The sequence below is a fragment of the Phoenix dactylifera genome, unplaced genomic scaffold, assembly GCF_009389715.1.
Source record: "Phoenix dactylifera cultivar Barhee BC4 unplaced genomic scaffold, palm_55x_up_171113_PBpolish2nd_filt_p 001589F, whole genome shotgun sequence".
NCBI lineage: Eukaryota > Viridiplantae > Streptophyta > Magnoliopsida > Arecales > Arecaceae > Phoenix > Phoenix dactylifera.
The window spans coordinates 92-72180 of record NW_024068894.1 but is presented as its reverse complement, the minus strand read 5'-3'; the positions used below and the strand labels follow the sequence as shown (position 1 = coordinate 72180).

The 72089-nt window shown below is 38.7% G+C and overlaps 2 protein-coding genes, 1 long non-coding RNA gene, 1 other non-coding gene and 1 pseudogene across 5 annotated transcripts; 2 read left to right on the top strand and 3 right to left on the bottom strand.

The window, feature by feature from the left end:
• Positions 1-32519: 32519 nt before the first annotated feature.
• On the bottom strand, positions 32520-32625 carry LOC120108847. Its single transcript, XR_005510013.1, has one exon. It is a non-coding gene; the product is annotated as a small nucleolar RNA R71 (small nucleolar RNA).
• Positions 32626-49946: 17321 nt separating this feature from the next.
• LOC120108846 (syntaxin-51-like) lies at positions 49947-53358 on the top strand. 2 transcript variants are annotated; one of them, XM_039122578.1, is made up of 5 exons: positions 49947-50086; positions 50296-50396; positions 50473-50570; positions 50654-50698; positions 52108-52465. In XM_039122578.1, exons 1-5 carry the CDS (start codon positions 49962-49964, stop codon positions 52237-52239), a joined length of 501 nt encoding a protein of 166 aa, XP_038978506.1. In that variant the 5' UTR covers positions 49947-49961; the 3' UTR covers positions 52240-52465. The 2 variants fall into 2 exon arrangements, with proteins under 2 accessions (XP_038978506.1, XP_038978505.1); XM_039122577.1 differs by adding an exon at positions 53017-53358 and having other exon boundaries at positions 49960-50086; positions 50296-50570; positions 52108-52162.
• Positions 53359-54759: 1401 nt separating this feature from the next.
• Positions 54760-55508, bottom strand: LOC113461157. Its single transcript, XR_003383246.2, has 2 exons — positions 55370-55508; positions 54760-55180 (listed from the first exon to the last, which is right to left on the bottom strand). It is a non-coding gene; the product is annotated as an uncharacterized LOC113461157 (long non-coding RNA).
• Positions 55509-60658: 5150 nt separating this feature from the next.
• Positions 60659-61006, bottom strand: LOC120108845 (protein SPEAR3-like). The gene has a single exon (XM_039122576.1). The coding sequence runs from the start codon at positions 61004-61006 to the stop codon at positions 60659-60661; it is 348 nt and encodes a 115-aa protein (XP_038978504.1).
• A 287-nt stretch (positions 61007-61293) lies between these two features.
• LOC120108844 lies at positions 61294-67120 on the top strand (annotated as a pseudogene).
• The last annotated feature ends 4969 nt before the right edge of the window (positions 67121-72089 follow it).

The window sequence follows — 72089 nt, the reverse complement described above, 5'->3', positions numbered from 1 at the left end:
CCTAGTGAACATGCTAGTGATTGTCTCATTAGAATCCATTTTAAATAGTTCATACTTATGAACCAATATATTAATTTTGGATTCTTTAACTTGATTCGTGCCCTCATGGGTCACTTCAAGTCTATCCCAAATCTCTTTTGCAGAGTTGCAAGTAGAGACCCTATTGAATTCATTTCTATCCAAGGCACAATAAAACACATTCATAGCTTTAGAGTTTAGTTGTGCCTTCCTCATGTCATGTTCATCCCAATCCTTTTCTAGTTTGGGTACCTTGACACCCTCTACATATATGGATGGGATGTATGGGCCATTTACTACAATGGTCCACATCTCATAGTCTTGGGCTTGGATGAATATTCTCATCCTAGCCTTCCAGTATGAGTAGTCGGATCCATTAAAGAAAGGGGGTCTTTGGGTGGACTGACCCTCAATGTGGGAAGATCCAAATGGGGTTGTCATTTTGATCTTTTAACTCTTGGGTGGAAGAGTTTAGGCTCTGATACCACTTGTTGCCCAGATAGACAACCCAAGAGGGGGGGGGTGAATTGGGTTTTAAAATAATTTAGATAATTAAAACGATGTGGTTGACTAATTAAAAACTATTGCAAGTTATTTAATTAATGCTAAGTGCTGTGAGTGATGTGAGGGGAAGAAGAAGAGAGACAATCCAACACAAACACAAGGTTTTATAGTGGTTCGGAGCTAACCCTTGCTCCTACGTCCACTCCCCAAGTCTCACTTGGGAATTCACTATAACCCCCTTGGATTACAGCCGGTTGTTTTCCAAGCTCACAACCAAACTTATTGTTTTACGAGCTCACAACGAACTCGGTCGGTTTTCCCAGGCTCACCGACTAGAACCGCCCCGATTGTTTTTCCGGGATCACAATCAAACCCTTACACACGTTGGTTTTAACTCGGCTCACCAACCAACCTCAATCCCCTTGATTCAATCCCCGATTGAACCAAGTAAATACAAGTTGTAGAAAGAAAACAGAAAATGAGCTTCTCAAAAAGCAGATGAAAACAATATGAACAATAAATGAAGTTAAGAAGCCTCAAACGCTTTTAGATTGGAGATGAGGAATGGCTTCTTAAACTTCTGGTCTCCTCTTGAAAGAGTAGTCGACTTGAATGCAGGAGAAGGAGGCTTTAATTGCTGGGAAGATGTAGTTGGATGCAGTAAATGCAGATCTTCCTCTTTTTCGTTGAAGAGCACGTTGCAGAGCTTGAATGTTTGATTAGCTGGAGTGGAATAGTTGTTCTCCTCCTTGCTACAGTCCTCTGTGGCTATTTAAGCCAACCCCCACGGAAACTAGCCGTTAGAGTGCTTTTTTCTGCCCGTTCTGCACACTCTGCGCAGCCTGACAATATGTCCGTTGGTGGGTTGGAGTCGACTCGTGCGATCAGGAGTCGACTCGGCTGTAGCGGGAGTCGACTCAAGCTTTTCCGGAGTCGACTCGGCAACTGTTCCAAATTTGAATTAAAATTGCCTTCACGACTGGGAGTCGACTCGTCTTGACCTGGAGTCGACTCGCCAACTTCTGGAGCTGACTTGGCAATTTCGGAGTCGGCTCATCCACTGAAGTCCGTGGATCCAATTTTGAATTTTGTCCACTCGAGTCGATCCGACTGTCCTGGGAGTCGACTCGAATCTCAGAGCCCGAACTCTCGATCCTCTGTCTTTTGGCTCGTCCAGTCTTGGAGTCGACTCGAATTTCCTCGGAGTCGACTCGGCTCTCAGTTTCCGAAACTTGGTCTTCTGCCTTTTGATGTGAAGCTGTCTTGGAGTCGACTCGAGATGTCTGGGAGTCGACTCGAATCTCAGAGGCAGTAACTTGATCTTCTGTCTGTTGATGATCGCGGAGTCTCGGAGTCGACTCGCGTACTGCGGGAGTCGACTCGAATCTCAGAGTCCCAAAAATGCTCTCTGACTTTTTCTTTGTGTTCCGCTGAGAGTCGACTCATGCTTTCTTTGGAGTCGACTTGCCAACCATCGGAGTCGACTCGCGTTCCACTGGAGTCGACTCGAATCTCAGACCCGAAAACTGCTCTCTGACTTTTCTGCCTGTGACTGCTTGGAGTCGACTCTTACTTCCTTGGAGTCGACTCGGTGAACATCGGAGTCGACTCGCGCACTTCGGGAGTCGACTCGTTGACAGGTTCTGAGTTGAAGCTTTCTGTCCTTCTGTCTGTTCTCAGTCGGAGTCGACTCGTACTGATCAGGAGTCGACTCGAGCTCGTGCCAGTGAACTTGATACGCTTGGAGTCGACTCGTGATTCTCGGGAGTCGACTCGAGTCTCAGACATTGGTTCAAACAGACTCCTTAACTTATCCAAAAACTATGAACCAAGTCTTGGGACACTTAGACAGGATTTTCACTGAAACACTCAATTGAATTCATTAGTAATCAAAAGATATACTCAAATACTTTGAGCTCATCAAAATCAAATGGGGTTTTAATCAATCACTCCACACAAACGTATCGGGGTCGACTCCAAACTAATTGGGGTCGACTCTAACCATGTTTTTCTGTACTTTGAAGGTTAGTTATGCACATTGAAACAACAATATGATATTCCAAGCAAATTATGATGCATGACACAATAAAGTTTCATACCCTTAACAGTAGAAATTACCGAATTGCCCTTTTAGGTATTTTTAACGTGAAACTTTGTCAAAATGAATTCTTGAGCTTTCTACCATTCTCTATTACAAATTTTATGTCGTTTATCAATCTTGAGAGTGGTTTTGACCATATAATCCTAATGTATCATGAGTGTATCGAGGGTGTGCCATTTATCAATGATGTATCAAGTTAATTTACATTTCTAATTTGATATAGCCTCAATAGTTGTGTTAATCATCAAAATAACATTATCATCCTCAATCTCCCCCTTTTTGATGATTACAAAACATTGAGTGTAAGCAAATTGGTATTCATATGAAAAGTTAGATTTAATATTCATAAAGTACTTTTGGTTCAAGAGTTTCAAAATAGTCTTATTTAGAGTTTGTATAAATGAACCAAGAGCTTCCCCTATCCTATCATGGATGCCAAATGAGTTTTAGCTTTGCTCCCCCTTACTCTTGTATTTCATTAAGACAAAATTTTCAAAAGTTTGTGTCAAAGCAAGAGTTTCAAGTCATGTATCGAGGCAAGAAAAATCTCTATGATTATGTGCCAGATTCAGATTTTCTCTTTGTTAAATGTCTCCTCTTTGTTAAATGTCTCCCCCTTTAGTGTATAATACATGTCTCCCCCATAAGTATACAACATATACCTTTTATATTTTCTTCCTTATACGGTCTTTGTTTATAGAATTATCTTTCCTATAGAATTTGCTTCTAGTTTCTCTCTTATACTTTCTCCCCCTTTTTGTCATCATCAAAAAGAATGAATAGCAATGGATAGTATTGTTATGACAATCACAAAGATCATGACTCAAGAGAAACATTGTCTATGCCAAAAGCACTATGTTTTAGAGAAGAAATACAAACTACCACAAAGAGCAAATATAAGTCAAAACAAATACAAAGTTTGGGAGATACTTTAAGAACATACTTCATGATAATGCTTTAGAGTTAATCAGCTTTAACATATTCAACATATTTCAATCTAAGCTGATTTATATTCAATTCAAAACATAAAGCATTATGAGCATATACTCAGATATTTCTTTTTCTTTTTGACAATATCAAAAAGATTGCAAAATAATGAAACATTAAGCACAAGGCAATATTTCATTCAATGGATGTCAAATTATTGCAAGCATATTGATGACCCAAAGATTGATTTAAAGATTGATTTTGATGATCACAAAATCTTGAAGTATAAATACTAATGTTTGTGTTGCAAGGAGAAAGATATTTATTTTGCAAGGAACATAGCAAGTTGGATGAATACAAGAAGGCCTCCAAAGCTCTCAAGTTTCAAGTTTAAAGTATTCAAGTTGGAGGAGCAAATTCTAAAGAAAAATTCAAAAGAATAGTTCTTGAGTCGACTCCTCGAAAATTCGAGTCGACTCCGATACATGCCGAGTCGACTCCCAACGTTTCCGAGTCGACTCAAAAGAGTAATAGAGGAAAGACAGAACAAAAAATTTTAGACCCTGCAATCGAGCCGACTCCAGAGGACCACGAGTCGACTCCGAAGTCAGGCGAGTCGACTCCTAATTGTGCAAGAGTCGACTCCCAGAGAAAAGCAAGGCAAAAAAGTCAGAGAGACAATTTCGGACACTGAGAGCCGAGTCGACTCCCGCAAAGTCCGAGTCGACTCCGAGGCAGTTCAACCCCAAAGACAGAGGATCAGTTTTCGGGCTCTGAGAGCTGAGTCGACTCGAAGAGAATCCAAGTCGACTCGAGGAAGAAAATCAGAAAGTATGTCCTCTGGATTCCTGAGAATGAGCCGACCCCCAAGTGCCCGAGTCGTCTCCAGCTATTAGCGAGTCGACTCCAGTTTGGTCCGAGTCGACCCGAGGACAAGGCATGCACATTAATTCAAATTTGGAACAGTGGCCGAGTCGTCTCCAGTCAAGCACGAGTCGACTCCTGCAACAGGCGAGTCAATTCCAGATCGCGCGAGTCGACTCCGATCCCAACGGAAATATTGTCAGGAGGTACAGACTGTGTCCAACGGCTCTATTTTTGTCTCTAACGGCTAGATTTTTGGTTCTACGCCATCTAAAGCTATAAAATCAAGAGGAGAGCTAGGGGAGAAGGCATGGAAGTGGGAGAGAACATTTAGGAAAGAGATTTCAAAGAGATTACAAGGGAAATCTCCCATAAGCACAAAAGGGCCATTCAAAGTAAAATAGAGAGAAGAAGAGCATCCAAGTGAATCCCAAAGCTTCCTCTCCATCCGTGTGCTGCCTCGGTGATCCTCTACTTCGTGCAAAATCAGAAGAGGGTCAAGTAAAGAAGAAGCCGAGTTCCTCCATCTACAAATTTGTTTGAGGGCTTCATCTCTTTACTTTACTTATTTATATTTGCTATATTTGCTTATGTGAGAAGCTTGTATTTGATTTAAACTCTTGTTCTAATATCTTGTAACTTGATTCAATCAAGGGATTGAATCAAGGGGTTAAGGTTTGTTGGTGAGCTAAAGGGAAAAACCAACGTTGTAAGGTTGTGGTTGGTGAGCCTTTGGGAAAACCAACTGGGTTGATTGTGAACTCGGAAAACAATTGTTGTAAGGTTGTGGTTGGTGAGCCTTTGGAAAAACCAACTGGTTTGGATTGTGAGCCCGTGAAAACAATCGGTTGGTTCTAGTCGGTGAGCCTGTGAAAACCGACCGAGTTCGTTGTGATCTCGCAAAACAACAAGTTGGGTTGTGAGCTTGTAAAACAACCGGCTGTAATCTGAGGGATTATAGTGAAATTCCCAAGAGGTCTTGGGGAGTGGATGTAGGTGCTGGGATGCACCGAACCACTATACTTTTGTTGTGTTTGTGATGCTCTTTGTTATCTAACTTCCTCACTCACTTACTTACTTAGATACTTTGCTTGCTTAACTCTTCTCCGTGCATCCTTTAGTTGCAAGCATATTCAATTTACTTAATCAAGTCTCATTCAATATAACAGCATTAAGACTCATTGTATTGAATTGCATACTTGGGCAAACTTAGACTAATCTTTTATTGAGTCCGCTGCTTAATAGTTGATTAGATTAGAATCATACTCTTGCTAAGTTTAAATTCCACTATGCATCCATACAACTTAGCTTAATTAACTCTAAAAGATTAGAAGTAGTTGAAAAGTTTTTAAAAGACCCAATTCACCCCCCCTCTTGGGTTGTCACCTTGGGCAACAAGTGGTATCAGAGCAGGTGCTCTTTTATTAATTATAGTCTTAACCGACTAGAGCTAAAGATTATGACAACCCCACATAACATATTATTTGCCGAGGGACTTTCCATAAACAGACCTCCACTATTTGATGGAACTTATTATATTCAATGGAAAGCTAGAATGAAAATTTTTGTTCAATCACAAAACTATAAAATATGGAATATCATTATAGATGGACCTCACACACTCTCTCAAAATGTCAATGAAAAAGACTTAGCACAATTGAATGCTAACGCTATGAACTTTCTATATTGTGCTATCCATGAATCTATATTTCATAAGATTTCTGCATGCTTATCTGCTAAAGAAATCTGGGATACTTTAACAATTATTTATGATAAATCTCAGATTAGCTCACATGTGCTTCAATTGCGTACTAACAATGAGATTGCAGAATCCTCCACATTAGCCGAGTCGACTCCCAGTTTGTCCGAGTCGACTCCTAGAGAAGAACAGTCTGAAAGGCAGAGACTCAGTCTTGAAGACCCTGTGAACGAGTCGACTCCAAGTATTTCCGAGTCGACTCCCAAGTTAGCCGAGTCGACTCCAACAAGGCCCGAGTCGACTCTGAGGCAGATTAGTTCACAAAACAAAGAGTTCCGTGATGGAAACAAGGATCCATTCCCAAACACCGAAAGATTCAAAAGATTCCTAAAGACAAGGAAGAAGAGGAAGCAAGAAGAAAGGAAGAAAAAGATAAAAAGCAAGAAAATCTTGACCAAGGAAGAGTCAAGCAAGAAATTGAAAGCTAGAAGCAACAATGAACTACAAGAGGTAACTAACTTATGTTTTATGGCACTAGAAGATAAAGTAGAATCTGAATCTAGTGAATTTCATGAAGAATATTCTTATGATGAACTATTAAATGCTTTTCATGATTTGTATAGTGAATGTAGAAAATTAGCTATCAAAAATAAAAATCTTAAAAAGCTAAATCTCGAAATCTCAAAAGAAAGAAATTCTATTGCTGAAATATATGACAAACTAAATTCTGAAAATGAAAGCTTAAGGTTAAATTCAGAACAATTGATTCAGAAAAATCAGAATTTAATTAAAGAAAATCAAAACTTAAGTGAAGAAATTAACCAATTAAAATCTTTTATTAGCAAATTCACTGTAAGTTCAGAAAGATTAAAAATGATGTTTGAAAGCCAATATGTTGCTTATGATAAATCGAAATTTGGCTTGACTCCTTTACTTAATAATAAATCTCTAGAGAAAAAGGTTATCAATTCACCAAGCAAAACATTAAATAAGATAAATAAGATAACTTATTTCAAACATGAAAAGAATGGGCATAACAACTTTACCAATCGTTCTAACATAATTAAATCAAGTGGTAAAGTTATTACAATTAAACAAATCTGGGTTCCAAAAGGAACCATATGTCCTAACTCTCAAGGACCCAAGCAAGCTTGGGTACCCAAAATGAAAATATGAGGATGTAGACATAAATGTGCCAAGATACCCATGGAACAAATAGATTCATACAAATGGGTGTTCTAGACACACGTCAAAAAATGAAACTTAAAACATACTTATGAAAAGTAATTTTAAATAAAAATAATAATAATAATAATAATGAAATCAGTAATCCTTGCATCTCATCATTATTTTTGCTTTAGTATTTGATTAAAATATGAATTGCAAGTATTGATCAATTTTGTGATATAGAAAATACTTTTGGAAATATAATCAAATCACTTCATTTTATAGTATACTTTACTCACTATTGGATAAGTTGCTGAATGATTAATCAATTTATTAAGAATAACTCTATGAATTCTCTATATGCTTGATTGAGAGTTTTTATCCATGGCATTATTGTTTATTGATCATAGATATGATAATGTGTACTTAGTGTGCTTTTGAATATATGCACTATGAATACCAAGATTAAAGAAACCATCTTTGACATATAAAATCAACTCATGCTAGTATGTACTTAATCTCAAAAGACCTTGCCATTGGCTTACTTAGATTATCTTCTGAAAGGTCAATGTTTGCTATGCATGCTAACTAAGAAAACAAACAAAAATCAATTTCTAAATCTAAAGATGTTGTTTCCATCACTAAGTTTTCAAAAGCTTACATTGGATTTGTTCTTGGCAAATGAAATTGAAATATTTTCTGTATTTGCTAAATCTTGTAAAAGTGTTTCAAATGATAAAGGTTTCCAAACTGTGAAGATAAAGAGTATCATGGCACAGTGTTGAAAACCAAAATTCTGATAAAGTTTATACAGAAATTAATTATTTCAGCACCAAGGACACCTTAAGTAAAATAGGGTTAATAGAATTCTTGAAGAAATGAAAAAGACAGTTGTGTATGATAGTCATCTACTTAAATGTTTTTTAAAAAGCTATCATCACTGCTTGTCATACATATGATTTCTATTAGATCTATTTTTGATGAAAACTCCTTTTGATCTTCTGAAAAATGGAAAATGAACCATTGCATATCTTTCATATTTTTCAGTCATACACGTTATGCTTGATATGTTCTTATGAAAATAATGCCAAATCTGATAAAGATATCTCTATCCTTGGATATCATTCATCAAGCAATGCATATAGAACATTCATGAAAAGATTCTAGTTGTAGAAGTATCAATTCATTTTATTCTTTATGAGACTAATGATCTATTATCAAAATACTAAAATCAAATTATATATGTATATGGTTAATCTTTTACATATAACAATCAAAAAAAAAACTTGTTAATAATTAGAACCAAATTGGATTTTTCAGAAATGCACTTAATGAAGAAAAATTGATGACTACTAAAAGACTAAATCAAGAAAAGATGAAATAGATCTTGATAAGATTCTTGCATGATTAGAAGTAAAGATCACCATTATCATTTGCTTGCTTTATGAACTTTAATTCTGTCAAATGAATGTGTAGAATGCGCTCCTATGTGGTTATTTCATTAGAAAAGATCTATGTAAAATAACCACCTTATTTAAAAACACTCATTACATATATGATAAAGCAATATGTGATTTGGAACAAGCATCAAAAGCATGATATATAAAAGCTTGAGTAACTTTTTGATAAAAAGTAATAATGATAAATCTATACATTAAAAAGATGAATCTGTGATATCTTGTTTGCTCAAAGCACACATTGATGGCATCATTTTTGTTCTACTGATGAAAATTTATATGGAGATTTTACTAAGCTCATGCAAAGTGAGTTTGAAATATGTATAATGAATGAATTAACATTTTCTTTCTCAAACTCCAAATTAAGACAAACAAGAAAGGGGATCTTCATTGACCAAAGTTAGTCCACAAGAAAACTCTTATAGAAGATTGGCATGAAGAAGGTATGTCTATGACCCCATCTTGTAGAATTTGAAAAGGATGAGCAAAGTAGATCTATTGTTTTAAAGCTGTATTGAAGCATGATAGAATAATTATTTTATCATACAGCTAGTAGACCAGATTGTATGCTCATTATGTGCTCTTGTGCAAGACTTCAATCTAACTCTAATGATTCATAATCTGAATTTTGATAGAAACAACTGTTTAAGATAAATTGATTAAAACTTAGCTAACATGTCTTATTGATAATTATCTTAAGCAAATAGAATCTAAGCTAAATTGATTCTGAAAATAAAAAATTGATTTGTCCTTGATAAATCTTCCTATTGCTTCACATGCTTGTCCTTGAACCTTCTTGGTTAATGAAACTATCTCTTAAGTTTAAGTGACATGTGTGTGCTTATATTTAGGCAATCTCTTGAGTAAAGTGACTCAACATTCAATTGTTGTCATATCTTATGATTGAGTCACCCAGTTAAGAAATATGCTATATGAATATTTTGTATCTTGAAGAAACTAATGACATTTCTTCAAGAAAGAAAAGAATTTTGTTAATAATGCAGGATCCTTGAGCAAGAAAATGAGAGATTTCAACTTGAAGGATATCTCCAGGTAAGATACAATAAACATTCACATGCAAACAAGAGAGAGGACCTTCTTCAGCCAAAAGTTCATACATAAGAAATTTAGTAGGTATTTGACTTGAAGAATGCAGAATGAATCGGTAATTTTAGATACCTCTCTCATAAATTAGCTAAGCAAAGTCAATAACTTAAATCTTATTGTGGGATGATTAAAATCTTTAAATATTAATTTCTAGATATCATGTCTATATATGCATTAATTGACTTATGCTTTTAAAAATTGTTTCATGGTTTGCTCAAACTAAAATATTTCTTTGCCTATATCATAACCATGAAATACACAAGTATATGCTTAAAATTTTGATTTAAAATAACTTGTGAGAAGTTATGAATTCTTGAGCACAGTGAAAATGTTGTTTGCATGATATACATCTATATGATACATAAGATTATTTCTTTATTCTGCTCTTTCATGTAAATTACTTGAGAATAACAAAAAGAGAGAGAGATAAAGAAAAGAAAATGGATATTATTTAAGAGAAGTAAAATCTAAGTAAAGGCAAATACTCCAATCTTAAGGAAAAGCAAAACAAGCATAATATATTTGGCACATTTATGAGACTTGTGAAAGGGATAAAATCAGTAATTAATTACACTTAAACAGGGAGAGTTTGAAGTGAACATTTTAACCTTTCTATATTGCTCATCATAGGGATGGTGCCAATGGGGAGGCTAGTGGTAGTACCCGGCACTATTTGACCCAACTATTCGGTGTAGGGCATATTAGGGACGGCACAAGAGGGAGGCTAGTGGTAGTACCTCGTGCCCCTTCCCAACTCCACCGGATAGGGAGCAAATAGAGTATAGAGCATAAGAAAGTAAAAATGAAAGATAAAGTAAATGAAAGTATATAAGAAGAATCAAGTCAAATTTTTTAATCACTTGAAAACACACTTTAAGGATGAAATCAATGCAAGTTTATAGGGGGAGTTTATTTGAAAAGAATTGATTTTGATCCTTGACATGCTTGTTCTTAATATTTTAATGCATGACTTAACACATAATATATTTTGCATGTGGCATGATGTCTTGAATTATGGGTTCTCAATATTTTGTAATGCTCCATGCTTGGATAATTTGATTGAATGTTTGAAATACTGCATAAATTTTTTTTAGTATTATTGAAAAGAAATTTCAGATTTGTCGTTCACAATCATCTTTAAAATCTGAAAGTTGAATAAATTTGTAAAAAGGAGAAGAGAAGGATATCTCTATTTAGGCAAAATGAATTGAGTTTGTTTTATCCTTCAACTTGCTTAACTTTGGTATATAATGTTCTAATTCATACCAAAACTCAACATAAATACAAATATTCTGAATATGTTCTTATATGTTTGAAATATGTGTTTTCAATCGTAATGATTTAAGATGAGCTACAATGTGGAAGATACATATCTCGAATTATGACTTTGAAAGCCTCTATTGAAAATCTTTATGAAATTCAGAATCTGAGTTTGTATAAAAGCTTAAACTCAATATGATTTCTAAATAAAATCTTAATTTAAGAAAAACAGAATTAATTTTGATGCCTTGGTTGATTGCTCCGATATGCATCCGAAACATATCATTTCTTATCTTCAAAGCGTACTAATATTGGTCCAAATGATGTGTCTTTCGATGATCTTGATTGCAAACAAAAAAAAAAATTCTAAATATATGATTTTATTTTGATATTCAAAAGATTTATTGTGTTTCATGTATACATTGTTGAAAAACTATGATTAAGAAATTGAGTTCTATAAATATATATACCTCAATGATCATCTATATGTTTTTCTCTCCTACATTCTTAAAGACTTCCATCAGAATATATATATAAAGTGAATGATCAAAGCTAGAAATATTTCAGCTCACTCAAATGATTCTTAAAAGAAAGAAAATGTAAATGCTTTTGAAAGAAACTGAGCTTCAAATGAATCATTTTCTGATTAATATTTCTATACATTTACTCTAAGATTAAGAGAAAGCATAACTTGTTCTTGAAGGATTAGAAAGAGTAATTGCTACAAATTTTGAATAATGCTATATTACTCTACATTCTCGATATCATAGAATTTCAGTTTTATTCACGTTTATCATTAAAATCTGAAATTCAACAATAGAATAGAATGATTAAAGAAGAATGCATCTTTTAAGGGGGAGCTTTAGATATTCAGTATCTTATCCTGAAAATTACTTTAATTTGATGTATACCTTGATTTTTATGGATTGATTTTGATGAACCTCCTTATATTGCAAGACTTGCTTTAATTTTATACCTTGAGATGAGTTCTATAAAGGTTGTCTTATCTCAAACATTGATAAAAATAAGCTGAAACTTATAGAAAATACATTTTTTTTAGATTGACAATTTTATTGAACATTATCTTCAAATTCTAAACTCTTAAATGGAATGATCAATTGAGGGGAAGAAAGAAAATCTCAGAAGGAGAGATCTTATGGAACTTAATCGCATAAATCTATAACTAAAGGAGAAAGAAAGAATACTAAATGAAAAGTGATCCTAATACTCTCCAATATGTATCATCTGAAATCTAAATCTGAAAATCTTTATGATACACCTTGAGGCTTGTTATTTGGTTAATATATCTTATGCATAAATCATGAACCAAATTTCAATTCAACAGTTCATCTTAAGAGCCTCTAACTTAATGAAAAAGGGGGAGAATAATGTGTTGAATTTTCTTGAGTATCTCTTAGAAAACCTATTTTTGGAATTCACTAATGAGTTCTTATTGGCTTGTTCTTTAGAACTTCAATTTTTATGCCAATTCATTATTATATGTACCAAAATGTGCTTCTTTTTTTAAAAAGGATTAAAGTTTTTATAAGAACCTTCAAAGCTTTGAATTTTATGTATGCTCTAAGATATATCATAAATTGCATGAATTCATGTTTTGGCATTTATGCCACAATATTTTTACACCATAAAAGAACTTTGCAATCATACTTAATATACTGTTCTTATACTCTGAAAATTAGTTCAATTGCTCTCATGTTGCTAAAATACTTAATATATTGGGCAAAAGATCTTAAATGAACAAGCTTTCATATTTATTATTAAATAATGGTTAGATTTTCATTCGTGCTTTCTTTGAATATCATTCTTGGTACTTCTTGAATTAACTTGAGAAAGATTCTACCTACACTTGATTTGAAAACTATCTTTGGAACCACATTCGATGTGTTCTCATTATAATTGGCTCTGATCTATGCTCATTAATCTTTTTCTAACATTATTGCCTTGAGTTATATGATTCATATTCTTGCAATAATTTGACATGCAAATCAGAGTACAAAAAGAAAAAGAAATATTTGAGTACCATTAACCTTGTGCTTAATGATTCATTATTTTACAACCTTTTTGATGTTGTCAAAAAGGGGGAGAAATATCTGAGTATATGCTCATATTGCTTTATGTGTTGATTATGTTAAGATTAAATCTAAAAAGCATTATCATGAAGTATATTTTAAAGATATATATTTTTTTTCTACTTCAAACAACTTAGCTATGCATTACTTCTAGAACACAATATATTTTATATTGCATATACTCCAAGTTTTGTCATCATCAAAAAGGGGGAGACTGATGACCCAAAGATTGATTTAAAAATTGATTTTGATGATCACAAAACCTTGAAGTATAAATACTAATGTTTGTGTTGCAAGGAGAAAGATATTTATTTTGCAAGGAACATAGCAAGTTGGATGAATACAAGAAGGCCTCCAAAGCTCTCAAGTTTCAAGTTTAAAGTATTCAAGTTGGAGGAGCAAATTCTAAAGAAAAATTCAAAAGAATAGTTCTCGAGTCGACTCCTCGAAAATTCGAGTCGACTCCGATACATGCCGAGTCGACTCCCAACGTTTCCGAGTCGACTCAAAAGAGTAATAGAGGAAAGACAGAACAAAGAATTTTAGACCCTGCAATCGAGCCGACTCCAGAGGACCACGAGTCGACTCCGAAGTCAGGCGAGTCGACTCCTAATTGTGCAAGAGTCGACTCCCAGAGAAAAGCAAGGCAAAAAAGTCAGAGAGACAATTTCGGACACTAAGAGCCGAGTCGACTCCCGCAAAGTCCGAGTCGACTCCGAGGCAGTTCAACCCCAAAGACAGAGGATCAGTTTTCGGGCTCTGAGAGCCGAGTCGACTCGAAGAGAATCCGAGTCGACTCGAGGAAGAAAATCAGAAAGTATGTCCTCTGGATTCCTGAGAATGAGCCGACCCCCAAGTGCCCGAGTCGTCTCCAGCTATTGGCGAGTCGACTCCAGTTTGGTCCGAGTCGACCCGAGGACAAGGCATGCACATTAATTCAAATTTGGAACAGTGGTCGAGTCGTCTCCAGTCAAGCACGAGTCGACTCCTGCAACAGGCGAGTCGACTCCAGATCGCGCGAGTCGACTCCGATCCCAACGGAAATATTGTCAGGAGGTACAGACTGTGTCCAACGGCTCTATTTTTGTCTCTAACGGCTAGATTTTTGGTTCCACGCCATCTAAAGCTATAAAATCAAGAGGAGAGCTAGGGAAGAAGGCATGGAAGTGGGAGAGAACATTTAGGGAAGAGATTTCAAAGAGATTACAAGGAAAATCTCCCATAAGCACAAAAGGGCCATTCAAAGTAAAATAGAGAGAAGAAGAGCATCCAAGTGAATCCCAAAGCTTCCTCTCCATCCGTGTGCTGCCTCGGTGATCCTCTACTTCGTGCAAAATCAGAAGAGGGTCAAGTAAAGAAGAAGCCGAGTTCCTCCATCTACAAATTTGTTTGAGGGCTTCATCTCTTTACTTTACTTATTTATATTTGTTATTTTTGCTTATGTGAGAAGCTTGTATTTGATTTAAACTCTTGTTCTAATATCTTGTAACTTGATTCAATCAAGGGATTGAATCAAGGGGTTAAGGTTTGTTGGTGAGCCAAAGGGAAAAACCAACGTTGTAAGGTTGTGGTTGGTGAGCCTTTGGGAAAACCAACTGGGTTGATTGTGAACCCAGAAAACAATCGTTGTAAGGTTGTGGTTGGTGAGCCTTTGGAAAAACCAACTGGGTTGGATTGTGAGCCCGTGAAAACAATCGGTTGGTTCTAGTCGGTGAGCCTGTGAAAACCGACCGAGTTCGTTGTGATCTCGCAAAACAACAAGTTGGGTTGTGAGCTTGTAAAACAACCGGCTGTAATCTGAGGGATTATAGTGAAATTTCCAAGAGGTCTTGGGGAGTGGATGTAGGTGCTGGGATGCACCGAACCACTATACTTTTGTTGTGTTTGTGATGCTCTTTGTTATCTAACTTCCTCACTCACTTACTTACTTAGATACATTGCTTGCTTAACTCTTCTCCGTGCATCCTTTAGTTGCAAGCATATTCAATTTACTTAATCAAGTCTCATTCAATATAACAGCATTAAGACTCATTGTATTGAATTGCATACTTGGGCAAACTTAGACTAATCTTTTATTGAGTCCGCTGCTTAATAGTTGATTAGATTAGAATCATACTCTTGCTAAGTTTAAATTCCACTATGCATCCATACAACTTAGCTTAATTAACTTTAAAAGATTAGAAGTAGTTGAAAAGTTTTTAAAAGACCCAATTCACCCCCCCTCTTGGGTTGTCACCTTGGGCAACACATATGAATCACGTAACTCAAGGCAATAATGTCAGGGCAAGATAATGAGTATAGATCAGAGCCAATTAAGGTAGTTTCAAAATTATGATGAGATCACATCAAATTTGATGATTTTAACATTCTTTTAAAGTTCTTTTACCTTTCTTTTAAAAAAAAACATTAAACCTGAAACAATTTCAGGAGTAACAGATATCATCAAAATCAAGAATGAAAAGTTTGGCTTTAAGAATGAGACATTTAGGATGTGAGCCAGAAGTGATCTCTAAATGTAGATTCCAAAGATAGTTTTCAAATCAAGTGTAGATGGAATCTTTTTCAAGTTATTTCAAGGAGTATCAAGAATAATATTCAAAGAAAGCACGAATGAAAATCCAACACCCTCTTTTTTTTTAATATATTAAGTATATAGCAACATGAGAGCAATCTAATTAATTTTCAGAGTATAGTATAAGAGCAGATAAAGATCAAAACTTATATACTCGAAAAACATAAGATTATGTTGAATCCTTAATTCTTAATGACTTCAAAGTTCTTTCATGATATAAAAGTATTGGGGCATAGATACTAAAACATGAATTTATGCAATGTAGGATACATAAAATTCAGGGCTTTGAAAGTTCTTTTAAAGCTTTCTTAAAGACTTTCTTTTACTCCTTTAAAGATCATAGCATCAAAATCAATTAAAATGGATTGGCTCAGGATTGAAACACTAAAGTGCAAGCCAATAAGAGCTTATTCGTAGATTCCAAAGTAAATTTCCAATACTAAGACAAATGGAATTCTTTTCAAGTGATTTACCAATTAAGTACAGATGAAAATCCAACTTTCAAAAGATATTCAATAAATCACAAAGTCTAATACCAAAATATGCTTAAATTTGAAATCAGTTTTAGATCAGTTAGACATTAAAAACATACTAAAAGTTCTTTGCCAAATTTACATAGAGTAACCTTTAATGATTTAGCTTTAAGAAAATTCATTTCTCTTTCATTTATGTAAGGCTCTTGATATTAATTCATGCTTTGTAAGTAAAGCGGTTAAATTTAGAAATTGACAAGAATGATTATGAATCAAACATAAAACATTCAAAGTATGCATCAAATGTAAGTGACTTTTGAAAAAGATGCAGAATGCAAGAAGATTGAATATTTAAGGCTTTCCCTCAAAAGATACATTCTTCTTTAAATATTCTTTTCTTTTATTGAATTTCAGATTTTAATGATAAGCATGAATGAACTGAAATTTTGTGATATAGAGTGATCTAGAGTTTTTCAAAATTTATAGCAATCACTCTTTTAAGTCTTTCAAGAACAAGTTATGCTTCCTCTTAACTTTTGAGAATATGCACTGAAATATTGATCTGAAAATAATTCTTTTGAAGCTCAAATTTCTTTCAAAAGCAATTACATTTTCTTTTCTTTATGAATCATTTGAGTGAGCTAAAATATTACTAGCCTTAAGATCATTCACTCTCCTCTAAAAATAGCTTTTTCTCTTAATGATAGAAGCACTTAATTATGTAGGAGAAAAGCATATAGAAAATCATTCAAGTGTATATTTATAAAATTCAATTTCTTAGTCATGTTTTCTTAGCAATGTATACATGTAGCACAATAAATCTTTATAATATCAAAACAAAATCATATGCTTAGAACTATTTGTTCGCAATCAAGATTATTGAAAAACACATCATTTAGACCAATTTCAGTATACTTATAAGATAGAAAAAGATATGTTTCATATGCGTATCGGAGCAAACAACCAAGGTATCAAAATTAATTCTATTTTTCTTAAACCGTAGTTTTCATCTAGGAATCATATTGAGTTATTCTCCAAAATCTTTTTTTTTTAATTTCTTTCTTTAACCACTCAATGAACATTTTGATTATCTTCATTTGTTTTTCGGTTTTACTTTTCTATGCTCTATATTCTATTTGCTCCCTATCCGGTGGAGTTGGAAGGGGCACGAGGTACTACCACTAGCCTCCCTCTTGTGCCGTCCCTAATATACCCTACACCGAATAGTTGGGTCAAATCATGCCGGGTACTACCACTAGCCTTCCCATTGGCACCATCCCTATGATGAGCAATGTAGAAAGGTTAAACTTTTCTCTTTAAAAATGTTCACTCCAAACTCTTCCTATTATAGTTGATTATGGATTTTATCCCATTCAAAGGAATGCTCACATAATTCTTACAAATGTGCTGAATATATTATGCTTGTTTTGCTTTTACCTAAGATTGGAGTACTTACTTAGTTTTATTATCTTAACAGATTTTTATGAATCTTTTGATATCAATTAGATGTGATTCATTAGAATTAGTTTGATATCTTTGCATATAAGCACAAAATGAGCATACAATTTGGCCTACAAGCTGCATGATATAGTAATACAACTTCAAACAGTAAAATTACCTTGCTCATTATTTTTAAACTCTACAATATGGGGTCATAGATATACCTTTCTTCATGCCAAACTTCTGTAAGAATATTCTTGTGAACTTACTTTGGCCAATGAAGATCCCCTTTCTTATTTGTCTTAGTTTGGAGTTCGAGAGGAAAGATTAGTTCATCCATTTTACTCATTTCGAACTCACCCTGCATGAGCTTAGAAAAAAAAAACTTTACATAAAGCTTCATTAGTAGCACCACAAATAATGTCATCAATATATATTTGAGCAATTATGATATCAGAATTTTTCTTTTTGATGCATAGTTTTATCACTATTACTTTCTATCAAAAAGTTACTTAATCATTCATATCATGCTCTTGGTGCTTGTTCTAAATCAAATAGTATTTTATCATGTTTGTAACGAATATTTTTCAAATATAGATGGTTATTTTTACATAAAAATTTTAATAATATAACAACACAGAAGTTCATTCTACACATTCATTTGACAAAATACAAGTCTCATAAAACAATCAAATGAAAGTGGTTATCTTTGGCTTCTAATCATGCAAAGATTTCATCAAGATCTATTTCATCTTTTCTGATTAATTCTTTTAGTAATTACAAATTCTTCTTAATTAAGTGTGTTTCTGAAAAACTTAGTTTTGTTCCAAATATAAAAAGTTTTCAAATTCTTCAATAAGATTTCAAATTTTATCCCTTTCAAAATGATTTAGTTTAACTTAACCAATTATCATCTTGTTCATTCTTCTTAATGTCTTTTAAATAGAAGCAAAAATGACAAACTATATTCTCAATAAAAGATCTAGTTTTAATAAGAATAATATGAATTGACATTTCTACAACTGGTATCTTTTCATTGAATATTCTATATGCATTGCTTAGAGAGTAATATCCAAAGAAACACTTGTTTTATCAGATTTGGCATATATTTCATTCTTGAGAACATAACATGTATAACTGAAAAAACATGAAGGTATGCACCATTTGATTTTCTGTTTTTCATGAGTTCACATGGGGTTTTCTTCAAAAATAGATTTAATAGAAACCTTATAATATGACAAGCTGTGATGATAACATTAATCAACTGCTATCACAAAGCATTGTCCTTACACAACAAAGGTTCTATTTTTATATTTTTATAACCCCTATATGTAATAGTATTCTTGGTGCAAAAACAATTGTATTCAATACCGTTTTCTGTGCAAACCTTATTAATAAATTGGTTTTCAAAACTGTGCCATGATACTTTCACAGTTTGCAAACCTTTTTCATTTGAAACCTTTTGTAAGTTTGTGCCAAAGCAGAAAATATTTCAATTTAAGTACCAAGAATAAAACCAACGTTAGCTTTGAAAAATCATCCATAATTACAAAGTAGCTTATCTCCTAGGCTCACTATCCTAGAGATCCAAATAAGTTCTTATGGAGAATTTTCAAAGACTAAGAGGTGGAAATAATGTTTTCAGATTTCGAAATGATTCTAGTTTGTTTTTCTAGATGACATGCATAGCAAACTTTGACCTTGTAGAAATTAATTTAAGTAAGCCAATGATAAGGTCTTTTGAGATTAAGTACATACTAGTATGAGTTGATTTTATATGCCAAAAGTGGTTTCTTTAATCTTGGTATTCATAGTGCATATATTTAAAGGCATACCAAGTATACATTCTCATGTCTATGATCAATAAAAGATAATACCATTGATAAAAACTCTCAATCAAGCATATAGAGAATTCATAGAGTTATTCTTAATAAATTGATTAATCATTTAGCAACTTATCCAGCAGTAAGTAAAGCATACTATAAAATGAAGTGATTTGATTATATTTTTAAAAATATTACCTATATTACAAAATTGATTAATACCTGCAATTTATGTTTTAATTAGATACTAAGGCAAAGAGAATGATGAGATGCAAGGATTACTAATTTCATTATTCTTTTCATTTCAATTACTTTTCTTAAGTATATTTTAAGTTTCATTCTTTAATATATGTCTAGAGCACCCAATGTCTAAATTAACATCTTTTGTTGGAGCCTTGAGTGCTAGACACACCAACAGAAAATATTCAGATTTTCAACTTAGGAACCCAAGCTCTTTTGGGTCCTTGTAGGTTAGCTATTATTGTTCCTTTTGGAACCCATATTTTCTTAATAGCTATTTTGTCCATAGGCTTGCAGATTTTAGGATTATAAGGAATGTATTTCTGCATACTCTTATTAAATTTAACAAACATCGATTTAATATAAGTAGATGATGGATTTTTAATTTTCTGTTTTTGTTCATTAGGTTCATCAGATAAATTAGAATCCGTTTTATGATAGATAGTGGAGAATTTAACACATATGTCATTAAGGAATTTTTGTGTGTACCAAGATTGATATCCTAATCCAGCCTTTTCAAATTCAGCTCTTTGATTATTTATCATTAAGTTCAGTTTTTCAGAGCTGATAGTAAATTTTTCAACTATAGGCTTAAATTTGTTAACTTCTTTAGTTAGCCTTTTATTGTCTTCTGAAAGTAATTTATTATTTTTCTGAGTTATATCATAGCTTTCAGCAAGAGATAGATTTGTCTGATTTAGCTTTTTATTCTTTAAACTAAGCTTCTTATATTCTAAGTATAGATCAGAAAAAGCATCATGAAGTTCATCAAATGTAAAATCAGATTGAGTTTCAGCATGTACTTTATCTTGGAATGAGAAATCACTTTGTGTTCCAATACATACATTATCTTCATGTGCCATAAAGCAAGGATTTTTAATTTCAGTTTGCTGCTCTTCTTCTTCAGAGCTAGTTTCAGATTCACTAAAAATGTTAGTGCATTCATATTTACCTTCAAGCATATTCCAGATTTCCTTAGCAGTTATGCAAAAAGATATGCTATTAAGTTCACTATCATCTAATGCACAATATAGAATATTCATGGCTTTTGCATTTTGTTGAGCCATTTTCTTATCATGATTCGTGTTTGTGTGTAGCCCGTTGACTATGATACTCCATAAATCATAGTCATGTACTTGAATGAAAATGCGCATGCGTGCTTTCCAATGCGTGTAGTTTATGCCATTAAATAGTGGAGGTCGATCAATTAACTGTCCCTCTCCTAGAAAACTGTCTATTTGAATTGTCATGATCTTTGGCTCTTTGACGGTTAGGTCAAAATCAAAAAGGCAAGGAATTATAGAGCACCTGCTCTGATACCACTTGTTGCCCAAGGTGACAAGCCAAGAGGGGGGGTGAATTGGTTTTTCTAACTTTTTGATTCCTTAATCGAGTTAATTGATGAGTAAGTAATTGTAGTAAAGTAAGACAAAACACAATGCAAACACACAAGAAATATAGTGGTTCGGTGCTCTCCTAAGCACCTACGTCCACTCCCCAAGCGACCCCTTGGGAATTCACTATAATCCCGCGGATTACAGTTGGATTGTTTTCCGGGCTCACAATCCAAAAACCTTTACACTTTGATTTTTCGGGATCACCAAAAACCTATGTTGGTTTTACGGGCTCACCAACAAACCTTCACAATTGGTTTTACGGGTTTACCAACAACCTACGTTGGTTTTACGGGCTTACCAACAACCTACGTTGGTTTTACGGGTTTACCAACAACCTATGTTGGTTTTACGGGCTTACCAACAACCTACAATGTTGGTTTTACGGGCTTACCAACAAACCTTACAACAAGAATAAAGAACAAGGAACTAAAGCTCCTAAATGAGCAAATAAAACAATTATGAGCTACAAAGAAGAGTTTAGAATATAGTTATCGCCTTAATAAGGCTCTTCTCTTCTTTGTCAAGATTGCTTCACTCTTCAAGGGTTGGTGGAGCTCTTAATGTCTCTTGGAATCTGCTCAACCACTTCCTTTTGGCTCTTTGAATGAAGCAATTGAATGAAGCTTGCCTTGCTAGGGTTCTCTCTTGAATGCACTTGATGTATTTTTCAAAGCTTGCTTCCTCTGATGAATACTCCCTCTTAAATACTTCTCCAACCTCCAAATAGTCCTTCCTGACCGTTGGATTGAAGAAACTAGCCGTTTATAGCCGTTGGGAGTCCAAAAAGCACTTCTGCACAACTAGCCGTTATGCTTCTGCCCGTGCTTGGGTCGACCCAAACTTTTCTTGGGTCGACCCAAACCACTGTTCATCAGACTTGGGTCAGCTCAAGCTTTTCTTGGGTCGGCCCTCTCAGAAAATACAGAACCTTGTATTTCAGCCTTCCTTCACTTGGGTCGACTCAACTCTTTTTGGGTCGACTCAAGGTTGGGTCGACTCAAGGTTGGGTCGACTCAAGGTGGGGTCTACTCAAGTTCAGTTAGGGTCGACCCTCTCAGGGATTCCAGAGACTTGTTTTCTTGAGGCTTGAGGATGGGGTCGACTCAACTTTCACTTGGGTCGACCCAAGTACTGTTCATCCGTGCCATAAGTGCTAGAATGTGCCAGAATGTTTCTTGATGTGCCGGGATCGACTCCACCTCTTCTAGGGTCGACTCCTACTTTGTGCCAAGTGTTCCAAAGGCGTGCCAAACGTATCGGGGTCGACTCCAAACTAATTGGGGTCGACTCTAACCATATTTTTCTGTACTTTGAAGGTTAGTTATGCACATTGAAACAACAATATGATATTCCAAGCAAATTATGATGCATGGCACAATAAAGTTTCATACCCTTAACAGTAGAAATTACTGAATTGCCCTTTTAGGTATTTTTAACGTGAAACTTTGTCAAAATGAATTCTTGAGCTTTCTACCATTCTCTATTACAAATTTTATGTCGTTTATCAATCTTGAGAGTGGTTTTGACCATATAATCCTAATGTATCATGAGTGTATCGAGGGTGTGCCATTTATCAATGATGTATCAAGTTAATTTGCATTTCTAATTTGATATGGCCTCAATAGTTGTGTTAATCATCAAAATAACATTATCATCCTCAATTTTTTTTTCTTTTTTTTTCGGAAAAAAATCAGGGGATGCCCTGTTTCTTCCTCTCTCTTTTTTTCTTTCCAAAACGGCTGAAGCTCTGTTTTCTTCGAATGAGGACTACTCTTCCGAGGAAGATGATGATATATATATATACTCCCATACAACTTCATCCCTCCATTCCCTCTGTTACGCGCATGGGATGAATACCTTCACACGGCTGGGATTCGGAATATTACATGCGGACGCTGAACATGAAGCGCCTGAGATACGTGGGATCCTGATCTTCTTCAAATGGATGCACAGAGACGCTCGGGAGTTGATTGCGATCGCTTGCATCGCGGGAGATTTGGGACACCCCGTTTGCTGCTCAAACCAAAAGATCGACACACGAAAGCCGGATAACGAGCACCGGCACATTGGTCTAGACCCCCTTCCGAAGGGAAATCTCAACAGGCTTGTTGGGATGCTGGGAGGCGCGGAAGAAAAGGATCTTTGCTGGAACTCAGATGGACGCGGAAGCGAAAGAAGCGGATGGGTGAGGCTTGGAAGATCCATACGCAGGAGAAGAGATGCGGGATGCTCGCGGACGTTGATCTGGATGCTGAATTGGCTGAAGAACGAGATGCTAGGATGATTGCGAGTCCGGAATCCACTGCTGTTCCATCACGGAAGGCTTGGACGCTAATCTCGGCTGGGAGGAAGGCTGATCGTGGGATGATTGGACTGCTGGCGCTTCGGATTCGGATGACTGGATCGAGCGCGGGAGATGGGGCACGGACGAGTGCTGGGAATCCGGGAGATTGCACGCGGACAGATCCAATGCGGATGCTTGCGAACTGAAGGAGGAGATGGAGCTGGGAGCAGTGCCTTGGTCGTGGGATAATCGCCACGGACGGCTGGATGTTGGGCTCGGGACGCTAGGATTCAGATGATGCAGGATGCTGGGTGGAAGCTGGGACACGGAGGATGCTCGTTTCTTCCATGTGGGTGGACACATGGGATAAATGCCGGCTTGCAGAAGAATAAAGCTGCGACGAAGTGGACGGCTGAACTTGACCTCCTTCTAGTATGCAACTGGGATTGACCAATACAGTTGGCTGGTCACATGTGGTGATGCATCTTTTTGGACCCAATACGCGTTTTAGCTTTAATTTACGATCACCTGCACCCCACAAAAATATAATATTAATACAGCACTTTTATCATTATTTGTTAGCAATTTACTAATTTAAGCGATGTGTAGATCACACTTTTGTGCTCTCATCACATGGATTACCATTGTTGACCACTCAACGTAATATCACATGCGTATTGTAAGTGCAAGGTCTGACCATGGTGAAGAAGAAACTCTACTTTGTCACTCTCTACCTCGGCAACCTTATAGGTATAATGCCTAATCTCACCCATTAGTTATAAGTGAGTTTCAAATATGTAGATCTATCCAATCCTCCTTACGGATAACACTCATCCACTTGGATTTATCCCTTAATGCTCATAGTCTCTTTTCTGGCTTTATAGTCAATGTATGACACATATCTTATATTAAACATGACTATAAGAGGAGATAGACATAATTTCTCGAGTATATTAAATATGCAGAGAGCTTTTAGAGTATATCCCACTTTCAATAGGGTCCTTAGGAGTAGGGTGGGTGCTTACAAAGTTAGTAAATCTAGGAAGAAGGGTATGGGTTCATCCAGTTGAGACTAGAGGAAACTTGGGATAGTCACACTAATATTATCCAACTTGAGAGATGGTTACACTAATATTGCCTATTTTCATGAGTCCTCCCTTTTTGGTCTCAATCTAGATATAACCCAAGCTTAACCCCAAATTAAATAGACAAATAAAAGTTACTAAGCTACATATATATGCTTACGCGAGAAAGATGTGAAAGTTTAGAATGGTATAACTATTCCCATGAGCAAATTTCGAGTGTGCCACCATGATTGCCATGGCATCTATAGAGATCGGTATGTAGCCCTTCGTGCTTGATGGAATGTTGGGTCTTATATGATACTCCGATTCTAGTGCAAGGCCTTACTCTACTAAAATGTGTGATTGCCAGTCAATTGTTGATTGTCAAGATGCATATGTCAATTGCAGTAGTCATCGATGTGGGTTATTTCTCCTTGAGTCAAAGCATGCTCAGCACAGAGATCTTTGAGGAAATGGTTGCAAAAGAAAAGAAGTTGATCCAATATTAGACTACAAAGGCATAAGGGATGGTGGAGGAGGAATAGAACATAAGACACACTTTGTCCCTTTTTAAAAAATATTATAGGTAGACGAAATGTCCTATTCTAATGCTTGCATGGGAGGTGTGAATAAGATATACATATGAAGAGAAATTGAAAAGAAGAGAGAGAGAGAGAGAGAGAGAGAGAGTGAAGGCCTATAGAGTCTAGCTTAGATAAAGATAAAGCCCATGTACCTCACTTGACCCACCAATAGAAAATAGGCCTTCTTTATAGTTCGGCCCTCTTGGCATTGTAGCACGATCCTTTGAGAGTCTCCCAAGAGTCTAAAAAGAATAGGAATGGAGTATTGGAGAGTGACTAACCATTTGCCTCTTTACTCCCAAGAGGGGAGGAGTGGAAGGCTATTTGTAGGCTATTTATAGAGGCTTTAGGGGATTAGATAAGCTCTATTCTCTGTTCAAATTTTAAAAATTAGTGCAATCGAAGCATATGAGATACGAAGGCTTTGCTGTCAAAACCCTAGCATCTAAACATCTAAACATCCAACCTCTTTCATCCAAGAACTTGAATGCCATTACATCATCCCATGAAATCATGAAAAACTCTGAGTGCACCAAAATTGAAAATTTGAATATCATATTAGATGTCAAATGACTAGTGTTTGAAGGTTTGGATACCTAAGTTAGCATTCGAGTACTAGAATTTTGTCAGACTATTTCACAAGAATGTGGGCAATTTTGAGGGCACAAAATTTCAGATTCGGTATGGATGGTAGAAAGTGGTGTGAGAGCATATATATGTCAAAAACTTGATCAGAGCCAAGGAATGAGAACATCAAAACTCTTCATTCTAAGCCTCAAATGCCTGGATGCCTAGAATTTGAAATTCGAACACCTAAAAGCCAAAACACTAGCATATTGATGTTGGGAATTGTGTCCTAAATCCAATCAATTGTTGATTGTAAATGTATTTGAATCAATTATAAATAACATGGTATTTATTCATCACCAGAACATCTTCACAAACTCCGATGTGATGAAGTTCTTAGGACTGCTTTGTGTAATGAAATATGATTTTGTCACACAAGTCCTTAAATGTTCATGACCGTATAATATACTATTAAAAGGACGATAGTATTATCGGGCGTAGGCCATTGTGTATCATATTTGTTGGTTGTCTTCCAAACCAAAGAGTATAGAGATACTAATATGATATACGGGTGAATGGTAGTGTACGTTCACTGAACGTGACCAATTGACGGACTCTCTCTTGTCAAGAGTTGTTCCGAGTGGATATGGGTATATGTATCCTTTAGATCTGAGATTGCAACCGGTCGCTTGCAAGCAACTCACTGTACTTTGGTGCCGGACTACCTGAATTTCTAATCCAGCGACGGAAGATTTCTGGATCCAGTCAAGTACTTGTGGTAGTCAGTTGCAGATCAAGATGGGATTGACCTCCCTTAGGAATAAGGATGAATGCCTTGTGTTTTCAATTAAGTAGTACCCTGGCCAAGGAAAGTCAAATCTCTATCACTTGACTTATTGAATTGAAACATATTTCCGGATGGATCGTTTCAGGGTAGACAGACTCTGAACCCACCCTGGGCATTTTCTGGTCAAGAAGATGAATTATGCGGTAATCATAGTCCATAAGTTCTAGAATGTTGCTTTGCATCTATTCGGCCTATCCGGTCATCGGGTTCCATTGCTAGATGGTTACTTCGATTAGTGCAAAATGTGTTCTTGTACTACCGGCTTAGGTTCGAACCTGTGAGATCACACGCTTAGAAGTTTCTACATTGATCAAATGGCTGATTGACGATTGAAAATCGTCTAGAGGTAAAATAGTCAATGTGATTGACTGATTGCTGATGAGTGCTAAATAATGGATAAACTAATATCTTATTCATAGCACTTATCATTATTTTAATTCACATATTTTATAAATTTAACTAAAAAAATATGTTTTCCTTCATCCTTTCATTTTAAATAAATTATTCAAGTTTGATTCTTTTTATTATTGGTTGAGTCTAATGGATGCAGGTCAAGTCGAATTGATTTAGGATGATCTCTGAACCCAAATCGCATGCACCCCGCAAATCAAGACCCTCTGATTCAGTTACCTAATTTTCTTCCCACTCGTTCCAACTCTTTTTCCACATAATCCAATTTTAATCTCAAAAACAATAAAATCCCTTCAATTATTTGTTTCTCAGATCTCAAAGCATACCATCTTAGTTGCACGGATCCCAAAGCCGGATCCCAAAGCCGGATCCCATGTGATCTCCACGTCCAAATACAACCCGGATAAACTCCAATCCCCTGCATCCGCCACGGAAGAACAGAGATCCCAACTATCCAACCATTCCCTTTCTTCACGGACAGCTCCCATGCGCTCCCAGCCATATCCCATTCCGAATCACGCTCATCCCGAGTTCCTTCCTCCCAACTTCCGGATTGACTCCATCTCTTCTCATCCTTATCCCATGAGCATCCCAACTTAGTCCACGGTTTCCTCTCAACCATCATCCGAATTCCCTGTTTTCCAGTCATGCTGAGCATCACGGAAGAAGCTCACGCGTGCATGATCCACGTCCTCCGCAGCCCACATCCCGTTCGTGATCTTCTCCCGTTCGGAACCAAGACCCAGCTGAATCCAAACTTCCTCCCAAACCAACCAATCTTTATCCCAACTAGATTCCCAAGCTTCACATGTTAGAACCGGATCATAGCTTCTTCCGCATCCCGTGCCATATCCAGCCTCACGTCATGTTGATTCAGTCTTCATCTCGCTCGTCAAGCATCCCAACGTCCGAATGCATTCTCCCCTGCTTCAAAACTATCATCCTTATCTTCTCAGTTCCTCCCAACGTCTTTCCCATTCTTCTCCGGATCATGTCCACTCACGTATCCCCTGTTTCAAACAGAGTGCCAGCCTATCCACCCAACCATGATGAATCCAACGAGTCCCAACTTCCTCCCATCATTTTAGACTGATTCCATAAACTATCTCCTGGATCACCTCTTCCGAATGAAGCCAACCAACCAAATCTTAGCATCCCGTGCCATTTTTTCTTCCATTCGCTCCCAACAAATCTGATACGCATCTCCTCTGCGGTGAAACGGCAGCAGCTCATTACTTCCCAGACTTCACGGAAACAGAACTGGGAGCTTCATTTCGAGCATCAGTGGATTCCGAAGTGCCCGTGAGGATCAGATTAAGCAACCTTTGCTTCCAGCGCCCGAATCAAATCATCTACTCGTCTCACCCGTGTCAGTTTCTTGGCTCTTATCTTCCCACGACGTGATGAGATAAGAGGAGCCGGCAGCCTATAAAAGGGAACCAGATGTGAAGGAGGGGGCATTCTTCTTCTCTTCCATTCCATTCTTCTCTTCCGATCCATCCTTAAGCTCTTCACAGGCCAAGTCCCACGGAAATAAAAGGAGGGAGAAGACTTCGGGTGTTTTGGGAATATTTCCCAAAGGAAGAAATAATGAGGGAAGGAATGGGAGCCCGCTGCTGTGCTGCTGCTGCCGTCCACCACTGCATGGAAGCCTAAGCTTTTCAGTAGGGCTGGATGCAGCCCTAGCAAAAGGATAAGGATTTTGTATTTTTTTTATTTCTATTCTTGGGGTTGTATGAACTTATGGTTTTTAATGGATATCTTCTTTTATCTCACGTTTAATTTCTGTGATTTTAAATGTGAAGTTTATACAGCTGTTCTTCATGATCATTGAAGTAAAAATAAGATAGTTCATGCTTAAGGAAGATGCGATGTGCTGCCACCTTAGATTAGGGTAGACATTTCATGCTAACTGAAGATGGACTATGCCTAAATTACTTTTGTGAAATTTTATTCAGATGTTTATTAGGCTTGTAGCCAATTTGCATTTTTATCCAAGAATAAATTAAAATATAATTAATCCTTGTTCTGATGTTAGTGGTGAATTCCTTGCCCTAGGTTCCCTCAAACTGATATCATTTTAATTGCATTTTCTTTATTAAATTTCTTAGTTTAATTTTCTTCACAAACTCTTCCTTTTAAATATTTTTATTTTTAAGAAAACAACTATATCCCAATCCCTGTGGATCGATATCCGTAATCACTATCCTACCAGATACGTGCTATTGCGTGGTCTTTAAAGTTGACTATCAATTTTTGGCGTCGTTGCCGGGGATTGTTAGCATAGTTGTTTTTCTTTTTATAAAAAAATTTTAAAAAAAATAAAAATAAAATAATAATAATAATATATATCTAAAATAAAATAAAAATATTTTCTATTTTTATTACTTTACTTATCCCCTTTTTCTCTCTTACTAATTTTTGGTTTTTCTTTTTGTATGATTTGATCAGGAATCGAAGAGAGCATCTGGGACAATCAAAAGGAATGTTGTAGAGGTTTGCTTTAAAATAAAAAAAATTGCTGGGGAAATTCCCTTTGGTAACATCTGAACCTTTCTTATTTAAATTGATTTCCAATTAGCCTGAAATATTGTGGTGATTGTTTGATTTTAATTTCAGTAAAAGTGTGAATGCATGCTTGATACACATACACCAATTAATCCGCACATAGTAAGGGCAATCACCCCAACAAGATAAGAACTGGATTTCATCACCAGATTCTTGCCCAAATTAGGTGAATCAATTCTCACATAGCTATCACGTTAATTAAAATCAATTAGACGTTGGCCCCTAGGGACATTCGAGCTCAATAGGACGAAGATCACCGAAAGTTGCACCAATTTCGCTCTGTGGCTCAGTTGATATCTAGGCAAGCTTTGTCCCAAGGGAGACAGTTCATCTGTTCGAGGCAAGTGGTTTTTAAGTGGGACCTTTGCAACGCATCATGACCCCCCCACTTACCTGGGAGCTTACCTGGTCAACTCAGTTCATTAGACAGGATTGGAGGCTTAGGTGCCCTCTTCAAACCAGTTAGGAGCTGTCTAGTGATTTTAGGGCAAACATAAGGAATTGATGTGTTTTTCTTTTAATGCATGCTTGACTGCACTTGACTGATTAGAAGAGCTTTAGTGTATGTTAGGGTGTCGTTCCAGATCTCCGGAATTAGTACCTTTTGACCCTGAAATAGAGCGTTCTATTAGGACCCTTCGAGCCGAAATCCGTACCTATAGAACCATAGGATCTGCTCCACCTCCTGAGATGGCTGAAGAACAACCCAAACTCCTGAGGGAGTACTTTACTCCCACTATTTACACTTCTCCATCTTGCATTCGATTACCTGAAGTAGCAGCTGTACAATATGAAATAAAATCTAGTGTGATCCAAATGCTCCCATCTTTTTATGGGCTCACCAACGAAGACCCATATAAACACCTAGATGAATTTTTTGAGATTTGCACCACTGTCAAGATTCAGAACTTCACTGATGATGCTCTGAAACTTAGATTATTCTCCTTCTTCCTTAAAGACAGAGCCAAGCAATGGTTGAATTCTTTAGAGGCTAATTCAATTCGTTCCTGGGATCTGTGGAGTGATTGATCATAACCCTATTTGATTTTGATGAGATCAAAGCATTTGAGTATATCTTATGTTTACTAATGAATTCAATCTAGTGTTTCAGTGAAAATCTTATAAATTTATGGTTAAGTGCGTCTAGACTTGGTTCAAGATATTTTGGATAAGTTAAGAAGTCAAGTTGAACCAAAGTCTGAGACTCGAGTCGACTCCGGGATATTACGAGTCGACTCCAGGCGTATCAGAAGCACTGGCACAGGCTCGAGTCGACTCCGGAACGTTATGAGTCGACTCCGACTGAGAACAGACAGATGAACAGAAAGACTCAATTCAAAACCTGTCGGCGAGTCGACTCCTGAAGAGCGCGAGTCGACTCTGATGTTTGCCGAGTCGACTCCTGAGTAGTATGAGTCGACTCCAGGGAATTACAGATAAAAAGTCAGAGAGCAATTCTCGACCCTGAGAGCCGAGTCGACTCCGGAGGAACGCGAGTCGACTCCGATGGTTGGCAGGTCGACTCCAAAGAAAGCGAGAGTCGACTCTCAGTGCTATACAAGGCAAAAGTCAGAGAGCAGTTTTCGGACACTAAGATCCGAGTCTACTCCCGCAAAGCCCGAGTCGACTCCGAGACAGCGCGACCCCAAAAAGACAGAAGACAGAATTGTTGTCTCTGAGACGCGAGTCGACTCCAAGACAGCTCGAGTCGACTCCAAGGCAGCGCTACACCAAAAAGACAGAAGGCTGTGTTTCGGAAACTGAGAGCCGAGTCGACTCCGGAACAGTTCGAGTCGACTCCAAGACTGGACGAGCCATAAGACAGAAGATCGGGAGTTCGGGCTCTGAGCGCCGAGTCGACTCCCAGAATTTCTGAGTCGACTCGAGTGAGCCAAGTTGAAGAATAGCTCTATGGATTCCATGGGATGAGCCAACTCCAAAATTGCCAGGTCAGCTCCAGGTTTTGGCGAGTCGACTCCGGGTTAAGTCGAGTCGACTCCCAGTCGAGAAGCTCACTTTAATTCAAATCCAGAACAGTTGCCGAGCCGACTCCAGAAAAGCATGAGTCGACTCCTGCTACAGCCGAGTCGACTCCAGATCGCGCGAGTCGACTCCGACCCCAACGGACACATTGTCAGGATGTGCAGAGTGTGCAGAACGGCTAGTAAAGTGAGTCTAACGGCTAGTTTTCGTGGGGAATGGCTTAAATAGCCACAGAGGACTGTAGCAATGTAGAGAAGTAACATTCCACTCAAAGAAAACAAGAATCCTTCATCTGCAAACTGATTTTCAACGGAAAAGAAGGAAGAGCGCCATTAACTCCATTCAACCGACTCTTCCCAGCTTTAAAGAAGTCTCCTCCAGCCTCCAAGTCTTCAAGATATTCAAGAGGAGACCCAGAGTTCAAAAAGCCCTCCCATACTTCATCATAAACGTGTTTGAGGGCTCTCAACTCTTCTTTTAGTTATATCGCTGTATATCTGCTTTTTAGAAGCTTTATTCTTCTGTTTGTCTTTGTTCTTTCCTTTTGGTTCTTACTTGATTCAATCCCTGATTGAATCAAGGGTATATAGGTTTGTTGGTGAGCCTAGGTTGAAACCAACGGTGTAAGGGTTCGATTGTGATCCCGGAAAAACAATCGGGGTGGTTCTAGTCGGTGAGCCTGGGAAAACCGACCGAGTTCGTTGTGACCTCGTAAAACAACAAGTTTGGTTGTGAGCTTGTAAAACAACCGGCTGTAATCCGAGGGGTTATAGTGAATTTCCAAGTGAGGCTTGGGGAGTGGACGTAGGAGCAAGGGTTAGCTCCGAACCACTATAAAATCTTTATGTTTGTGATTGTTTGTGTCTCTCTCTTACTTTCATCTCATTCACAGCACATAGCATCTAATTAATCAACTTGCAAAAAGTGTTAATTAGAATTTCACAAATCAAATAATTGTAATAATTCTTTTAAAACCCAATTCACCCCCCCCTCTTGGGTTGTGTATCTGGGCAACAGGATCAAATGCAACAAGAATTTCTTAAAAAATACTTTTCCATAGGAAGAACGAACCAGTTTAGACGTGCCATCACAAGCTTCTCCCAAACCGATGGAGAAGAATTTCATGAAACTTGGGAGAGATTTCGGGACCTAATCCGTAAATGCCCACATCATCAGATACCCAAGTGGCAATTAGTGCAATGCTTTTATGACGGATTGTCTGATCGAAACCGTCAGATGGTTGATGCTTTTTGTGGGGGAACTTTCATGCTTAAAAATGAGCATGAAGCATGGGAATTATTTGAAAATCTTAATAAAAACTCCCTCCACCATGCTTCCTGTTCTCGTCAAGCACCCCCGAGTTCTCAAAGAAAAGGGACCATTTGTGAAATAAGTCATTCTATGGACCTGTCTAGCAAGGTAGATGCATTGTCCCATAAGATTGACCAACCGATGATGGGAGGACATGTCGTTAACTCTTCCCAAGCACAAGTGTGTGCTATCTGTTCTAGCCCATCCCACCCTATTCATGAGTGCCCCTCAGCATCCCAATTCCCCGAACTCGTGCAAGAACACATCAATGTTGCTCAAACACAGCCTAGACCGGGTAATGATCCATATTCTAACACTTATAACCCGGGATGGCGCAACCATCCAAATTTCTCTTGGAAGCAGCAGACTTCCAATACCTCCCAGCCTTATTCCCAAAACTTTCAACCATTCCAGAATGTTAATCCCTACCGTCCTTCGATTCAATTTCAACACACGCCTCCTCCACCCTATAGAAACACAGCCTTTGAGGAGAAAGTGTTGACCTCCCTTCAAGGTTTGGAAACCATTACACAATTGGTGCACTCTCACACGCAATCCATCGCCAAGCTAGAATCCTAAATGGGGCAACTAGCTAATGCACTGAACAAGCGAGAGGAAGAAAAGCTTCCAAGCCAACCAGTGAGTAATCCTAGGGGACAATACATGGCTCAAGAAAATCAACTAAATACAATTCATCATGAACAAGCCAATGCTTTGACTACCCTAAGGAGTGGACGTGTAGTAGACAATAAGATTGGGGAGGGTAACAATAAGGAAGGTAAAGAAGATGAGAGAAATATATCACATGAAAATCCAAAATCTTCTTCTTCTTCAGCTAATCCACCATCTGCCACAACTCACATTCCAAAGGTCCCATTTTCTGATGCTCTCAATTCACCCTCTCCCTTTGGCAAAAAGGGAACTTCACTAGAGGAGATGATGGAGGTTTTCAAACAAGTCAAAATCAACCTCCCACTTCTTGATGCTATTAGACAAGTTCCATCTTATGCCAAATTTCTCAAAGACCTTTGTACACAGAAACGAAAATCTAGGACACATGTGCCTAAAAAGGTCTTCCTAACTGAACAAGTGAGCTCCATCCTCCAACACAACACCCCTCCGAAATTCAAAGATCCTGGTGCTCCCACCATCTCCTGTGTCTTAGGAAGTAATTTTATTGATCGAGCACTCTTAGATCTAGGGGCAAGTGTCAACCTTTTACCTTACTCAGTTTACGAGAAACTTGGGTTAGGTGAGTTAAAACCAACCTCGGTATCCCTTCAATTGGCTGATCGATCTGTAAAAACACCACGTGGGATAATTGAAGATGTTCTTGTCAAGGTAGACAAATTCTATTTTTCAGTAGATTTTATCGTTCTTGATATGGAACATGAGCCTAATCCTAAGAAACAAATCCCCGTGATCCTTGGGCGTCCCTTTTTAGCTACAGCCAATGCAAGTATAAATTGTATAACTGGGGTGATGAATATATCCTTTGGGAATATGAAGGTCAAGTTAAATATATTTCATGCCTCTGATCAACCCGCAAAGGAAGTTGAGTGCTTCCTAATAGATAAAATGGACGATCTTGCAGAAGAAGCCTTTCCTTATATTTTAACAGATGACCCTCTGAAAACATGCTTGGCCCATTTTGACTTTGATATAGACAAGGCCATAGAAGCAGTCAACTCTGTGCCCGATAGTCAGTTTCTCACAAATTTTCTTCTTTGGAGAACTCGGCATAAACCTGGTATGATATGATTAAGGAAGCACTGCGTCTGGCTGAAGACGTTAAACTTAGCGCTTGTTGGGAGGCAACCCAATTTCCATAGATTATTTTTGCACATTTTTTTATCGTATTTTTTTCAGGAATCCTCATATTACTGATGCAACTAAGGTACAATGCTTCTATCCTCCATATGCATCATATTTTCGTCCAAAATAAAATAACAAAAAAATTATTATAATATAATATAATTTTAAAAAAAACATTGAGGACAATGTCTGATCTAGGTTGGAGGTATAGGATTCGAATTTTTGAAGAAATTTTTCGCATTTTTGCATTTTTGAGTATATCTCAAAAAAAAAAACTAATTTTTATGCTTTAGTGCTGAAATAATAAACACACGAAGTATATAAAATCTAAAAAGCCCAATGACTAGTCAGGAGTAAGACAATTTGAGTTCTTTTTATTAAAAGTTCTTTTAGCGAGTTGTAAGATAATTTTTACTTTGAAATTTCACAACACACATGGCCTGCACTTCTAAGGGTTAGGTTCAACATTATGTTGTTAAGTCTGGTAGCAACCTTGAGTCCTGATGAATCATACCTATCTAATTCACTATTATCAAAAAAAAAAAAGAGAAAAAAAGAGTGAATTTAGTCAGGTACATCGAAAAGGGCTACCTATTGTCAAAGGTCAGCGGGCTTGTATGAGGAACCCGAGCATAGGTCCGTAGGGGAGTCTTGATGCCCAACACCTTATGCCATCTGGTGTGGGAGTGTTGACTGAATGCTCGCTACACGGAGGAATCATTACAAGAGTAAAAATGCATAAATTATTTATAAATAAAAAAAAAGAAGAAAAAATAATATTGACCTCGAAAAAGACGATAGTGTGAAAGCCGTCGTTGTAAAAATTCGAGTAAACTGGAATATTACAGATAAAGCCCATGAGGTATTAAAGTAAACATCCACAACTCTCGAAATCCTGCAAGGTAGGATGATTTTTGAATCAGTGATTAGGTCATATCTGACCAATTCTTGGAAACTACTAGCTTTAGCAGTATTTTGGGGATCTAAAGCCTTAGCTTGTGTACGGTCCAGATATCACCGAGCACCCAAGTATAAAAAAATCTTACAACTCCCTAACGGAAACTTAATGACCTTAACTTGAATTGCATTTTGACCTAGACTTTGGGCTGACTTTGTAATTAAAACTTTGTGTGATTTTGAAATTCTAGCACTTATGCATTTGAAATTAGATTTTATAAAACAATAAACTCTTTGAGTAGAGACAACAGTTTGTGGGTATCTGAGCCGGAAACCCTCATGAGACAAAACTCGTCCACTAGGGCCACCTAGGGGTTTAAAGTCTTATTGCATACGGTAAATGCAATCGCGATTCCTGCGAAAGTGAGTTAGTTTTTTATTTTGCTCGAGGACTAGCAAAATGTAGGTTGGGGGGTGTGATAAGTGCTAAATAATGCATAAAATAATATCTTATTCATAGCACTTATCATTATTTTAATTCACATATTTTATAAATTTAACTAAAAAAATGTGTTTTCCTTCATCCTTTCATTTTAAATAAATTATTCAAGTTTGATTCTTTTTATTATTGGTTGAGTCTAATGGATGCAGGTCAAGTCGAATTGATTTAGGATGATCTCTGAACCCAAATCGCATGCACCCCGCAAATCAAGACCCTCTGATTCAGTTACCTAATTTTCTTCCCACTCGTTCCAACTCTTTTTCCACATAATCCAATTTTAATCTCAAAAACAATAAAATCCCTTCAATTATTTGTTTTTCAGATCTCAAAGCATACTATCTTAGTTGCACGGATCCCAAAGCCGGATCCCATGTGATCTCCACGTCCAAATACAACCCGGATAAACTCCAATCCCCTGCATCCACCACGGAAGAACAGAGATCCCAACTATCCAACCATTCCCTTTCTTCACGGACAGCTCCCATGCGCTCCCAGCCATATCCCATTCCGAATCACGCTCATCCCGAGTTCCTTCCTCCCAACTTCCGGATTGACTCCATCTCTTCTCATCATTATCCCATGAGCATCCCAACGTAGTCCACGGTTTCCTCTCAACCATCATCCGAATTCCCTGTCTTCCAGTCATGCCGAGCATCACGGAAGAAGCTCACGCGTGCATGATCCACGTCCTCCGCAGCCCACATCCCGTTCGTGATCTTCTCCCGTTCGGAACCAAGACCCAGCTGAATCCAAACTTCCTCCCAAACCAACCAATCTTTATCCCAACTAGATTCCCAAGCTTCACATGTTAGAACCGGATCATAGCTTCTTCCGCATCCCGTGCCATATCCAGCCTCACGTCATGTTGATCCAGTCTTCATCTCGCTCGTCAAGCATCCCAACGTCCGAATGCATTCTCCCCTGCTTCAAAACTATCATCCTTATCTTCTCAATTCCTCCCAACGTCTTTCCCATTCTTCTCCGGATCATGTCCACTCACGTATCCCCTGTTTCAAACAGAGTGCCAGCCTATCCACCCAACCATGATGAATCCAACGAGTCCCAACTTCCTCCCATCATTTTAGACTGATTCCATAAACTGTCTCCTGGATCACCTCTTCCGAATGAAGCCAACCAACCAAATCTTAGCATCCCGTGCCATTTTTTCTTCCATTCGCTCCCAACAACTCTGATACGCATCTCCTCTGCGGTGAAACGGCAGCAGCTCATTACTTCCCAGACTTCACGGAAACAGAACTGGAAGCTTCATTTCGAGCATCAGTGGATTCCGAAGTGCCCGTGAGGATCAGATTAAGCAACCTTTGCTTCCAGCGCCCGAATCAAATCATCTACTCGTCTCACCCGTGTCAGTTTCTTGGCTCTTATCTTCCCACGACGTGATGAGATAAGAGGAGCCGGCAGCCTATAAAAGGGAACCAGATGTGAAGGAGGGGGCATTCTTCTTCTCTTCCATTCCATTCTTCTCTTCCGATCCATCCTTAAGCTCTTCACAGGCCAAGTCCCACGGAAATAAAAGGAGGGAGAAGACTTCGGGTGTTTTGGGAATATTTCCCAAAGGAAGAAATAATGAGGGAAGGAATGGGAGCCCACTGCTGTGCTGCTGCTGCCGTCCACCACTGCATGGAAGCCTAAGCTTTTCACTAGGGCTGGATGCAGCCCTAGCAAAAGGATAAGGATTTTGTATTTTTTTTATTTCTATTCTTGGGGTTGTATGAACTTATGATTTTTAATCGATATCTTCTTTTATCTCACGTTTAATTTCTGTGATTTTAAATGTGAAGTTTATACAGCTGTTCTTCATGATCATTGAAGTAAAAATAAGATAGTTCATGCTTAAGGAAGATGCGATGTGCTGCCACCTTAGATTAGGGTAGACATTTCATGCTAACTGAAGATTGACTATGCCTAAATTACTTTTGTGAAATTTTATTCAGATGCTTATTAGGCTTGTAGCCAATTTACATGTTTATCCAAGAATAAATTAAAATATAATTAATCATTGTTCTGAAGTTAGTGGTGAATTCCTTGCCCTAGGTTCCCTCAAACTGATATCATTTTAATTGCATTTTCTTTATTAAATTCCTTAGTTTAATTTTCTTTACAAACTCTTCCTTTTAAATATTTTATTTTTAAGAAAACAACTATATCCCAATCCCTATGGATCGATACTGTTAGATGTATGCCCTAGAAGCCAATCTGGCTGACACATTGTTAATTCTAGGGACATAATTTTGTACTTGACTATTTATTATTGAATAAATAAAAGGCATCTTTTCATTCATATTATTTATGTGTCTATGAATCATCCAAAAAATTAATAAGATGATGATGCATATTCTCAAGAGTTGAGAATTTGAGCCATGTATCATTGGTGATTAATTTCTAAATGCTCCTGATCAATGGATCATCACGAGGATGGTGATCGATCCGATCAGTGCACAGATCACTTTCCTTCTGGATGGACGAGACTTGAGTCCACAGTGTAGGGACACTGAAGTGATAGTGCAGGTGCTTGTTAGAGAACAAGGGTACTGAGCGTGACCAAGACAAGAAGTCACTTGGATGTCTATCCACTCGTCAGTGACTTGCTTGATGTTGCAGTAGTGTGACTGGTCCTTTGACCTGCGGTGCTTCGGCTACTCACAGTGAGGTTATTGTAGTTTGACTGCACACATACATGGTCTCTAGCCATATGGGTCCATGCAGTGTAGATTGGCTGCAGTAGGTTCACTGTAGGAGTAGTGTATGCACCTACAAGGAATCTATCGACCTTGATAGAAGAGGAGTGATCCTATGTGATTTGTTAGACTGAGTTCTAAGACCTTGGCCAGGGCAGTAATATAAAGTGGAGAAAGAGTTTTCCACTATCGAACTCGAGTCGAATAAATCTTGACATATGACAGACGATGGAGTTTGACGAGTTGTCCATGACCTCCGTCTTGTAGGGATCCATGATAGTAGGACTGTATCACACGTTAACTGCACCTAGAGGTTCATCATTCCATTCTGCTGGGTAGCCACTACATGCTGCTAGGTGTCACTGGTGGATGGTGGGACTCACAGGGATTATCTCGATGATCGATAAACCCTAATGAGTTGAGTTGGAATCGTTCCAACCCATTGAAAGGAGTTTTCAATGATATAGTGATAGAGATCACAATATATCTCACTACCAGTCAGAATAGAACCTATGGGGTCACACACACTAGAAGTATTGACCGATCCGATGGTTGAAAAGTGTTTATGAATCACGAGTAATCAATTCGATTGATAAGAAGTTGAAGAAGGAAAGGGAATTAATTAATTGGACTTGAAACAAGAGTCCTACTTCGAGTAGGATTCCTAGAGTCCTAATTGGATTAGGACTGGAAATCCTAGTTGGAGTAGGACTGGGATTCCTACTTGGAATAGGATTCTTGCAATCCTAATGAGATTAGGAGTTTTGAATCAAAATTGGATTCCTACTTGGAGTAGGATTCCTAGAGTCCTAATCGGATTAGGACTTCGGATTCAAATAGAGTCCTAATTGGATTAGGACTAAAATTAAATATGTCCCAATTTGGATTAGGGTTTCTTAAGTCACAATTAATTATTAATCTAATGAATCAATAAGACTCCTAATTGGATTAGGATTGAAGAGTTCAATTGAGTCAAAATTGATTTAAGTTCTAATTGGATTAGGACTTACCTAAATTGGATCCAAATTGGTTCACCCTTGGGCTAAGCCTAATTGGATTAGGGCTTGACCACATTAGGGCATTCCAATCCCTACCTAATATGGATTAGGGTTTACCATGAGGAAGGGGATAAGCCCCTCCCCTTTCCACGTGGAGAAGGGAGAAGAGACGGCGCCCCCTCTTAGGAAAGACATCAAGAGCTCCTAAATGTTAGGAGCTCCACATGTCTATAAAAAGGGACTTGTGGGCGGCACCTAGGGCATAGAAGAAGTGCTCTCTCCTCTCCTTGCTGCCGCCACCCTCTCCCTTTCCTTTGGTTCAGCCGCCAACAAGAAGAAGAAAAGAAGAGAGCCTTGTCCGCCTCCTCTTCCTCCAATCCTTCTTCCAACGCAGGGAAAAGAAAGGCTGTGTTCTTCTTCCTTGAGTTCATCCTTCTTCTTCCTCCTCCCAAGCACAATCAAGGGTTGATTGAAAGGGAGGAAATAAGCCATCAAAAGAAGTCTTTGCAAGGGAGCTAGCACCCCGGGAAGACAAGAGAGCTTTGATCGGATCACTGCTTCGTGTGGATACCCGTAGAGGCCGGACACTTGAACGGCTTCAAGCGAACCTTCATCCTAGACCACGAACTTCAGTTTGCGGTGATCATCTACCCGCACAAGGTGAAGATCTGATCTTCTAATGAATTTAAAAGTTTTTAATTCTTGCCTAACTACGAACGGTTCATGAAACAATGTTCATGCGATGAACGTCGATCCCGCTCATGCCGATTCCGCTGCCATCTGATTTTTTTTGAAATATCAGCGGCATGGGCGGGTTCCCAACAGTGGTATCAGAGCCTAGGCTTCGTAGATTAAGGTAAGAATTAATTATCTAAAGGATTATTAGATCTGAAAATTGAATGATGATGCATGCTGAAAATTTCTGCATGCAGATTTTTCAAGGGTGCTGATTTTTGCATGCTGATTTTTATGTGATAAAATGAAGATTCTAATTGCGTTGTTAATGAGATTACAAAGTTTAGAATCATGATTAGCATGATCAGCAACCTATGTCATGATATAATCAGTTAGTTTTCAGATCTGAAAATTATAATTGTTGCATATGGTGATGATCATAGGATTCAAACCCTTTTGGTATCAAATGTAATGACCTGCGATGTGATCTGCAATGTCATGTAATTTTTCAGATGCTTGCATGCATCTTATTTGATATTTTGAGAGGCCTGCGTGCCTCCTAAAAGGAGATGTAATTTATTTTTATTTTTGTTTTACATCTGGTTGTATTTGTGTGATGTGATGTACGTCAACGATCAAGTTGAAGACTAGACATGAGATGAACAGGTGATCTAAGCGGTTGATGGCGATTGGATCAAGAGTTGATCAAGGATCGAATCAAGGAGGCTTGGAACCAATTCAAGAGTTGAAGACCAGTTGATCGATTGACGTGCATGTGCTTGTAATACGACCTAACTAGAATCCATGATCATCACCTATTTAAAGTTTAGCTTTAATTATTGCTGCGATTATAACTGCTTGCAATGTGCCGTTTGCATGTGATGTGAATGTGAGTCGGGTAGATAGGTTTACATGTGATGTAGCAAACCCAATTGAGACCTAAATCAAAAACCTCCTCAATCAAGTCGAGAGTGAACCGACATGAGCAAGTCATATTAGATTAATTGATCTAATTGGTGTCTAGGAAAGCATGAAAGGTGGTTACTTAATTAGGACCTTACTCTCTGAGTAAGGGGAGCCTCCCACCTGCTTACCTGGCCAATTGTTCGATTACCTCTTATGCAGAGCTCAAGTTGCAAACACTAAGACCTGATTAACCAATATTAAGTCAATAGGTCTTCCACTGTAGTAGAGCTGCTAAGGTCTTTCTGATGTTGATTTGTCTCGGCTGGACACAGTGGTCAAGTTGCATCGGGGGGCTGGACCTCTCTATAGACATGAGATGTTGTAGGGTAAAGGTGGGGTTGGGCACCAATAACTGTTAGGTGAGGACCCAATGACGACTTTATTTCTACGGTTATACGGTGGGTCTGACTTAACTAAGAAATGGGACCAATAACTGTTAGGTGAGGTCTTCATGGCTTAGAGACCAAGTTGCACTGCAATATGCTTGAGAAGCATTGTACAAGAATTGTACACTCATCCATCTATGTGTCACCAATAACTGTTAGGTGAGGTGCCATGTAGATTGGTGAGACCGCAGTACCTACTAGAAACCCTAGTCGCGTAGGATTTCCGTTTTCCTACCAGGGGAGTGTGAGGAATTCGAGAAAATAGTGGGAGTTACATTTGTTCTAAAAGATCTTAGAACAGATTAGGATCAAGTACAAAAGTCTAACTAGAATCTTTACTCTCTGCAGATACAATGTCAGCTTCAAACCCTTTGACCCGTATTCTTGAGACCAACCGACTGACCGGAACCAATTACAAGGACTGGCTAAGAAACCTCAAAATTGTTTTGGACTGTGAGAAAATAGGCTACATACTCGATTCTGATAGCCCCACACTACCAACACGTCTTACTGATGTTCAGCGTCAGATGCATCAAAAGTGGATGGATGATGACATTAGAGTCAAGTGCTATATGATGGCATCCATGTCTAATGAACTCCAATGCCAGCATGAAAATATGAAGACTGCTAGGGACATACTGGCACACCTGCAAGAGTTGTATGGTGAGCAGAATCGCACAGCTCGTTTTGAAGTGTCCAAGAGGCTTTTCAAAGCGAAGATGCGCGAGGGGCAGTCTGTCCATGATCATGGTCTGACTATGATCAAGGATCTAGAGGAGCTTGAGAAGCTCGGTATGGACATGCACAAGGAATTGCAAGTAGATTTGATCCTACAGTCACTTTCTGATTCATTTGGTCAGTTTATAGTAAACTACCACATGAATAAGATTGAATGCACTAAGACTGAACTGATAAACATGTTGGTAACTGCTGAGGGAGCCTTGAAAAGTTCAAGGGGCAATGTCCTTGCTGCTGAGATGACTTCTGTTCCAAGAGAAAGTCTACTTGGAAGAAAAAGAAGCCTGCTAAGAGGCAGAAGAAAGACAAGAAGCCAAAAAAGGAAGTTCAAAAGAAAAAGGCTAACGACAAAGGAAAATGTTTCCACTGCAATGTCGACGGCCACTGGAAGAGAAACTGTCCTTCATACCTCGAGAGCCTGAAGAACAAGAAAGGTGACATACCTTCAGAAGGTATAGACTTGCTCATTATTGAAACTAATCTAACGGTTTCTTCTACTTCTAGTTGGGTTATAGATTCTGGTTCTAGTGCTCATTTGTGCACTACCATGCAGGGTCTAAAGGAAAGTAGAAGGCTGGCGGAAGGTGCGGTAACCCTTCGGGTTGGCAACGGGGCAAAAGTTGCTGCTGTGGCTGTGGGCACCTACTATCTGCGACTACCGTTTGGATTTAGTTTATTACTTAGAGACTGCTATTATGTACCTGCTGCTAGCAGAAATTTGATTTCTGTTTCATGTCTAGCACAGGAAGGTCATGTTTTTACTTTTGACAAAGACTGCTGTTCTATTTATTTCAGAAATAAAATAGTTGCACGTGGTTTCATGATCGACAGTCTCTATCATTTACATATGGATGTATCTGTGAATGTTACCGAGCAAGAAGTGAGTGCCAAAGGATCCAAAAGATTCAGGGATGAGATAAACCAATGATATTTGTGGCACCTCAGGCTTGGCCATATTGGAGAGGACAGAATGAACAAAATGGATAAAGATGGGCTTTTAGGCTCATTGACTTCCGAGTCATATCCAGTTTGCGAGTCCTGTCTTCAAGGAAAAATGGCTAGATTGCCCTTTGTAGGACATGGGGAGAGGACCACTGAAATACTTATCTTAGTACATACAGATGTATGTGGCCCATTCGATGTGCTAGCCAGGGGACGTTATTCTTACTTCATTACCTTTACCGATGATTATTCACGGTATGGGTATGTGTATCTTATGAGACACAAGTCTGAATCTTTTGAAAAGTTCAAAGAGTTCAAGAATGAAGTAGAAAAACAAACTGGAAAACCTCTTAAGGCTCTTCGATCAGATCGAGGAGGAGAATACCTTAGTGGGGAATTCCGGGACTATCTCAAAGAAAATGGCATAGTCTCACAGTGGACACCTCCGGGTACACCTCAACTCAACGGGGTGTCAGAGAGGAGGAATCGGACCCTATTGGATATGGTCAGATCCATGATGAGCTTCACTGATTTACCTATGTTCCTTTGGGAAGATGCCTTACTCACAGCGATTTATTTATTGAATAGAGTTCCCTCTAAATCCGTTCCTACCACACCGTATGAGATATGGCATGGTAAGAAACCAAGTCTTGGTCATCTCAAGATTTGGGGATGTCCGGCCCACGTCAAGAGACTACAGGCAGACAAACTAGAGGCTAGGACCATAAGTGCTCGTTTTATAGGATATCCTAAAGAGTCATTAGGATACAATTTTTACGTCTCAGAGGATCACAATGTGTTTGTGAGCCGTCATGCCATCTTCTTGGAAAATCAGTTTATCCTTGATAGAGGCAGTGGGAGGAAAATTGAGCTTGAAGAGAAAGTCTCTGAAAAGCAACGAGTCATGGATCCTATTGAACCCATTCATACAGAGCCAGTACACGATGTCCCTCGACCACCTCGTAGATCTAGTAGGGTCTCCCATCCTCCCGATAGATACTTAGGTATACTAGAAGAGGATACCGAGGAAATATTCCTAGTGGGAGATAGGGATCACATACAGGATCCCAAAACCTACAACGAGGCGATATCTGATATCGATTCCGAGAAATGGTTGGAAGCTATGAAGTCAGAGTTAGACTCCATGCATTCCAACCAAGTCTGGACCTTAGTAGACCCACCAGAAGGTATTGTACCTATTGGATGCAAATGGATCTACAAAAGGAAGATAGGTTCGGTGGAGAGGTAGAGACCTATAAGGCAAAGCTTGTGGCGAAAGGGTATAGTCAGCGCGAAGGCATTGACTATCAGGAGACCTTTTCACCTGTAGCCATGCTAAAATCCATCCGAACATTGCTTGCCATTGCAGCATTTCATGATTATGAAATCTGGCAGATGGATGTGAAAACTGCTTTCCTGAATGGATATCTTGATGAAGATATCTATATGGAACAGCCTTTGGGTTTCACTTCCAGTGATGGAGATCACAAGGTCTGCAAGCTGCAAAGGTCCATCTATGGACCAAAACAAGCATCTCGGAGTTGGAACACTCGTTTCGATGACGCAATCAAAACGTTTGATTTCATCAAAAACGAAGAGGAACCGTGTGTTTACAAAAAGGTTAGTGGGAGTGCTGTCGTATTTCTTGTACTGTACGTGGACGACATCCTCCTGATAGGGAATGATATTTCCATACTAACCTCGATCAAGATCTGGTTGTCAAAAGAGTTCTCCATGAAAGACCTTGGGGAAGCATCCTATATTTTGGGAATAAAGGTCCATAGAGATAGATCTAAAAGGATGCTTGGAATTCATCTCTCCAAGAGGGGTCTCTTACCCCTTAGGCATGGAATTCATCTCTCCAAGAAGATGTGCCCCAACACATCTGAAGAGATTCAACGCATGAGCAAGATTCCCTATGCATCGGCAATAGGAAGCCTCATGTATGCCATGCTATGTACACGACCTGATATAGCTCTTGCTGTGAGTGTCACAAGCAGATATCAGTCGAATCCAGGTGAAGAATACTGGACAGCTGTGAAGAATATTCTTAAGTACTTAAGAAGAACTAAAGATTTATTCTTGGTTTTTGGAGGATCATCAGAGTTAAAGGTAGAAGGGTACACAGATTCAGACTTCATGACTGATGTCGATGACAGGAAGTCAACATCTGGATATGTGTTCTTGTGCAATGGTGGTACGGTGAATTGGAAGAGTTCTAAACAACCGATCATTGCTGATTCTACTATAGAAGCTGAATACATCGCCGCCTCTGAAGCTGCTAAGGAAGGCTTCTGGTTCAAGAAATTCATTGCAGAGTCAGAGAAAGAAGTATCTAAGTGTACTTCTAGAAAGAAACAAGTATCTAAGTGTACTTCTATTCTAGGTTTTACTTTTTAGAAAATTTGGGTGCTTAGCAATGACTTGGTTTTAAGGAGCATATGGTTCATCAAATATTTTAAGAAGGTCATGAAAGAAATTTTAGAGTTTAGAAGATGTAATCCCAACAAAAATAAATGCTAAACCTGGAATTTTAAAGGTTGGAGGAAAGTTAATTTGAAAGTTTCCTATAATACGAGTCAAAGCAAGAGATGGTGGGATTGTAGCAAATGATAGTGGAAGGATTGAAACTGTATGGAGTTGGTAGAGCAATCCTACTACTCTTCTTGAAGTTGAGTTAATAATCACCAAGATTCCAGGCAAAAGAAAGTGCAAAAAGATTTACTATATGGTGAAGGGGGAGAAGGAGAAGGAAATAAGAAAGAAATGAATGGAAAATGGATGCTAAAACTACTATCACCTTGCCGCAATGGCTATTGTTCAAAAGGATAAAAGGGGGAAGAGGGAGAAGAACTAAGGAGGGGAAGATACTGACAAATGTAGGTGTCACATGCTGCAATTGCTGAAAAAACTGGCACCACTGTCTGCAAGTGGGTCGGACCCATTAAACCTGCTGAAAAATGTATCTCGGCTGTCTGGCCTAAGTGGGCATGTAAGGCTTGGAAGGCTGCCAAGTACTAGCATCTGTATAGAATATAGATTGCCTAGACCTATGCAAGGTGCCCATGAGGCGTCACCATCAGAGAGAGCACGTAGGTGGCTGCCTGGGCCCAGTTTTGGAACCATGTTGGAATCAATGAAGCAATTTGAGTGGTACTTTAAAAGTAAAAAAGGAACAAAGTTTCGGTGAGAACAAATTCCCTTGATACTGTAAGGATGTTCAATCTATCTATTTTTTGTTTAAAAGTTTGAACTGTAAGATGTTCGGAATTAAACACGAGCGGTGTATCACAAATTTTGCTATATAGAGGCTGATCATAGGAAGAAGGCTGCGATGGGAGAAGACAGTAAAGTACAAAGGCTATGATTTGAATTTCACCCAAAACCCTTAAACTGAAATGTTTCCATAATCCAACCGAAACTAGGACCAGTTAGATTTTCAGCCAAAAACTAACTTATGAGTCTAAAAGGGTAGTATATATGAGCTATCTACGCTAATTTTTGTTATTTCTATGTATCTTTCAAACTTGGAAGTATTTTCTTTATATTAAACTTAGATTTTGTGGACTTTCAGCACATTTTCATTGTTATGATCCGAAGAGATTTATAGAAAAATAATGTTTTTGGCATAACTCTGGCTATTCTGATCCTTTAAATTCATGGGCTTTTAGATTATCTTGTGTTAGATTGACATCAAATAATAAAATGATATACTAATATTCTAATCATGACTTTTTAATAATATATGTTTTAAAAATAACTTTTGATTGTTTCGCTGCAAAATATATGAAATGTGACACCCATATGTCAAAATTGAAATAATATACATTAAAATAATTTTTATCTTTTTTTTGAATTATTAATTTTTATTTTATTTTTTATTTTCTTAGTTATAATGGTTTCTTTTTATATTTTTCAATTGAAACTACTAAAGCTGAAATTGTTACTGAAATCAAAACCAAGATGAATCTTGGAGAAAGCTTCTCAAGAGATTTTGGAACAAATGATTCCAGATAATGAGTAGTCATTTTGTATGTTATTTCGTCGGGAAGAAAGCGCGAGCTCTTCAATGTAGCTTCAAATCAGAAGAAAGAAAACCAACAAGGAAGTCAAGGATATGCTTTCTTAACACCTCTGTTGTCCATATTTGACTAAAATGCAACCTTTGTTTCTTAAACTTAGGGCAGTCTCAACACATTATACTCATTCTTTTCTGAATTCAAAGTACATAATAGCTTCAACACCTCTTCTTTACTGGATTCACTGTGCTTGTAAAGCACCAGTAAATCATAATATATATTTCTCTAATTAACATAATTGGTCTAGGGGACAGCTTTTCTAAACCTTGACTAGATTCACCATAAAGACCCAAAATTTTCTTGTACATACACTTGAAGGCTAACCAAAACCATGTTTTGAAATAACCATCATGCCATTCTTGTGAATTGCCCAAAATATCTTGAGGAAATTTATCTTTCTACTATATAAAGTCTTTGTTGGCATAGACAAGGATTTAAGTGGAAGTTTTATTGTATCAGTTTTCTAAGTGCCAAGCTACAAGGATGTTTGCATAGAACATTGGTGCATACAATGTACCTGTCCATATTGGCAAGTATTTGTCTGTGCTGCCTTGTGTTGTTATATCTCCTGGTGATATACTGCAATGAGATAGGCATGGGCCCATGTCTGTCGCTGTGTTATATGGATGAATTATGACAAATCCTAGATCTACATGGAGTATTGATTATTAAAATTAGCTATTTTTTTGTTGTGGTGTGCTCAAACATGTAACAATGTAGCCTTGACACTTTAAGATAAGGGTTTTGTAGCATACAGCAATGTGCCTTTCCTTTAACATTTTTTTCTGTCCATACTAGTGTGTACCATTGCCAGCATGGAATGGTGTAATATGGGTGGTGCACTATGTGAGCATTTGAGCTCTATAGAGATGATACATGACTCAAAAATTATACTCCTAATTGTCAAAATTATAATAGATCTAAATTGGGCACCCACTTCTTCATTGATCCTTTTAGTTTCAGTCTTTAGAAGGAGCCTATTTTTTTCAAAGAAGCAATATTTAAAAAAGTTTATCACCTAATCACAAATCTGCTTTCTTTGCAATTAATTCCATGGGAAAAAGAATATTCATATTACTTTTAGCCGGCATTCCTTGGGTTTCTATCTCGTCAAGGGCCTTTCATTTCTTTCATATGTTCACTTTCGTTTTTCCTTTGCTCAATTATGATTCCATCTAAAAACTTTGCCTTGCATAATTTGGTCTCCCAGAAATGCTTGAATTTTCAACTTTTTGGATATTACACACTATTTTGTTTTTGAAAAAAAAATGAAGATTGCAAATAATGCAGATCAGATTTCGCAACTCTAAAATGAAAAAGGTTTTTTTCGCCTGTCTACTTAAAGAAATAAATGGTCCATGACCGGGTCTTTATCCTAGAAATTGTTGCAGGAATATAGGCTTCCAGGATGCTGGTTAGTCCATGTTAAGAAACTTATATGCCACGAGAAAGTGTCAAGATCATAAATATTGCAAGGGTCGTGATAAATGAGGCTGTTAAAGTACTGCATTTTTTTCTTTTTCTTTTACTTGCATATAGAATTGAAAAATTGATAATGCCTATTAGACCTGTTCCACAGGTGGGCTGGGCTCAGCCAAAGATATAATTGAAATTAGTCAGGCTCGAACCCGGTCAACTTGGTCTTCGGGCCTACTTCCGATGCCTAAGCCCAATACTTACTCAGGCTTCGGGCTTTGGGTCAGGCCTCGGGCTTTCTGGACCCCTTTTTTTTCAGTTTAAAAAGGTATAAAAATGCTTACAAAGATTAAATATTTGAAAGGGATTGGTAAGGGCCATGAACTTATGTGTATGGTTGTTCATAAGGAGGGTTGGTGCATGGTAGAGAGCTATTAAATTTTTTTTGCTACCAAAACCAGATTCCTAAGGCAGAAGTATATATTGTATATTATATAAGATTCGGGCGCTCGGGCCAGGCTAAACTAAACCCGAGCCTGACCTATTTTAATAGGTAGTCTCATATTTCAAGCCTGGCCTGGCCTGTCAGGCTTAAAATCCAAGCCTAGGCCTATCCGAAATGCTTTGAGCACGGGCATGCTAGGCAGGCTGCCTGGCCCATGAATAGGTCTAATGCCGATGCAGTAGTGGGTAAGCCAAGAGGTATTTAGAATGAGCATTTGTATTTTTAGCAGTTTAGTTGATACAAAAGATTTTGATAGAAGTTGAGTGCACCAACTTGCTTTACATTTTTGATGTCCAATACCTTGGAACAGATCAGTCTGGAAAATATATATTTCTTTTTGTTTGACTACCTTCCTAATGTGGAAGGGTCCCTAGGTATATGTGCAATCAGAAAATGAATCATATGCTTGAGATCTATTTTAAGATGGTGTATTTTCTTTTTGATAAGCACACAGTGTCTCCTGTTGCAATCCTGTTTACCATGCTGATTTAATTTTATAACTTGTATATACATCCTAAAGTATGATATAGTCTGTAGGTTCCTTCTATAATTTGTTAGACATGAATACTATTTTTCCTTTAACTTATGTTACCTACTGCCTTTTGCAGATCTGATAAGGAGTTGCATAAATGCCAGGACATGCTCTCAAATTTGAGATCTAAAGCAAAACAGATGGCTTCTACATTGAATATGTCAAGCTTTGCCAACAGGTTCGTTTTTCACATAGCATTCTTTTTGGTATCAATAGTCTATACCCTACAGTGCCACTTAACTTGTAAAGGCCTTCCATTTCTGTGCTATGAATTAAAAAATCTTATTTTATCATTAAGGAGTTTAATGGACATGGCATTCTGTTGTTGCTTTGTTACAATTGATTATGTGCACGTAAATACTAAGGAAACTCCTTTGTCAAATTTAGGGAAGACTTACTTGGACAAAGTAAATCAACCGATGAGGTAAATAGAACTGTGGGATTGGATAATTATGGTATTGTTGGTTTACAGAGGCAGATTATGAAAGGTATTTTCATCTGACTCGCATCAACAATTGAAGTTGTTGTTTGATTCTTACATGCTGTTTCCTGTGACATGCAGAGCAGATGAGGGCCTTGAGAAATTGGAAGAGACAGTGCTGAGCACAAAACATATTGCATTAACAGTTAACGAGGAACTGGATCTGCATACAAGATTGATTGTATGTATCACCATGACACAGGATAACTTTTCAACATGTCTGACAGCATCTTTACTACTATAACTTTTCATGCGCTGGTACAGGATAACTTGGACCATCATGTGGACTTAACCGGTTCAAGGCTTCAGGTATTATCATTCTTTTTCACTAGATTGGCTTCTGTGAGTTATATAGATGGCTGATTGTGTTCTCTCTTAAATTAGTTGCCAAAATGAGATTTATTAAATATTTAAATTATATTGTCAAAAATAAATTCCAAATACTGGGTCGAAAATGTATCTATCTTTATTTTTGTTTTAAAGAAAAGAGATATGATCCTAGATAAATGGCATTGAGACAAATCAATATACTTGGGTGTGATCTTGAGCTAGCTCAGATCTGCTTGAGCTCGGCTCGGTATTCTGTGAAGCTGACTTGAGCTCAACTTGCGCTCATCACTAGCTGGCTATGCCAAGTTCAAGATCAGCTTGTTCACATCTGATTTGGCTCAAACTCAGATTTATTAAACTCAGTGGTGGCTGTAGTTGTCTGTGGCGGTCTGTGGTGGTCATGGAGAGTAGGGCAACGGTGAAGAGAACAATCAGCAGAAGATGGCTGCTTGATGGAAAATGAGTTGGCAGAGCAACCAGGTTGTTCAAGTCAATGACAAAGGCAAAGGCCGAGGGGCCAAAGACAAGCAGTGAGAGGGAGCGTAGGAGGGAGGGAGAGGGAATGGGAAGGAAGTGGACAAGGAGGATGGTGAGAGAAGTGGAGTTGTTTTTAGGAGAGCCAGGGCCGGTGCTTATGATCTCTCTCCAAAAGGCTGTGGTTCATCTCAGCCATTAGATGTCCATCTAGTGTGTGAGATATAACTAGACTTTATAAATAAATAAATTATGTAATTTATGGTTTATCTTGATTTAAATCATGATTAGAAATATAGAAGATCATTTAAAAGCAAATGATAAATCATTTTACTTATTTTCTACATTAATGATCCCATGATAAGTTTATATAATAGTATTGAATTTATATAATTGAGCTGAACTCAATTGAGCTGGTCCAAGATCAAAATTCAGCTCTCTATATTTTGAGCTCACAATTTTAGCTCAAACTTGCTTGTTTGCTCGCCAAGTGTACTCGTGTCTAGCTGAATTTTGAGTTGAACACAAGCTGCTCACAGACAGCTCACTTATTTGACAGCTCTAATCTATATAACTGCTGAACTAACCTCTGGAAACATTGGCCCATGGAAAGTAGCTGTCTGTGTATGACAAGTGGCATCAAGGTTGTGTATCTAGCATTTGGCATGTATACCTTGACACAAAGTTATATGATTAGGGCCCCTCTGTATCCATTAAAAAAAAGGACTTGCCTCTGACTGGAAAAGCTTGATTTGTTATCCATTTGAAACCCAAAGTTTGTGTTCTCCTTCGTTTGCTTTCTATCTCAAGCAAATAATAGTTTAAGCCCCAAGGATGTGACAGAATTAAGCAAGCCAACCATCTGTCAGGCATTAGGTCTTCCTTGACTTACCTTTATTTTATCTTTAATGCAGAGAGTACAAAGGAGGCTGGCGATTCTTAACAAGCGTACAAAAGGAGGTTGTTCATGTATGTGCCTGCTCTTGTTGGTTGTTGCTATAGTGATTCTGGTTGTTATCGTTTGGGCTCTTATTAAGTACTTGTAGAAGTGGCACCAAAATTGATCTCTACACTGCTTAATTTGTCCTGAACTTGCTTTTAATATCAAGGAATCAATAAGAAGCTAGCCTTGTGCGATCAATATTTGAGGTTTCATTTGGTTTTCCTGTGGTAAAGCAAAACAATCATGTAAAGCTAATGTCTATAGTGTAACACTAAAGTATCCTATAATTGTTGGGAGTGTTTTCATCTTGAGATTAGGAGTTCTTTTTTAACTTTTTTCCCTCGAGCACAGGTGATTGATCCTTTGCATCTGGCATTTTCTCCTGGGCACAGCATATGTTGGATTTTGCATTTTTTTTGCACGCCGGAATACATTGCCAAATATTTCTATACCATGGAACATGCCTCGAGCATCATTGTGCTTGGCATGAGAACAAACTTCTAGGAAGTTGGTGAACAATGCAATCATCTGTGAATTAAAAGTGTCATTCTCAGAGTTAGTCTGCTTGAATCAAGTTTGGTTTGATTTTTTATATTTTGGCTCATTCTAACTGGGTTGAGCTTGCTTGGACTAGTGAAACTCTTCTTTAGTTTACAAAATTTTAGGAGCAAAACTATTTTAATGTTTACATATTTTTCCTGATGAACCAATACTTGCAACCTAAACAGCGGGTCCGCTGCCTTGCCTGTATATATGGTAAAAGTTTAACATCTTATTAAACCAAGATTTTATTTGAAATAGACATGCATTGTAATTACTAGGAGGGTCTTGTGTTAGCAAAGCTATGACAACAGTGGAATCACCCTGTCTGCTACTTCAGGTCAAATTAAGTTTGAAGATAATGTGGGAGATGCCCTTCCAGGCTAGGCTGCATGCAGCTTGGAAACCAAAACTCCGGACAAAGGCGTGTAGCCAACAGGCAGCAACCTAGCAGAGTTGTGCAAGATGAATTTTGTAAAATTTTTCCAAATTTATCTATCTATTCTATTATATTTAATTTATCTATTGTTTTATGTTGAATGACATTCTTCATTTCACATCAATCACTGTCAGTGTAAAGCAGTAAATTGGCTGGCTATCATGGTTTTGGCTGTTGGACTTTGAGAGTTAAAATTACAATTTGTGTTTAGAAATGGCAAAATGTGTTAAAATATTGCATGTACTGAATTCCATAAATAGGGTCCAAAATCTTCCTCGGGATTTTTGCCAATTAATTCTTTTAGATGGCTTTGTTGTGCCGATGCCTACACGCACTTGGATCTTGAGCCTAGTATGTCTTGTGTTAGCGTTTAATTTGTTTCAGGTTGAACTGAGTCCAATCCTTGTTAGACAAAAAGGTGTTTCAGTTTTGAAGCCATTTGTAATGGTTTCAAAAATTTTATTCGAGTTGGGCTTATCCATCGCCCTCTTCGATCTGCTATTTAATTTGCAAACCATCCTCTTTCCTTTCCATCGGTTGCCTTGCTTGTGAGAGTGTTTGTATACTGACTTTCTTCTCCTGGAACCATGGTAGAAGGTTAAAGTTAGGTACTCTGAGTGATTTGTGTAGTAAACTTTCATTCACTTGCTCTCATTCCAAGTAATAATTTTTTGCTCACAACCAGCGACGGCTGATCTTGTTGTTGGCTCTTCCTCCTTGCCCTGTTTTTCTTGCACTGTAATAGGGATGATACTAGTTTTGGTCTGGATGTTTTGATTGGCTTAATTCTATTGGGTTTTAACACAAATCATCATCAACAGTGTATGCTGTGGAAAATATCACTACCGCCCGATGAACCCTCTTCCCATCACACTATGTAATAACTGAATCACGATGTAAAACCACTTCTATTAACTGAACCACAGCTATCAAAAACAAGTCCAGCAGCCAAACCAGCTGAAGTGGCTATACAAGATTCCACGGAAGATTCATTCATAAAACCAGCTGAACCACAATTTAACACCTGGAACAGCAAAAGGCATTCCAAATGTAACCACTTGCAACAGCTGTCATATTCGTCAAAATTTCATGCATGCAAAAACTAAATTAACAACCCGTAACATTTTAACCGGCAATATACACAATTTCACAAGCTCACATCAAACTAGTGTTCAAACTCGAAAAATGTGAGCCATAGGCAGCCATTTGCATTCTAATAAACTATTCACAACCAAAGTCACATACAATGATACATGGTCAAAAAGAGCCAATTCCTTGAGTTTCAAGGGATGAAAGCTAGAGTACTCAGGGGCGGCTCAATATATTTAGGGGCCTAAGACGAACTCACCAAGAAAGACCTTTTTTTTTAATAATAATAAAAAAATCTTAGTAAGTGCAAAATACTTTAAAAATTTATTTAAAAATAATTCATATGTTATAGAGATGGGCGTTTCTAATGGTATGTTGTAGACAATCCATACTTAAAAACTAAATTTGATTTTTCAAGAATGGCAATAAGAGAGAAGTTTTGAGACAAGGTATGGGAGGTTGGCATCAGGTGACAATCAACCAAAAAAAAGAAATTGCATTAATACAGACTCACAAATCACACATATAGAGACCATGCAGACTCTGAAACAACAGTTTCAAAAGTTATCGGACTTTCTTGATCCAGCCTTTAGATAATCAATATTTATAAATTTGATTCCAATCATAATAAAACTTAAGCATTTGATCATAATTCATAACAACTGACAATATCTCTAGCTCTTTTTTTCTATTGTTATGTTTTACAACCAGCTGATCTCATGTCGATGCCTTCAACTGGGAGGAACAAAAAATTGCCAGCAATTAAGTCCTCCTAATGCACTCACAAATCAGCTTTTTCTGGAGGGAGAAAGGGAAAAAATCTTTCTCGAAGCATCAAAATCGCATCTTGAGCTTCCTTTTGACTCAGATGAGCATATATTGACACCGTGACAATAGAACGAACACATTACAGACAATAACTTTTCTCCTACTCTACGAGCTCCCACAAACTGCAATGCTAAAACTGCCGTCCGTTCTGCAGAGTAATCGCCAGTTTGTCCCAAAATTTCAGATAAAAAAAAAGAAGAAAATTCATGCACATGACCGCTACCAAGCAAAGCGACGTGCTCCAATGTTCTCATCGGATGACTAATCGATTAGCAACATAAAAAGATGAGGGATAAAAGGAGGAATTTCTTGAGAGACCAAAGAGGAGGAAGCGGACCTTCTTTTCCATGGACTACATGAAGTACTCCACCAGCACCATAAATCGCTGCTGCTCTTCCGCCCCTTCTATCCCCATCTTTATTCCCACGAACCCTTGGGCGGTTTTCAGTGTTGCTCTCTGCGTACTGCAGTGGGCCTTTCTTTGGGCCGAGGTCTTAGGCGGCAATTTCAATCGCCCAAGTAGAGATGGGCATCGGGCCGTACCGAGCTCGGCCCGGCCCAGGCCCACCGGGCCATAGACTAAACGGGCCGTGCCTGACCCGGCCTGTTACTAAACGGGCCGTGCCTGGCACGGCCCGCTTAGCCTAAAAGCTAAGCCCGGCCCGGCCCGAGGCCTGTGGGGTGGCGGGCCGTGCCGGGCCCTGGCACGAGACGGGCCGTGCCTGGTACAGCTCGTATGGCAAAAAAAAAATAGCCGTTACGGACCGTGCCAGGCACGAAACGGACCGTGCCAGGCACGAAACGGGCCGTGCCTGGCACGGCCCGTCTGGCTACCAAAAAATAGCCGTTACGGGCCGTGCTTGGCACGGCCCGTCTGGCAAAAAAAAAAAAAAACCGTTGCCATAATGGCTATTTTTGGTTTTTACCTAAAATACCCCTCCCAACAATCATAAAACGGCTAATTTGAGGGGTATTTTGGGAAAACAATATTTGGAGTCCTATAAATACCCCCTTTCCTCCCTCATTCTCACCACACCAAACCAACTCTTCTCTCCTTCTCTACTACTACTATTTCTCTCTTCTAGCAATATTTAGCAAGTGCTATTCTAGCAATTTAATTTTTAGCTTGCATTCAGCAAGTGTTCAAGTGCTACACAAGAGGAGGTTCTTGTTGAGAAGAGAAGGAGGTTCTTGTTGAGAGCACAAGAGGAAGCTCACAAATCTCGGCTCTACCTCTGGTCCTCTATTCAATCCCTCCTTGTGGTTAGTTTTTATTTTTTGCATTCATCAATTTAGATATGTCATCTTTTGAAGAAAGTCATTTTGGTATTCCTCCTGTTTCTGAGGGAGAAGAAACTAATCCCCAACCCCATGTTCCTAGTTCCTCTAGAACTAGTGAACCGAGTGAAGATCAAACCTCTTCTCGTAAGAGGACTAGTGCTGTATGGAATGAATTTGATAGAATTATGGTTGATGGAGTCTGGAAAGCAAAATGTAAAAAATGCGCCAAACTTTATAGTTGTAGTAGTAGTGGGGGAACATGCCATTTAAAAAGACATCAAGAGAGTCATAGGATGCATGATTCTCGTCTTCAAAATACCCTTAATATACAAGGGGGATCACTTTTAGGTAATTTTGCATATAATCATGAAAATCAAAGAAAAGCACTTGTAAAATGGATAGTTAAGGATGAATTACCTTTTAGTTTATGTGAATCTTTTAATTTTGAAGAATATGTTCAATTAAACCTACAACCTGCTTACAAAAGAACTAGTAGGCGTACATTTAGAAGAGTAGCTATGACTAACTTTTTAGCAATGAGACAAAGTTTAATTGAAACACTCTCTACTTTAAATGTAAAAGTTTCATTAATTTCTGATATTTGGTCAGCATCTGCAGGTAGTAATTGTTTTATTGCAATTACTGCTCATTATATTGATAATGATTGGCAATTAAATAAATGTATTCTTGCTTTTCGTGCTTTTGATTTTCCACATTCTGGGCAACAAATTTCAAATGCCATTTATCAAACTGCATGTTCATATAATATTAATGATAAAATTATGTCTATTACTTTTGATAATGCATCTAATAATAATTCTGCTGTTACATTATTAAAGGACTCATTGCATCCCATGTTAAATAGAAATTTATTGCATATTAGATGTGCATGTCATATCTTAAATCTTTCTGTTCAAGCTGGCATGGGCATGATTCAAGATGCCATTTCAAAAATTAGAAATGCAGTTTCTTTTATTCATGCTTCAAGATCAAGACTTCAAGAATTTAAGGAATTATGTATAAATCATGGTAAACGTTTTAAAAAATTTAAACTTGATGTAATTACTCGTTGGAACTCAACATATAGCATGATACATGATGCATACCCATATAAAACTTATTAAGTGCATATATTAATAATCGTGGATTAGGCTTTACATTGACTGAAATTGATTGGAATAAAGGAAAAATTTTGGAAGATTTTTTCTTAGTTTTTATAATGCTACTAATGTTCTTTCTGGTATTTATTATCTAACTTCATGTTCATTTTTACAACAAGCATATATGATTAGTCAAAAATTTGCAGAACATAGATATGATGATGTTTTAATGTCTATTATTGAACAAATGGAATCTAAATGGAATGAGTATTGGGACAAGATATGTCCTATGCATAACTTAGCTGTTGTATTTGATCCAAGAGTTAAATTGAATGGCGTACTAATTTTACTTGATGCATATTGTGAAAATATGATTCAAGATCCTGAACCTGCTAAAATTGAGGTAAAACAACTTCTTTATGATATTTATGCTATATATGATGAAAAGATTCGTGGATCTAGATTTTCCGTACAAAGCTCTATTTCTTCTTCTAGTAGTTCTCGTTCGTTATCTATTTTTTCATTCATTGCACAGAGAAAACACACACATGCTTCAAGTTCATCTTCATCTTCTTCATCTTTAAGTAGTGAACTAGAATTTTATTTACGAAATGATCTTCAGTCTGCATATAATGAAAATCAAATAGAGAGTCTAGATGTATTATCTTGGTGGAAGAGTGTTAAAAATCAATATCCTGTTATGTCTGCAATTGCACGCGATATTTTAGCTGTGCCGATGTCCACAGTAGCATCGGAATCCGCTTTTAGTGCAGGTCGGCATGTTCTTGACGAAAAGAGAAGTAGGATGACTGGCGAAACGGTTGAGATGCTTCTCTGCTTCAAAGATTGGTTGGATGCTAAGGCGAGACTTCAAGATAAAGGTGGACATGATACAACATCCTCTGATGATGATGATACAAAACTACTGAATAGTGAATACTGATGATTAGTAAGATTTTGATCATTTATTTTTATTTCTTAATTTTTTATAATTGTATATTTTTATTTTTTTAATTATTAAAGTGAGTCATCTCTATTTTTTTTCCTTTCTTATTGTATTCTGGAGGTCAGACCAAGGTCCAAACCTCCCTTCATGTACCATTTTGATTTAAATTAATAAACTAGTAGGGGTCTATGCCAAACCCCACACCATTAAGGTGGCTTTATATTAATAAATCTTTAGTTTCCAATATTTATTAATTTATTAAAAAAAATTTATTCCCATTTATTTTAAGGGGGACGAGCCGTGCCTGGCCCGGCCCAGGCCCAGTTCAGGCCCTTATGGGCCGTTCCGGGCTGGTTCGCGGGCCGTGCCGTGCTTGGCCCACGAATCGTGCCAGCCCAGGCCCTTATGGGCCGTGCCAGGCTGGCTCGCGGGCTGTGCCGTGCTTGGCCTACGAATCGTGCCAGCCCAGGCCCTTATGGGCCGGGCCGGGCTCGGCCCGCGGGCCAGGAATTCGTAATCCAGCCCGGCCCCCTTTTATGGGCCGTGCTAGGTAGGGCCGGGCCATAGGCGGCCCGGCCCAATGCCCATCTCTACACCTAAGGATTAGGTCGGCCCTGATGATCTAGATCAGAGTCCACAAAAGCCAGCCATTCAACAACCCGTAGATGAATTCCAAAGATGAATCCCACACTTTTAGGGGGCGTTTGGTAACCCCAACAGGATCACCACGGTGATCTAAGATCTCCAGTGATCCGAATGCTGGGATGATTTGATCCCAATAATCTAAGATCAATGTGTTTGGTAGGTCATGGTCCAGTGATTAAAAATCTTCGGATATTCATGAGTAACTTGTTTGGTATGGTACGGAGATCCAAGATCACCGACCACATAATACCACAAATATCCCTGATATATTTTAGATAGATTCTTTATGTATTTTTAATTCTCATGAATTAAAAATATAAGTCAATATGCTAACTCCTATAATAGCTCCATAATTTTATCACATATTTTACTTTTAGTAGACCTTATCATATATTTATTAATCATATAAAATATATTATAATAAAATATTAATATATTTATCAATATATTAATTATTAATATATTCTATAAAAATATATTTATTACTCCTATAAAATATTAATCTTATAAAAATATGTTATTTTTTATTATAGAATTAATATTTTTATTTATACTTATAATAGATTTTTTAATACTGATAATTATTTTGATTAGAAAAATACGGTAAATAGAAGTAATATATTAAATATTTTTATTATATAAATATAAAATATAATAATATATTTCTACTATAATTTAAAATTATCCTTCAATAATAATATAATAATAATAATATGATTAGTAATATATTATAATATAATATATATCATTAATATAATATATAATATCAACATAATATTATATATATATAACATTGATATAATATATTGATGGTATATTGATATATCAATTTTTCTGCTAAATTGAAGAGTATTTTTATCTTTAATTTTCAACCCAGGATCACTGCCCTGGGGTGATCTTATATTCCCGACCTCAAAGATAGGTATCCAATCACCGAATTGGGTGGTGATTTGAAGAGTGGAAGTGATTTATGATTACCACCACGTATGATCATCATGGTGCAACGAAACGCGATGATCTCATCATCTCCACCCACATCACCTTTAATCCTGGGACGATCACCCCATACAAACGCCCCTGGCCCTCCTGTTATCAAAAACCTTATCACATACAAATTGACAAGGAGAGAAACCGCTAGGGGTGGCAATCGGGTCGGGTAGGACATAAACAGGTCGCGTCAAATGCAAGTTGGGTTAGAAAATCATAAACCTGAATCCGACCTGTTTATTAAACAGGTTAGGAATTATAACCTGAACCCGACCTATTTATTAAATAGGTAACCCGACCCAACCTGTTTAACCTATTTAATAAATAGGTTTTAATACGTCAAGAAAGGTAGAGAAAGATGAAAACCCTAATGTAGATTGGAGTTGAGAACAAGGAGAAGAGTGCTCACCCGGGCACAGAACTCACACTGATCGGAGAAGCACTGCATCCGAACTCCCGATCTGGAAACGAACTCACCCTTTCTTTTGGTTTGAAAAGGGCTCTGGAAACGAACTCCCGATCTGGAAGTTTGGAACCGGCCCTCCCCGCGCTCCCTATCCCCATCCGGTACCGATCTAACCCCTTAGCCCTAGGCCGCCGCCGCCGTAACCCTCCAACCCTAGGCTCGCTAGCCGGCACCGCAGGATATAGTACATCCCTGGCGCCCCTAACCGGCGCCATAGGCGGCGACGGCGGCAGGGGCGAGAGGGGGGACCGAGGCGCCGTAGGCGGCGAGAGGGACGACGACGACAGGGGCGGGAGGGGGGACCGGGATGCCATAGGCGGCGAGAGGGGTGACGGCGGCGAGGTAATCGTAGACAAGAAGCTGGCCCGGGAAGGGATGGACCACGCGGGTGGGGTCGATCTCGGTGATCTTCTTCCAGCGTTCCTGGAGGCGAAGGCGCTCGAGCTGGGCTACGCCGAGGCCTCGCTGAGGGGGGCGCTTAGGGGCCGCCGCCTTGGGCCTGGAGGTCTTCCTTGGCTTCGGCCTCATCGGGGAGGAGTCTTTGGCCATGGGAACTTAGGGTTTGGTTTGTTTAATGGGTAAACGGTCACAGGTTATCTGATTCAACCCGACCATATATTAAACGGGTTAAACAATTAGACATCTAAAATTTGTATCCAACCCAATTAATAAATAGGTTAAACGGATCAACCTATTTACGATCCGAATTTATTTAGGCCAAATCCAAATCTAATTATGGCGGGTCGAATACGGACCGGATTGGTGGATCAGATCATATGTTGCCATCCATAAGAACCGCACGTACCACGGAGGATACTACCGAGGCAGAAGTTTTTTTCTTCTTTTAAGAAAAAAAAAAAGCAAATCCCACGTCACTCCCCTCTCCCACGTTCTCTCGCTTCCCTCTGGTTTGAAGGTATGCTCTCTCGTCTGCTGCTCTTATTAGTCGCCAATTCTCAGTTGAAGTAGATCAAATTTAGGGCTTCGTTTCCTCTCGGGTCATTGAATTAGGGTTTGGAAGGGTTCTAAACCCCTCCCTGTCGATCGCAAGTTGTCGAAAAAACTGTTCTTTTAGTCAGATATCTAATTTGGGTATGTTTTTTCTGCAATCCAGGATCGGACTGCGTTGAAAAAAGAGTCGATTTTATGCGAATTTCAGGGGGTCTATATCCCTGAGCTCTTTAGTTTTTTTGTATGTGGCTTCAAGATTGAAGCAATGGCTTCTCCTTCTTCCTTTGCTACTCTGGGAAGCGTGAGGCCCAAACCATTAGCCGTCTTCGAGGTCTCTCCCCTGCCTGTGTCCGTTCAGAGAATTCACGTCATTTCTAGGGTTAGTTTCGGTTGTGTTGGCGATGCACCGCGATGGTCTCGTGCGCCTGGCCGAGTCTGTAGGTGTCTGGTCACCACCGACTTGATCGAGAAGGGAATTCCCTTTGCTCCAGAATCCACTTTTAGGGGTAGTAGTGGTAGCAGAGAAGATGATGCGGATATTGTCCTTAAGCCTTCTCCCAAGCCTGCATTGAAGGCCCGGGCGAATGGGCCTGCTGATCCTGTGAATTCAGCATTGTGGTCTCCAGACCAAGTTGTTCGCGATAAGAGACCAGGGATCACAGAGAAAGACAGAGGGAAAGTGATAGAGTCACTTGGGGAGGTCTTGGAGGAGGCACAAAAACTTGAGACAGTGAAGCCAAGCAGATTGGTTGGGAAAGAGATTAGGGACAATGATAAGTCTAATGGTAGCTCTAGACCTAGTAGACCAGTGAACACAACTGCACAGACGAGGAAGTCAAAGACGTTAAAGAGGGTGTGGCGAAAGGGGAACCCTGTGGCAGATGTGCCGAAGGTGGTTCAAGAACTTCTGAGGGTTGAAAAAGAGAAAGGAAAAGAGAAAGGTCCTTCTCCAGTGACAGAGGCGAAGAAATCAGAAGCTCTTCCAGCTGCACCTTTGCGACCTCAAGTGTCTTCACCATCCCAAGCTGTTCCAAAGCTACAAGCAAAGCCTGCTGTTGTTCCACCTACACCTCCTGTGTCCTCTGAAGTAAAGAAACCTGCTAACATGAAAGACCGGAAACCAATTCTCATAGATAAGTTTGCTTCCAAGAAGCCAGTTGTTGATCCCATTCCAGCAGAAGCATTATTAGCCCCGACAAAACCAGTGAAAGGACCTCCTCCATCAAAGGCCAAAGAAGAGCGCCGCAAGAAATCAAGTGCAGCTGGGGGTTTGCGTAGGCGCCTGGTGGATGATGGTGAGATACCTGATGAGGATGCTTCAGAACTTGATGTGCCTATTGCTGGTGTAACAGAGGTGAGGAAAGGTAGGAAATGGCGTAAGGCAAGTCGGAAGGCTGCAAGACTTGAGGCAGCTAAAGCTGCAGCACCTGTTAAAGTAGAGATCCTTGAGGTGGGTGAAGAGGGCATGTTGACTGAGGACCTGGCTTATAACTTAGCAGTCAGTGAAGCATATATCCTTGGGTATTTATACTCCAGAGGAGTAAAGCCCGATACAGTGCATACTCTGGATAAAGACATGGTCAAGATGATATGCAAGGAATATGATGTGGAGGTAATAGAAATAGATCCGGTAAGAGTGGAAGAGATGGCAAAGAAAAAAGAAATGCTAGATGAGGAGGATTTGGACATGTTGGAAGATAGGCCTCCAGTTATTACAATAATGGGTCATGTCGATCATGGAAAGGTATTATCTTCTGAGCACTATTGGTGTCTTTTACTTGCTTTTATTTAGGGCAGTGTTAAGTCTTAGTATCTACCTTCATTATAACTTTTGTTTCTTGTACTTTGCATTGGCAGACAACACTGTTGGACTATATTCATAAGAGCAAGGTAATTCCATAATCTTTACTCGGCAGCATGTTTCTATTAGTTTACATGTAGTTTCCCATGCATATATTGCAAAGCTTAAAATGTGTGCATCATTTCCATGTTTCTGTTTCTATGGCTTTGTTGAAATGATAAGGTCTGACCATTGGTATTTACAGGTGGTAGCCTCTGAAGCAGGTGGAATAACCCAAGGTATTGGAGCATACAAAGTTCTCGTCCCGGTTGATGGAAAGCCTCAGCCCTGTGTCTTTCTTGATACTCCAGGGCATGAGGTATGTGTGATTTCAGTTGCTATGCCGACCTATTTTAGTTTTGGCCCATATTATCTTTCTACATATAAATTTTAGATTGCTTTGGTTTTCAACACTTTGTGAAGTAGAAGTATGTAACTTAAAATGTTAAGCTTCATCATCAATACATCTTCATCAACATATGATTTATTGTTAAAAATCTGGATTTTTACAGGCCTTTGGTGCTATGAGGGCACGCGGAGCAAGGGTGACTGACATTACCATCATTGTGGTGGCTGCTGATGATGGAGTGCGCCCCCAAACAAATGAGGCAATAGCTCATGCCAAGGCAGCCGGTGTGCCTATTATAATAGCCATAAATAAGGTATGATAATTAATCTCTAGGATTATTTTCATGTTCAGTATTATGTCTTCGCAAAATTTTTTCTCACATCTGGTAGTTGTCGTACCCAGATAGATAAGGATGGAGCTAATCCAGAATGTGTTATGCAAGAACTTTCTTCCATTGGCCTTATGCCAGAAGTGTGGGGTGGTGACATCCCAATGGTTCAGGTTGCTTCCCCCACGATGACCTATAAATATTATCTCGTCTTTCTGTGCTGCTTGAAAAACTAGCGAGAGTTGATATTTAGTTATTACCTAAATCAGATAAGTGCTCTTAAAGGAGACAATATCGATGAACTATTGGAAACTGTCATGCTTGTTGCTGAGGTATGTGAATTTATCTTGATTTCTGTTTATTTGCTTCTTCTAACAATTTGACTTTCTTCATGAACATGTGACCTTATTCATTTTTCTTTATTGTAAAGCTGCAAGAATTGAAGGCGAATCCTCATCGAAATGCAAAGGGCACTGTCCTTGAGGCAGGTCTTGATAAAACAAAGGGATCCACTGCCACATTGATTGTGCAGAATGGAACCCTTAAAAAGGGTGATGTTGTTGTGTGTGGTGAAGCCTTTGGAAAGGTTAGCTTTCTGAATGAACACTGGCTTTGCATCTTCTAAGAGAAAAGCAAATGGTGACTTATTGGCAGTTTTACATTCCACAAAATTTCAAAATTCTGCAGTATGTGTAGGTCTTGTTTCTGTTTTGACTGATAGGCCTGACAGCCCATGAACAAATTCTTTCAAACGAGCAGGTTCGTGCTATGTTTGATGATAGAGGAGGCCGTGTTGACCAAGCTGGACCATCTATGGCTGTGCAGGTTTATTTATTCTCTTCTCAAGTCTACCGTTTGTGTGCTTCTTTTTGATCATCATCAATTGATTTTTAAAATCTTTAAAAGTGGAAAATCCCATTGTTGTCTGGTTTGATCACCTTTATGAACATGAGGGAACTAGTTTTGGTTTGATTCTTGCATCCTAAAAGTCTTCTTCTCTTGGGCACATGTAACTGGAGAATGCATTGCATATAGAGGACGTATGTGTAGCCTTGTTTTGACAAAAGCCTGTTTGGCACAACATTATAGTATGGCATGCTGCTTTTATGCTATTTTCATGAGAGATTGGTAGGTTACTTACACATGTTATGTGTCAAAGTGAAATCAGTCCAATGATTAGCGAACTATTTAAATATAATTTATAATATATTCCCCCTTTTCAGTCAAGGTCACTGTAAGGCTTGGCAGTCCCTTGCTTATGATTTCCAGGCATTAAAGCCTTCATGTAAAACTATTATTCAACTTAAAATTATGGATTAATTCCACTGAGGAATTCAGTTATACTTCTAGTAAATTGAATGGTTAAGATACTCTGGGCTGCCTCACTAGAAGGGACAAACAAATTAAAGAAGATTCTTTCATCTCTGGGTTTAGCAGAGCATTAATTGCTGGTAAATAACTGGCAGAGTATTTTTCTTTCATCAGAATTTGTGATGTTTTGCATACTAATGTTATGCCGATACAGTTACTAGTGTTTAAATTTGACATGGATAAGAAGTTTTGCACATAATAAACCTTTAAAATAACCCAAGAATAGAAGAATTAAAAAAATAAATTCTAGATCTTGATTGTCATTATTTTCTAAAATCGGTAGATGTTAGGTGATGATGTATCATTTTTATAATAGAAGTTTCCAACCTTGCAGATTTCTCATGCCTATGTGGTACATTATTGTTAGCATCATCACTCATTATCGTTTGGCCTTGTATAGTTTTCATTGTCAGACCAATTGTCCAAACTTATGGATTATTACAATTGAATCTTTCAATAAGCTTGCATTTTTGTAAAGCAGAACTATTCATGGCAAGACTGATGATTTGAGGATTTCATGGGGCATAGGTTGCACTGGTTTCGCGCTTGAGTCTCCCACTTTTTTTTTGGTCTTGGGAGTCTTGGTTTTTCGCTATCAGCTAACCTTGTCATCCACAACCTAAGAGACACCAAATGAACATGTATTTCCCTCTTGATTCTTCATCATCAAATGAATCTTCAAGAATGTTGATTGAGTAAATTAGTCTTACTCAGAAAACCAGAAGCTAAATCCTGAAGGTACACAGGTAGTTATTTGTTTTATCAAACTATCGGCTCTGGAGAAAAGAAAAGTCTTCCCCTGCAAATGACTTGTATCAACAAATTTTTCTTCCACAAATAGTGATAGTATGCCCTCCAGAGATCAGTTATTATAAAACATATTACTCTGTAAGATTAAGTAGGTGATTAAACAGATGGGACCTTCTTGATGGATGAGTTTTCAAATATTCTTCAGGTGATGGATCTGCCAGAGATTAGTTATTGTAAAACATGCGACTTGGATAAGTAGATGATTAAAAAGATGGGACCTTTTTGGTGAGTGAGCTTTCAAATATTCTTCGGGTGATGGAAAGATTGATGATCCAAAAAAAAGTGCTAAAATGATTTGGATTATGTGATTTGTGCTTTATTTTTTCTCAAGAGTTTTTCCCTTAACACTTCCAATTTTATAATTATCTTGTTTGCTGTTCTCAATTGCTCTAACATTATTTTCTATTTTTTTGGTTCCTATTTTATTCTGCAGGTAATTGGCCTGAGCAGTGTTCCTATTGCTGGTGATGAATTTGAGGTTGTTGACTCCCTTGATATTGCACGTGAAAGGGCAAATGCATGTGCAGAATCATTAAGGGTTGCACGAATATCTGCAAAGGCCGGGGAGGGAAAGGTCACTCTCTCTTCGATTGCTTCTGCGGTTTCAGCTGGAAACAGTCTGGACTAGATATGCATCAGCTAAATATTATTCTGAAAGTTGATGTTCAGGTATGCTATGCGAACATGCATCATGCCTTACAGTGCTTATTCATCTTAATATATTGAGTAAAAAATAAAAACCTCTCAGAGATTAGGGTTAAATTACACTTACATGTAATCAAGGTTCGTGGTACCGATGGTACCGACGTACCGGTCGGCTTCGGTAACGGTACGGTACCGGTGCCGAACCGAGCCGAACCGAGCCGAACCGATACCGTACCGATAGGGCACATTCGGCCTGGTTTCGACCCCATCGTCGTTTTTTTTTGGAGTTCTTTCACTTTTGGATATTTTTTTTGATGTTTTTATGTTTAGGTTTAAGGTTAAAACTAGATGATGCAACTTATTACTTCCAAATAATTCAAATAATGAGATGAAGAACATAAAATATTTTCAAATTAAGATACAATCAATTACATACATTTAAAGCACTCTCGGATATCTAAAATCGGGTCGAGTGGCGACGCTTCTCGTCAATATCTGGATCATCAGTATAATATGGAGGCAGATCAACCCATCCCTCTAACCAAGCGGCATTGTAGTCTTGTATGCTCAATCCTCGAGGAATGCGCGTCGGATCATAAGAACTCTCGGATCTCTCGCTGAAGCTCTGGCTCTGAGAGGTGTCTTGATAAGGGGCCCATCCGAATATGCCGGCACCAAAATCCGACCCGTAAGACCCTCCGGGCTGCGCAGGGTAGTAGCCACCGGAAGATGACTCCGATGCACCATATCCATAGGCTGGCTGAGGCCGCGGATAATAGGAAGACTCGGAACTTGATACATCAATGGATCCGACTCCACATGGGAGGTCATCTGCAGCTGCATCCTGGCCTCTTTGAACGACCTCGAGGAGCTCTTCTTCGATATGCAATAGTATCCGACCGGCTATATCAGACGGCCTACCGTGGTCCGTATCTTGTATAGCATGCGTAAACTGAGACTCACCGGTGTATCGAAAATCTCCCTCCGGCTGTGTCTCATAAGTAGTACCATACTGTCCTCTACTTCCTCCATGGCTAGTAGATCCATCACCACCAGAACCTTCATCGCTGCTGGTCCAAGTCTCCTCCTCACACTCTCCATTGGGGCCCTTTCCCTTTCTTTTCTTCTTTGCTGGGATTGACGCCCTCCTGATCGAGTCGACTGGGTACTAGAGCGTTCTCGTCCTTGGCATGAGAGGATCATCTCTCTGAACGGGAGCATCGTACCAGTCATGCGGTGACTGGCTCCCTCTAGCCACGTCATATTCAGCTGTAGGAGTGCGTGGAATTGTTGCGCTCAGCCCATTGCTGTGGATCGACCATAGCCTCGGTGGCTATGATTCTGGCTGGTCGTCGAGGCGATCCTGGCTCATCAAGCTCGGGCTCGTGCTGCTGGGCCGCAAGCCAGTCGAGCATAGGATTATCATCATCATCTGTAAAAGTCCTATAGATGGGATTTGCATACTTGAGCTCCACTTCCTCCTGAATGCATTTTATCCTCAACCGCAGATTGTAGTGCACATAAACTAGGTCGTTGAGGCGCTTTTGTGTCAAACGGTTCCTCTGTTTGCTGTGGATGAGGCCGAAGGTGGACCAGTTGCGCTCACAGCCACTCGAGGAGACCGTTTGGGAGAGGATCCGGATAGCTATCCGCTTAAGATTTTTTGCGGGATCCGCCAAAATGAATCCACCATTCAACTGCAAAAATATTGAAGATAATTACATTTTACATATATGATGGCCTCATAGTTGAAGATAATTCAGATGCAGAGGTGTCTTGCAGATTTGTATTGTACCTGGATTCATAGTTGTCTTGCTCACGACAGCTGGTCGCTGTCCAAAGCTATGGCTGCCCTCTCTAAATAATTTGGTCTGTGGAAAGAAGCTTGTTGTAGTATGTCAATAATATAAGATCCGATATATTTACATATGTTACTAAATCATAGTTATCTCTTCTATACATGATGCGGCGACTTCTGGATCAGGCTCCATCTTATAAATATCATTACGCAGAGCCATGAAGAAGTTCATCATCCATACCAATTCCACTCTCGTATTGAAACCGAGGATTCAGATAGTATGCTGCACATAGATGACACCATCTTAGTATCATTATACAAATATATCAATCAGTATAATTATCAATATTATCGCTTACCTGCTAGATGCAATTCCCTACCCATTTGGGCTCCCCACCGCTGCTCATGATGTCGATGTACTCCTGGGCATGGGCTACATCTGCCTCCATGATCTGAGCCTTTGCCTTCTCCATCATGTGATACAAAAAGCCCATCTGGGGGTACCTCTCGCCTATCCACGGCCCGCAGCACTTGATATAATGGTTTGATAGCCTTGACTATCGCATTGGCCCGGCTGCCAGAATGACTGCCTGTTTACCAAGTCTTCCATTCTGCTTCCTTCAGTGCCGGCCTGGGTATATCTACTTTCCTGCCACTCGGGACTGACAAACATTTGACGTAGGGCTCCTTTCTTCTCGATAAGGCTATCAAGTGTAATGTAATTCGTAGCAAACCGTGTGACTCCTGGTCTAAGAATTTCTCCCCCTGCATACTTTCTCATTAATGAAAGAACCCAAGTATGGCTATAAATATACCTGGTGATGCGTTGGGCTATCTCCACCGTATGTTGCACCCTACGGATCTTTCCAATTGTCCATCAGGATGAGGTCGATGCAATGTGTAGCACATGGGGTCCAGAAAAATTTGTGGTCGCCGCTCCATCAAGACCTGCCCGGCCAACTTATATTGCGGCCCGTTATCAGTGACGACCTGCACGATATTCTCCTCTCCAATCTGGATCAATCACCTCCTCCATAAGTCCGAGGATGTATGAGGCGTTGTGCACCTTATCCGAAGCATCAACTGACTTGTGGAAGAAGGTCTTCGTATCACCAGTATGTCAGAAAGTTTGATGATGGCCCGCTTGTCGGACCGGTCCAACCATCACACATCAGAGTGAGCCCATATGTGGGCCACTTGCTCTTATATTGAGCCAATCCAATTCTCTAGCTCCTCCTTATTATTGTCAAGAAGCTCACCGTAGATGTCCCTCGGGCCTGGAGGATCGACACCTGGGACCGGCAGACTGTATGGCAGAAATGGCAGACTTGTAGTATGTATTGTTTGCAGCATTCGCTGGAATGTGGCTGAAGTGGAACCAGGATCCAATAGCTTGCCACATAATCCTTCTTCTTCTCCTTCTTTCCACATTGTGTCTACCCTTTGCTGCTTCGAAATCTCTCCTGGGGGAAGGCATTGCGGATCTACATCATGGATTGACGCACCTGGTGGAATCCCTCTGGAAAGACTTCTTTCGGCCACCAAAAACCACCCAGGATAGATGCAATCCGGCTAACGTCCTCTGCCCTCGCCCTTCCTGATTGAGGTGTCCTTTGAAACTCTGGAGTCTTGTCTGGCTTTCCACCAGAACCGGCGCCCGACTCGAAAAAGAGGGCCCAAAACGAGGCCCGATTGCCTCCGCCCACCTTCCTCCTACTGCCACCGGAATTACATCTAGACTCGCCACCGCTCATGGCAGCCTGGGAATTCTGGTGCACTCCTCCTCATCTGGACCCTTCGAACCTCCTGTGACGTCCATCAAGGTGATAGGAAGGTGCTTCTGCAGCTTGCGGTTTCCACCTCCGCCTTTCTGCTTGCAGCCCTCTCCTTGGGCTGCTTTGATCTCAGCGAGATTTTTCCTTATCAAGCTGACGGCGCTCGGTGGGCAACTCCGGAGCACTGCAGATATCTCCACGGAAATTACCGGCTAAGTGCTTGCTTAATCTGGTTACCCCTCCTCCTTTGAAGACTTATGTGGCAATAATTGCCACTTGAAACTGGTGCCGTCACCCGAGCATCTTCCCACGCCTCCCAGCGCAAATATTCTACGCTCTTGCGGTTACCCTCTCCTTGACGGCTCCATTCCTACAATCACATTAATTTTTTTCCAATTTCTATTTTTTTATAATTAAAAATTAATGTTTTAAATTTTTTAATTAAATTTTAAATTATATAAATTCTGTAAAAACAAAAGTTAATGTCATCATTAACATCGTCCATATATCGACAACATATAAAAAATTCAAGACGAAATGGAATCATTGAATCATTTCTATTTTTTGGCAATTTTTGACTTAATTTTTTTAAGCAATTTAAATGAAATATTAAAAAAACAATGTAGGGGAAAGAAATTTTACCTTATTTATTTTTGCTGGATTTTTCTTCAAGAAAAACGACGCTCTCCGACCTTTCTAATTTTTTTTCATGCCTTTCTCTTCTTTTCCTCCTTTCTCTCTGCCTTTCCTTCACCTAAGCTGATGGATTTGGCTTCAGCATTCGGTCGGCTTTTATAGCCAACCGTTGAGGCACTGTGGCACTTTGAAAAGTGCCACTGTGAGCCACAGCGCGGCACTTTCGAAGTGCCGCACGAAGTGCCGCACCGGCACTTTCGTTCGAAGTGCCGCACCGGCACTTTCGTTCGAAGTGCCGCACCGGCACTTTCGTTCGAAGTGCCGCACCGGCACTTTCGTTCGAAGTGCCGCACGGCACTTTCGTTCGAAGTGCCGCACTGAGCGGCACTTTTGAAAGTGCCGCACTGAGCGGCACTTTCAAAGTGCCTCTGGCCAGCGCTGTGGCACTTTCAAAGTGCCTCTAGCCACAGCGCTGGCACTTCTTTCCAGCACCGAACCGGTGCGAACCGGCTCGGTTCGCACCGGTTCAAGCTCATACCGGTGCGAACCGAGCGGTTCACCGGTTCGAGCATGTACCGGTGCGAACCGGCTCGGTTCGCACCGGTTTGAGCAACGAACCGAACGGTTCCGACCCAATTCGGAACCGTTTTATATCCCGGAACCGGACCGGTGCCAGTCGGTACCGGTCCGGTTCGGGCTGAACCGACCGGTACAGGTCGGTTCAGTAGACCCTGCATCTAATAGTATGAAAAACCTATACTTATCCTTTGAGATTTATTTTTATTCAACACTTTAACCCATAACTTAACAGAATGTTAGTTGAACTGTTAACCTTAAATGGGATCCAAATGGCACATTAGGAAAAAATTAAAATGACCCAAATAACGTTACATGACATAACAACTATCCAATAATCTAAGAAAAAGTATGTATCCTCCTCCTCACTCAAGAAAAATTTTGACTTTTTATATGAGATAAATGGATTCACTAATGCCGTTAATTTAACTGGACGTAAGTGTAGGTTTTACAAATTGTTGGGGTTAATTATAATAAACGTAAACCTCGGGGATTTTTTGTAATTTACTCTAATATATTTCTTCATTGTCCATGTATTTAAAGCAAAATTGAC

Coding starts and splice junctions, on each gene's coding strand:
- LOC120108846 (XM_039122578.1), top strand. CDS start 49,962: ATGTTACCTACTGCCTTTTGCAGATCTGATAAGGAGTTGCATAAATGC. Junction 50,397..50,472: donor ACAGAGGCAGATTATGAAAG/GTATTTTCATCT, acceptor TGACATGCAGAG/CAGATGAGGGCCTTGAGAAA. Junction 50,699..52,107: donor TAACCGGTTCAAGGCTTCAG/GTATTATCATTC, acceptor TCTTTAATGCAG/AGAGTACAAAGGAGGCTGGC.
- LOC120108845 (XM_039122576.1), bottom strand. CDS start 61,006: ATGGCCAAAGACTCCTCCCCGATGAGGCCGAAGCCAAGGAAGACCTCC.